Source organism: Olea europaea, chromosome 2 (assembly GCF_002742605.1).
Source record: "Olea europaea var. sylvestris chromosome 2, O_europaea_v1, whole genome shotgun sequence".
Taxonomy (NCBI): Eukaryota; Viridiplantae; Streptophyta; class Magnoliopsida; order Lamiales; family Oleaceae; genus Olea; species Olea europaea.
In genome coordinates this window covers 4,930,310-5,002,398 of record NC_036238.1, presented here as the reverse complement: position 1 = coordinate 5,002,398, position 72,089 = coordinate 4,930,310, and the positions used below count along the sequence as shown (strand labels likewise).

The window sequence follows — 72,089 nt, the reverse complement described above, 5'->3', positions numbered from 1 at the left end:
ATTAGAATATACTCTATAAATTTTATTTTTGACCTCCTAACCCAAGTCGTCTGGGTCCGTCCCTGACATGTCTCAGAGTGTAACGGGGAACTTCCCCTAGGGAATTACCAATAAGACTCATTCTATCTAATACTCTGAAAGGGGAGATTTTACTTCGTATGATCACATCCCATACACACGAGTTGGCCAGCAGAAGATAAACTACAACGGTTTTCAATTTCAGAAGAGAGAATTCTACAGAACTTGTAAGAGTCAATTCAACAGTTAATACCATCACAGATAACAAACTTTCACTACTTTGCAATTAAAACATTGAAAACATGAATACTGTTACTACTATGCTCCCATCTGTAGCCAGAATTCTGTGGGTTGGAGCCATTCAAATGTTGTTCTATGTATTACTTCAACGTTAAGAGGCCATCAACTTTCCTCTAGTTTCTATGCGCCGATGTCTTCCTTAAGCATGAAATCGTCTGTAACAAAAAAATATGTTTGTGTGTGTATCAAACGTGCACAAGTGAATCATAGCCCTACGTCATGTCATGAAGCTTGAAAGAACAATACGAACACCACCAAATCAAGGAGCTATGACCTATATATATATATATAGTCCAACTTCTGCTTATGGTTTTGTACCTTCAAATGCAATTAGTGAAAGTACACACTGTTTCATTGTACTATCAACTAGCAGCAACTTTAAGGGGAGTACTACCAGATTAGAAATACATATTTTTCTATTCGTTTGTTTCTAATTAATAGTAAAGACAATTATGTAATCCTATATATTGTGTTACTCAATTTGAACTCAGTAGATGTGCTTCTATAGTCAAGACGCCTATGAAATATTTCAAAATCACATCTATCTCAAACGACAATAAGATTGGTCTGACACGCCGTGAAATATAGGCAAAAGAGTTACAACAGAAACATAAATGCTCATGAAAAAATTTGTTTCTTTTTCCAAAACTATCACAGAAGTACGAAGTTTTTTTTAGTTCTAAAAGAATAAAGTACAACTTAAGATTTGCATCAAAAGGTTTAACATAAAGTACCACTAAAGAGGGCATGTAAATTCGGTACTCCAGATGTCACGTCCCCTGACCATGGCCTGTCGGGCCTCTCTCATTTTTTCTATTTGCTGAAAAAAAAAAATGCTGTATGGCCTGATGGCCACCAACCCATAGGCGGCCTGCATTAGATGACACCACAAAGGCGGGCTGTCTACTCCAGCCCACCCTTCTTTACACCTCTAAGAGAATCAAAGGTGACCTTCAATTCAAGAAATAAACGTGTAATCTTACATAGTGACAAAGAGTGTGAAAAGGCATTGAACTAATCCAAGGAATAATTCCTTTTGTGGTCCTGAACCTTGTTGTTTATAACAAAAGGGAGTTTGTTTACATGGGGGAGAAGTATGGGAAAAGGGAGTGCATATTGATGGGGGAATATCTAGTGTTGAATTGTCAATGGGGAGAATAAAGAATTGATAAGAGCTTCAAGGAAAAAGAACAATATATGTGCTTGCTATGTGATGTTTCAAGACTTGTATAAGCCTACATTGTGATATTTTATTTCTACAACAATGTAATCAGTCAAAAAGGAGAGGCTGTTAGAACTTAGCAACCTTAAATAGCTCAAGTAATCAAAGTGCATATACTAAACAAACCTATTACTATTTCTAATAAACTATGACAAAGAATGACTATACACAAGGCACACGAGTACAACAGATAAGCACCAGTCAGTAAGAAAATACCAGATAATTCAAGCTCCTAATATTTACTATATCATCATGAATGCCAAATTTTAGAAGACGGTTAGAGTGGCTGATTGGAACAGAGTTAACAAGGTCCTGTTTAACATTCTCTCCATTGAGCCCGATGTTTTGTTGTCTGACCCTAGCCAGCCCACCCTCTTCTTCTGTAGTTTTAGATAATTCAGTTTTTCTCTTTCACTTTAGTGACAGCATTTGTCCTTGGTATATATGATGAAAAGAGATTCCTGGCATCAACCTCCGCTTCAAATTAATTAAGTGGATTGAAGTTATTAGGCTCAAGATAAGGATGATCTCAGTTGAATATAATTTTCAGCCTCCTCCACTCGACCCAAACGAGTGAGAAGATCAATGATGCTAGAGTAATGTTCTTCAGACGCTTTGATTTTATACTTCCGAATCATTGATGAAAAAAAACCACAAGCTTCATCCGCGAATCCAGCTTGCTCACAAATATGCAGAACCACTTTAAAAGTGAACTGGTTTGGAGAGAAACCATTGGATAACATCTGCTTGAAAAGATTTACTGCTTCTTCATAATGACCATTACATCCATAAGCATCAAGAATAGAGGTCCATGTCATTGAGCCTTTCACAGGGATCGCATCAAAAGCCAACTTTGCCTTATCAATTGCCTCGCAGTTTCCATACATTTTCACAAGTTCAGAAGAAACAAAAGGAATAGATTCAAGATCTTTCTTCAAAACTTGTCCATGGATCTCCCTTCCAAGTTTCTGAACTCTAAGTTCACCACAAACACTCAACATCCTTGACATCGTTACTGAGTCTGGCCTGTGTTTGGACAACTGCATTGACCGAAAAACGCTCAATGCTTTATGTAGGTGAGAACATCCTATACAGGACTCAATCATCGCTGTCCACGATATTACATTCTTGTTCTCCATATTATTAAACACTCTCAAAGAATACTCCAAACTGCCACACTTTGAGTACATCATCATTAGCGAAGTAGCAATAGATACACTTGGAATAAATCCATTCTTGACAGCATAAGCATGAATTTCTTTCCCTTTTCTCAATGCCCGCAATTGACCACAAACTGGAAGAATCGTTGCAACCGTGACTACATCGGGCTTGAATCCTTCCTGTTGCATCCAAACAATTGATCTCACGGCCTGCTCAAGCCTCCCATTAGTGACATAACCTGACATAAGAGCCGTCCAAGAAACGGTATTTCTCTCCATGGACCCATAGAACACCTTTCTTCCAGATACCATATCCCCGCACTTGCAATACATATCAACCAAAGAAGATTGAATGAACAACTGTTTAGAGTACTCCTTTGTTTTTATCGCATAAGCATGAACCTCCTGCCCAAGTTTTTGGGCCAAAACTTCCCCAATAACCGGCAGAATACTAGTCAATATAACTGAATTTACTTCCACACCCTCCCTGACCATTCGCCTCACATACTCCAATGCTTCCCTTTGCAGACTATTATGAGCAAAACCCGCAATCATCGCACCCCAGGATACCACATCCCTCTTCTCAATCTCATCAAACAAAGCACGTGCCAGCTTAATCTTTCCACACTTGAAGTACATATCTATCATACTAGTTCTAACTATGATTCTCCCCGCCAAACCAATTTTTGTCAAGAGCGCATGAGTCTTCAGGCCTTGACGAAGTGCTTTAGCCCCTGCAAGACTCTTTATCAAACAAGAAAAACTATAAACATTCATCTCCACCCCGGAAGCCCGCATTTCAGAGAATGCCCCCAAGACTTCATGATAATTACGCCTACCCAACACCACATTTCCCCTGAGCAATGCATTCCACGGATACACACTTGAAACATTCATATCATCAAACACCTTCTTTGCATCCTCAATGGACCCGCAACTCGCATACGTATGAACAAGTTTCGTTCGTAAAAACTCATTCTTTTCAAGACCATTAATTCTTATATGGGCATGCACTTGTTTTGCTGAATTAATACATTTAAGCCTCACGCAAGCTGCAAGAAGACAAGAAAATGTAGTCAAATTTGTAGGGATGCCACGCTGGTCTAGGTAATCCAGTATAGCCAGTGCTTCTTTGAGCTTGTTTTGGTTCGCGAATTCCTGAATATCTTTGTAAATTGCATGTGGGTTCCTTGTGTGAACTGATAAGAAATTAGGGAAGGCGTCTTTTTCTTGGAATTTTTCGGGGATTCGTTTTTTACGAGTCGATGAATGAGCTGTTCTTGTTGAAGAGGCTTTGATTTTGAAGGTGTGAAGGTAATTGAATGAGTGAAGTTTAGTCCAAGGAGATTTTAGGTGCGGTTTTGGAGTGAAATTGCTGCTGGTCAGAGTCTCCATGTGCAATTCAACATTCATCAAGCTCGCAGTTCAGTATATATGGGACTTTCCTTATCCTGGAGATTTTCAGGGTGCAACTGCAGTCACAGGACGAAATGACTTGAGGAAATTCAATTAGTTTGCATTGGTACAAAATTATAAATGATTTATAAATTAGTCAATTTCAATATTACATTTATAACTATTATTTATATATTTTCGTGGAACTACTACTCGTTTTATTTACAAAATATTTATAAATTTGTCAAATCGAGACACAATATTTCATATCGTAATTTTTAGAATTTATATAAATTTTGATACTAAAGTATTCGTCTTTTTCATTATAGTCAATTCATCTCGACTTGAAATCGATTAGGGATTAAGTAGAGATATCTCGTTTAGAAGGAGAAAGTGAAGCATGTCCACAAACTTTCTGAATAATATCATTTTTTTTTTTTTTGTCAATTCTTCCAAAAATAACATTTTCTTCGAAAAAATATTAACAAAACATCTCTCTTTTTTATTTTTGGGCACAAATTTCAAATTACTCAAGCATTCTTGATTCTTGATAAACTAAACAAAATTAACGAAGTGTTTCCATCCTATTTAGATTATATTGTCAAAAGTTTCGTTAACTTTGTTTAAGAATATTTTAATAAAACAAGTTATAGTCAATTTGCATTTCTTTTCAAAGTTGAGATCGAAACAACTGCCACCTCCACCGCCACCTCCCCTCGGCCTTTTCTTTTCATTTTTCAATAGTATGTATTGAAAAAGAAATGTCTTTACACTGAATGGTAAATGGCTTTGATAAGAGAAAAGGCCTCTTTATCTTTCACACTTTTTTTTTTTTTTGGCAACATTGATCCTAAACCTGTATCGCCCCATTTAACACCCCTGGTGCCACCGCCACCACCACTCCCTCTTCATCTTGAACCAGGGCACCATAGTTAATGGCCCCAGCCTCCCTTTCTAACTACAATATCCATTCTTTACTTCAGCCCACCCACCATCGGTGGTTTTCCATTCCCCTTTTACTCTACTGACTGGAAGCCTCCTAGTCGGTCTGCGGCTGCCTAAGCACCTCCATTTCTAACATTAATGGCTTTACCTCAATAAATGGGAGTTTAAGAGTCTGATTCAATATCAAACCTCTTCCGGATCCATCTCAATCTGTCGTATCAAGTTAGCCCATATGGATGACCCCATGACCCATAATCCATCATCTCCTACTCGCACATAACCCAGCTTAGGTGGCAACCAATATCACACACAAATGCTAGTTTCAATAAAGTTCCTTACAAGCAGCACATGCACATTCTAAATAATTATACATTAACTCAAAATACAATGACTACATGTTTTATGAACTTGAACAGTGAACAAGAATCGAATGTAGCACATGTATCAAAATATCACTCAGAAATTCTTTGACACATTGCAAAATCAGTAATTGCAGGTGATATATTGACTCCAGTGAACTCGAAACAAAGAGAGAAAAGTCCCCAAATGTGTTACAATACTACATCAAATTAGGTGCTTCGAAAGAATTGTTCCAAGGATGTAGAGGTGTAAACGTTGGCAGCAGTTCCCTCAGGCTTCATTGGAGAAATGTGAAGCTGATACTTGATGAATCTCTGAAAATGAAACCAGAGTATGAATACCAACCCCAAAAATAAAAAAAAAAATAAAAAATAAAAAAAAGGGGAAAAGAAAAGAAAAGGAGCATAGATAAACAAAGCAACTTCTAAGAATTATTTCATAACAATTGTATATTAAACAAAACACAATAGATAGAAGCAAACTTGGCACCATTTCCAGATGATGACAAATTGGAATCCTCTTCCCATGGCGTAACCTAATATCTTCTCAAACAATAATCAAAAGTGGGAACCAAGAGTCGAGAGAAGGCATAAAATGAAGGGGCTCAGATTCAATTATATTAGATTAGCATGATAAGTTTGGAGATTGGGTTAGAAGAATTTACTCACAAAATCCAACCATCCAATCCTAAGACTTGAATCACAGGAAGAATGCAAATTTATCCCTTCCCAGTTATACTTAACATTGCTATAACCAACGTCAAATGTTTTATGCACCATCACAGAACTGACTAATCTAATTTTAGGAGTGGGGCTGTGGTTGGTTCTATTAATGGAATGAAAGAGCATTTCATGAAGAAATTATGAAATATACCGCTAATTGAGTAACGATTTCAGGGTTTGTGTCTACATGCCAATCCGGTTCCAGTTGTCTCACAAAAGATGTCCGTCCAATCTCTGTGCTAGAGAAAAGAACCTGCAAGTTCATTTGTTAGAAAATTAGATTATGAAGAGTGAGCAATTGAAGTATGTTGAAAAAAAAAATTAAAAAATTAAAAAAAGGTAAGATGAACAGAATTTAGAACCAGAAATCAAAATTAGCCACATTTTATTTAGGAGTTTTAGCCAGCTAAATGAAATTTTCTAAGGAATATTATAGATGTATGTAAATCCACAACAGTCAATGACCACATTAGCTAGATATTGTACAAAGAGGTGAAATTCTATCTATTTTAATGAGAAACTCAAGGTCTCCTAAAAAATGATTCTTGCAATAGCTTATGTAATAAGAATTCCTCACATCATATTAACACTCAACCCCATCAACTGTACGGTGACTTTTCATTTCTTTTCTTTATGTGTGGAAACGGGCGGCTAGGTTTCAGGGGATGCCATCTTCGAGCAAACAATGTTCCAATCCATATTGAGCATTACCAAGTCACATGAAGTGGAAGTAGGAGCAACAGAAAGATAAAGAGCAAGGGTCTTACAGCATCAAAATATTTTCTACCAGACTGCTTGTATCAAGAAATAAATAAAAACAATTATTACATACAAATATATAATATTCATTCATAAGATGGATAATGTGGTGTGGTAGCAGAAATAGTAAGCTTTGTAAACCTTACAAAATTCATCTGGCAACCTTCCATTATATAAAGTAAAAGGGGGTGGAATTCTATAGATATCACAAAACCTAGCCGGTCAAACCATACTAGTGTTTTTTGTGTGTGTGTGTGTGTGTGTGTGTGTGTTTTTTCTCTATTTTAGCTCCAATACACTACACACCCCACTTATTACCCCCACCCCTCCTCTATTCCCTGTATTTTCATTTTTGATAACTTATTTTCCTTCTTTTTAATTGAACTTCTCCACCACCATTGCACCCTTCACTCGTTCTTTGGTCTATCCACCTCCACAAATGGGTGATTTACGATTCCCAAGTCATCAATTTAAGAATGCCTTGGAACAATGCTCATTAATTCATGTAGCCCATTCATCTCCAATGGCACACCACCACCCTACCCAGGCCATCTATGTAGCACTAGTTTATGTTCTTAGTCGAATTTAGGAAACATATTAAACCCTTATTTGAGCCTCATTTTTCTAAAAATTCATTTTTTCAAAATTCATTTTTAACCACACATTCTCCAATAAATTAATATTGTACAAATCCAAAACTTTTCATTAATTTTTAACTATACGTTCTCCATTAATCTGTTACTCCAAAATGCATATCAACATATATCTTCCTTCTATGGATTTGCGTTTCTTTTGCCAAGTTATTTCTAAACACCTTTCTTTCTATTTTTAGTTCCAAGATAACTATACAATTCACGTGCTTCTGAGGACCCAGACGCTCTTTTAGCTTCTCAATAAACTAACTTATAATTTAAAAAACCTAAATTCTATTACATTCTCTTTCAGCTTGATTTGTTATCAAATCTTAAAATTCTGCCATGTTTTCTTTATTAGATGGGTTTCTGTTCTTACTCAGCTAGCTACTTCATTCCGATTTTTGTGCTAACTCTGTCTATGTCTGATTTCCTTCAATTTTTATACTTATAAGTCTTCGTTTTTTATCCTGTGGTTTCCCTGATCATTTCTTTTATTCAAACCACTTAGGTAATTCTCTTCCATTTCTTAATAATTGTGCAAGTATCACCAACCTATATTATGTAGCTAAGTTCTCACCCAGTATCACCTTATAATCCTAGCACAATGACCTTCCACCATCTTAGCAGGACTAAAATTCTGTTCAGTTTTAAAAATTAGGTCAGAGTCAATCTCTTCCAAGCATGTATTTGCTAGAAGCCTTCTTCATTATGATCATCATGGCTAAAATTTCCATGTAATCTTTTATATCCTGACTCATTTTTCTCCTCGTGACAATTAAAAAAAAAAAAAAAAATCTTATCTTGACTAGGGAATGCTTGATTCAGCCAATAGGTTCTACCAAAATTGTTGCTTTGTTGTCTTATATATATATATATATATATTGAACCCAGGATAACATGAACTGGAAAAATTTTATTTCTGAATTGGTGTTTTTAGAAAATTCAGGTCTATGGCCACAAACATAGAGCATGCTTGGGCGAGCTCACATTGGTACTTATAGTATCTCCAATGATGCAATTTATTTTAAAGAGCCAACATAAAGAGCATCTTGAAGAATATTTAAAGTAGAACTTTTTATAGAAGTACACCACCATCTTTATATTTTGTGCCTGTTTGAGCCACATTATTCCAAAAAAATATATTTTTAAACAGTGGTTTAACATCATTTCAACCACACATTCTTCAATAAAATAATATTACACGCAGATCAAAAACTTTTCCTTATTTTTTAACTACACATTTTCCATCAATACACTATTCAAGAATGCATTATTACCAAAATAATGTGGCTCAAGCATCCCCTTCGTCTTTATTTTTATTTTTTCTCCGTAAGCAACTATGACTCTTTTCTATCAATATTTCCCTCTTTCTATTTATCATTTTCCCTCTATTTTGAAAAGGTGGATGGAAAATTGTGAAATAATAAATGAAATCACTAAATTAATATATAGAGAATGAGTTTTGCTCTTTACATTTGGAGAGTCAAACCCATTCTTTATTTCTAAATATGATAGTTTGTTGGACTCACAAAAATATGAACTGACTCTAAAATATAGAAGGTTGGGACTTATAAAGAGGCTATTGGAGATGCTTATATAAGCTCCATTTTAATTTCAACCAGACATACTTTCCATCTTTAAAGTTGGTTAAATAATTGTTCATATCCCACCCCTACTTTTTCCTATTCGTATTGCTAAAGTTCACATCATTATGTTTCCTAATACTTCTAACCATCTAACCACTTGCATGAAAGCTATGTTGACTTTCTTCTTACACAACACATCTACTAGCTCTAATTTACCGGTAATTTTCCCAGTAATACGAGTTTGTATCCTAATTCTACCGTCCTAGATGCTTATATAAGCTCCATTTTAATTTCAACCAGACATACTTTCCATCTTTAAAGTTGGTTAAATAATTGTTCATATCCCACCCCTACTTTTTCCTATTCATATTGCTAAAGTTCACATCATTATGTTTCCTAATACTTCTAACCATCTAACCACTTGCATGAAAGCTATGTTGACTTTCTTCTTACACAACACATCTACTAGCTCTAATTTACCGGTAATTTTCCCAGTAATACGAGTTTGTATCCTAATTCTACCATCCTAGATAAATTCTTTATCACCCATCCATTGGAGTAAGTCACTAATGGGTTACAGCCTAGCTAACCCCAGCCAACTTTTCACTACACCTGATATACAATGCAAAGAGTTTACGGCGTGCTCTACTGATGTTCATAAAATGTGACAAAATTTACGACGCAAACCCAATAGTAAGTGTATTTGTATGAGAATAGTACTAAATGAGTGAACCCCTTGATAATCATTGCATTGCACACCTTTCTGCTCAAAAAAATAAAACCTACTCATTTATTCTGTAAATTCAATTGACTTTACAGAAAAAAATATAATTATAAAATAACAATACATTCCATTTTTATGGAAAGCTAGTCGACAAGCAAGTGGTTCTCATTGAAATTACAGGAGTAACAACATTCAAGGAAAAAATAGCATATATCTCATATAATTCATGAAAAGAGCAACATTATTTTTAAATTATCATGTACGAACAAATTTGTTCAGTCACTACCTTGTCTTTGACTAAGCCACCAGATGTAAAGATCCCAGCATCTTCCAAAGCTAGGAGAACTTTCTTCTGCAAAAGTTCATAAACCTATTAGTAACGAATGAAAACTAGGATTCATGTACAGCAATAACAGTTTATTATAACAGAACATATGAATCAAATGCATTATGCACTGGAAGCTATGAAAACAAACGCAGAAGCATAATTGACTTCAGGTGAAAACTGAATACATTTAGTTATCCCTTTTTTTTTTTTTTTTTTTTTTTTGGGGGGGTTTAAAATTTTTAACAAATGCATTATGCACTGGAAGCTATGAAAACAAACGCAGAAGCATAATTGACTTCAGGTGAAAACTGAATACATTTAGTTATCCCTTTTTTTTTTTTTTTTTTTTTTTAGGGCGGCATTAAAAATTATGAAACCTAATCAATTTTGTATTCTAGGTCTTATTTACATTCTGAGAGACATTCAGTCTGATCATCTGAACACTGTGAGAGACATTCACAGAAAAATTGACCAGATTAAAACAGACCAACACAACCTATTCAACTGCCTTTTAGGTTGTTTTACCCTAAAATTTCAGCACACATACAATCATGTTTTATATAGTGTAGTAGAGTTTTTGGCTTAAAAGAACATAAGACCTGCTGCAAGGATATTATCTTCTGATAGAAGTTGATATGCAACAGGGTCTCAAACTCGCTGACACTAAATATTACATGTTGGTAGAGATGCAATTACCTCGTATTTATAATTACTATTTCTAATAAGAAAATTAAGAGTTTATAGGTGACTTTCATCACCTTCCAAGTAGGTATAAGCTTCAGTATTCTGAATTTAGATTCTGTTATATTATTGTGTACCGAGTAACATGATTATTTTAAGTTGAATTCGGGACTAAACCTAAGAAAAACAACTTTTATCTGTTAATGTTACTTTAGCACTAGAATTGGATACATCCAATAACAATTTAAACCAGATTTGTCTATTAATATTCTTATACCTATGGCCAGAAATTTAAAATAACTAAAATTTTGTGGCATACAGATCAAGAGTAAACAAATCTGGGGACAAAGCTACACAAGGCACGGCATTAATTTTGACAAATAATCATACATGACAGTAGAAAAAAAATTCTTAAAACTGATAGCTACCAGCATCTCACCAACTGAATAGATTGCTTATTTTGGCAAGGGCTCAATAATCTAAGCTCTTAAGCCTAAAAACTGATAAAGCACATATGTGTCCCATAAACAAAGCAAATGCATTTTTTGAGAAGATGCATATGCATGTATGTTTTGTCTAAAATGTATGATTACTCTTTACCAAAATACATATATTGCTTTATAAATACAACTAAGTTGGAGATAAGCTTAAAAAGCTCTGCAGGCTTTTTTAGTGGTTGCAAAGAAGCGATGACTTCGTGTGGGGAGAAAGAAACACAAAAAAAGCTGAAACCCAACAATCTAGTGTTGGTTGATAGAAAAAGAAATGCTGAAAACACAGCACCAAGAAAAGAACAGACATATTTGCTTCCAAGACTGTGCACAGTGATTTCTAAGTGACATACAATAAGAAGAAAAGAACTGTGATAGCAACTAATTACAATTAACATGTGCCATGTTGAGCATACCTCACTTTCATCGTCCAGCACCCTTTCCATGAGATAGAGATCACAAAATTTTGTGATCTCAAGCAATACCTCTACCACAGACGATCTTACAGTTGCTTGTTTCTGCAAAAAAATAGTTAAACCGTGAGTTCAAACGTTTCCTTAATTGAGGTTACCAAAAAAATAAAGGAATGGTGGAGAGTAATTACCTGCAGCTCCTCTGGGCTGCTTTCTTCAAGTATTACACCAAGTAATCTGCATGTTACCTGCTCAATAGAATTTGTGAAATTATCAGAATAAATTGTCATGTGTATGATAATAAAGAAACTAACAAGACTACAAAGACAAAATTGTATCTAGCCTTGGATAGTTGGATCTCTATGTTTGACATAAGTCTTACTGTGATAAAGATGATAATCTTGGAAAAAACATAATCAGAACACTAAATAAAAATAATGTTTTGGTTCTTGATATAGAAAAATTGCCACATCTAGTCTTAAGTGTCCCCAGCAATTTTAGAAGCCTGAAATCAAGGTAAAGTCGACATTTCCTTAGTCATACTTTCTTTTCTATGTTTACCTCCATTAACAGAACACATGAATTTATTTGATAAAAAATTTGAATCCCAAAATTATTCCCAACATTTAGCCAAAAACCTACACTATCAAAAGAGTTGTTTTTTGTTTATCTTTCTCTCTAAAGCCCATCACAATGCTTAAGATATTGTAGATGCATGCAGAATTTTAAATGACTGAAAGTTACATGGTTATGAGCATTTAATTCTTAATAAAATAGGAGATATTGTTTTGAAAACTACTGTGCAGTATCTAAAACTTAAGGGTCTAATCAAGTTTCAATTTAATCTGTTCATTTTTTCCATTTCAAATTGCAATTGCGCTACTTCTCACAAGAAGATACAATAAAGGCCTCAAATAATGGTTTTGATAATTTATTTTGGTCTATTTATTTTCACTGCTAAAATGAGAACTAAAATGGAAATTGTATAATTCTAGCCACTTCTCTGTCGACATTTTAGACACCTATTGTCATGATATTTCTATTCATTGTGCCCTTGAATAAAAACACACCACCTCATTTCATTAGGCAAACTCGCTTTGAAACCATCAACTTCATTACAATCTGCTAGAACTAGATCAAGTAATTTCAAAATCATAATTGCATGGTTTTTTAAAAGAATTTTAAGTAGGACAAATTACATATGAACTATTAACTGTTCCATTAGTTGGGCATATAACCCATACTCTCATTTTTATCGCTGCTACTCCTTTATTATTTGTATGTTTCTATCGAATAATTGATATATTCACCTCAACTGTACCAAGTAGTTAACTTCAGCAACATTACACTTGATTAATAAGAAATGTTGTTTTAAATATATGCAAAACAAAGATCTTGCTTCACCGTCATAACTGCTAAATATGACCATTTTTTCTATCACAAATACAAAGAAACATTTTCTTTGCCCGGTCAAATTTTTTTAAAAGAAATAATATTTTGAACATAACCCTTTTTTCTATCATAAACACAAAGTAATATTTTCTCTGCTTAATCAAATTTTTTTAGAAGAAACCATATTTTGCATGGGAAAATTGCAGCCGAGGCACCAAATCTTTCGTTTATTAGCAGACTTTACCTAAACCTTTAGTTTGTGCCACCGTGAGTATCAGACCTTTCAAAAATATGCAGCTCAAGTCCAAAATGACGATTTCTGTTAGTTTGACCGTTAGTTTACATAATAAATTGACTTTGACCAATTTTATAAGGGATAAAATTGTAACATTGAAATAAAATTAAAAAACAAAAAAAAAGAAAAAAAAATCAAAAGTCATTCACTGTTCATCTTTTCATAATTAAAAAAAAAACAAAAATCAAACCCACCACCCACCACCATCCTCTTCTTCCTTAAACCCTTTATCCCAAAACCACCGAAGGTAATCGCTGATGGCACCGCCACCTTACGTCGGCCACCACTCCATCTGGATCATTCAGGCCACCGCTTCTATCAAAATCTTTGACCCACAATATAAATCTCACTCTCAATTTGAACAGGTAAATGAATTGAGCATAAAAGAAGCACTGTGCATTGGGTTATGAATCTGGTGCCCATGAGTTCACTTTAACTCAATCTGGACTTGCTTATTGCAATAAAGTTGTTGGGTTTGAATCCGGCGAATCTTTCTCCTCTTCTTCTTCAATAGATAGTGGTGTTAATGGGTTATTGCTATGATGGTGGTGGTGGTCGTGGTGGTGTTAGTGGGTCTTTGATTTTTCTATGGTTCTGGGCTGTAGCAATGACGATGTGTTTCGGTCTCTATCGTTGTGGAGGGCTACTGATGTATGGGATTTGGTAGTGATGGCAGTGGGATTGTTTCAATGTGGAGTTGGAATATGATGGGTAAGATTTGGTAGAGGTGCAGACAAACAAAATTGTAGACAGAACCCAGATGGATGATGTTTTATTACAAATGGACGATGGCGGTTAGGGCGACGGCGGTCGATGGGATGGATGACGATTGCCAAGAAGTTGGATAGGTTTTGGTTTTTGGGCTTGGGTATGTGTGGGGTGTGGAGGCGGGTGTAGGAAGGAGAAGATGAACAGTGGCTTTTGACTTTTTTTTTTTTTTTTTAATTCAAAGTTACAATTTTACCTCTTATAAAATTGGTCAAATTCAATTTATTAGGTCAACTAACAGTCAAACTAATAGAAACCATCCATTTGGACTTGATCTGCATATTTTTGAAAGATTTGGTACTCACAGTGACACAAACTAAAAGTTTGGACAAAGTTTGCTAATAAACGAAAGATTTGGTATCTCGACTGCAATCTTCCCTATTTTGCATGTATTTTTCTCTTATTTTGATTGTTTGTACAATGCCACTAGCGTCCTTAATGCGAGAAATAATATTTTTTTGCCAATTCAGTTGGCTATCTCTCTATTCTTCAATTAGGGCTAGATGCACTTCAACAAGAATCTTCGTTGAGGTACATGCAATATAACAAGTTCAACCTCTTGGCATCAAAAATAAATTTCCATTGGAACAGCTATCCACAGAATGAGCTTGCACTACAACCACAGACCACAACATTTAAATTGCCCCAACTCAACAAATTCAAAAAGTCACTTCTATAGTAATAAAAATAATAAAAGCTTTCATGGATTAATTTTATGATCATTGTCATCTGCCTTATAAGGTTGTACATCATTCAATCCAGCTATGAGAGCTCTGCAAGAATTCATGTGTATGAAATAGTTCCATCTTACTAAGAATCACACATGCATACAAGCAATGAACATGAATATCAGGTAACTAAGTATTCAACAAAGTACCTTCCTCCCTTCACTCAACCTCTGACGAACTATTTGACCAAGAGTTGGCTGCACTTGGAGAAAAGAATATCAAGTAAAACATGAATCAGTTGAAGCACCATAAAGTTCTTTAAGGAAGAATGAAAAACAATTCCCACATACCTTTACCGGCTGAAAGAGCTCATCTATCACATTCTGAGTTCTTGAGTCTTCTGAAGAATTGCTAATGCCTGAAGATGTCACATTTACATTGGCATTTCCATGACTACTAGAGCTAGAACTACCGCTTGTAGGAGCCTGCCTTTTGGGTTGCCTTCTTTGCGGTCCACTAGGTGTTCTCAATAATCTCCAAGTAAAAACTACTGCAAATGCTAGCCCAGCTATAGCCCCAATGGATCGTAGATCCTACAGTTGACCCAACAAATTTAGAAAATCAATTGGTATAAAATATAAATGCACATTACACGATAAATACAACTAATCAATTGTTAATTCTGCACCTAAACTTTATAAGTATGTTTCATTTTCTTTCCTACAAAAGATAAAGAAATACTAAAAATTCCACCTCAATAGCAAGCAGTCAATATATCATTTTCCTTCCTATGGGCAATTTTCTACGTAGGCGTGTGGTGGATGATCTAATGATAAGAGGGGTAATTACAATTCCAGTCAAACATCAATCAATCAAAAACGTCCAGAATTTTGTTACTACTTCCCCTTAATTTCATACATGTTAGGAACATGCTTAAGACACTTAGAAATAAACACATGTACATCCAAAATCAGGTGCTCTTCACAAGTATAGGAAGTTAAGATTGACCCATGTCTTTAAGGAATGGCAAATTTTCAAAGGCATATGCCTGAAGGAGGAAGGAAAATGTCAGATTACATAATGATATTGAAATCATACGACTCTAGTATAGAGGAGAAATCTACAGTGAAGGACAAAAAATTATACACATATGCACGTATGTATATCTATATCTACCTATCTACACATACAGAGAGAGAGAGAGAGAGAGAGGGTCTGCTAAAATCAGTGGTACTTGAGCTGATGTGGAGCTACATTTAGCTACCTGTAGCATGCTCCATTAAGATCTAAAGCCTTTCTTTCTATCGTTCAAGTTGATTATTTTCTAGCTTCAAAGAGCCATTAATCTTAGTTACCAGATATATGGAGGAATAGTTATTTAGTTTTCATTTATAAAATAAAGGATATATTCATGATGTTCAAGTTGTCTTAGCATTAAGTTAGTGAGTCACACATAATGACGGTTGGAGGAGAGAATGACTGAGAGACAAATTAGGCTTGAAATGATACATTCATAAAATCAATTTGGATACATGACTATCAATTGGTTAAGGAGGGCGACTGAACCAACCCTACATAAGTATGGGATGATATAAGGCTTTGTTGAGTTGAGTTTAAGAACCAAAGAATGAATAATCAAAATCTATTAATTATCCCTCGACAGTTGTCTACAATATTTTCTAACAGCTGTACTATCTGCCATAAAACCTTTGTGACGAGATTTCCTATTTCCATTTTAGAGTTGTTTCATGGTTTAACCTTTTTTTTTTCCTAATAATTATCTGCCAAACCTCAGACATCCATGATGTTCAACATGTGGAATGATTTCTTTTTTCTGGCAGTTTGGAAATATTCCACTAGAGATATAACACATAAGTAGAGAAGCCAATACCTAAACAGAGGAGAAGTGCAGATTTGTTAAGCTGGAGAAAGTACATGTCAATTAAATACAACTTTTGGGGAATGCAAGCTGTACTATTGCCATTGCAATATTTTTTTGCAGCAATAATTCATTTATAGCACTCTCATTACCCTAAACCTTTTATTTATGTTTGATCCTTAGATTGGCCTTGGGTGAACAGTCGAAGTTACTATTTAGCCTCTGTTTGTTTCCCATTCTTTTTCCATTAAAATGAAAAATATGACGGTTATCTATTACATCAAGTCACTAAATTTGAATTTCTATTGGGGTCTATAACGACTATATTTTTCATTCTCATTTTTACAAAAATGGAAAACAAACGCCACCTTAATATTTATTAGAATTTAGGCATTTATGTTCTGGTTTACAGTTATACATATAATAATTGCTCCAAGCAACTTCATATGCTCTCAAGTGTCGCCTCACCCTTATAATCATAAGGAGATAGAACTTATCTGCAATTTATGAGGAGATCTTTAGCCTGTCAAGAAGAATGATATTTCTTTTACGTGCCGACTTACTGATGGTTTTTAGTGTTACTTTTTCCTTTATTTGCACTTGCTAGTTGGTGGTTAGTTGTCAGTTTCAGGATTTCATGTATTTCAATAACTTTTATTTTCTTATAGTTTCTACTTGTGCCTGGTTAATTATTTCCTTCAGTGTTTTTCTTTTACTTGCTGACTGTTGTGTTAATCACCATTCACCCCAAACTAATGTGTTGACATTATATTGCTAAATCGAACATTTTAAACCTAGATTACTCTTTCTAATTTCGTACTTTGGAGTGCATTATGTAACTTATTGAAGTACTTAATTGGTTTGTGCAGAGGCTTATGTCTTAAATGGCCTCAAGACTTAAACCTTGCCTGATGAAGACAGAAGGTGTTCATACGCAATAGAACCTTTTTAAACATTGTTATACATTGTCTTAATCCTTCTATCCAACTCGTCATGAGCTTCTCTGTACCGTGAATTATCTGCTACCGACTCCTTTTTCAAAAATTTTGACACCTCATCAACAAGCAACCTCTTAGGAAATAATACAATCACAATTTATAGCATCGATCATTTCCAAATCTTGACACAATCAACTACTTTTTACAAAAAGAGGGCATCATTTATTACTTGCTAAACTGCTTTTTCGTTGACATGTAACTGCTTTAACAAATATAGTAAAGACGGATGATTTCATCAACAATGCAAAGTTTAAAGTCGGTTTACTTTTTAAGTAATAACTATACAAAACTACTTAATTACTCATACGTGTAAGTTAACGTTCCATAAACCGTCTAGCAGAATAACGTATAAATACTCGCCTAACCATACAGATCAAAGAATTTTCCTTTCAGGAACCTGTTGAAAATGGAAACATAGTGGGGAAGTAATACTCAAAATTATGTTAATACAAACATTTATAAATATTCAATTGAAAGCAATTGTCATTTAGAATGAGGAGTCCTGGTATTTAAGAAATGGGTCTGCAAAAAATAACAAATAATACAATGAATGTAAGACTAATGCAATCAGCGGAACTCATTCTCAGCAACATTTCATGATGGTTCTATATTTCTAAACACAATGGTAAACATTTGCATCAGAAACTAGTTTCTGCCTTCAATTACAAAGAATTAAGACAGCCCAGCATTAATAAACTAATTTCTTGTGAAAAAGTTCATTTCTTAATACCAACAGCTAAGTGTTTGCTATCTAACACACTCACAATACAGTAGTTTTTTCTTGTTCTGTAATCCCTCATAAAAAATTAATAATCAATATTCAGTTTCTTGTAAGCCCATTGTTTGTTACCGATTTATAAACCAAAATTTCATCCGCCATTAAAGAAAAAAGAACCCATTAAAGTTCATCGCTTCTGTTAATAAAATAAGAGAGACACATCATTGAATCACTAAATTCAAGAAAAAAATGAGCATGCATGATAATTAAAAAGAGGGAAAATCAACAGATATGAATAATTAGAAATAGAAAAAGAAATTGAACAGATAGAGACAGAAACTGAACCAAATTACGGAAGAGATTGGAAATCTTGATAGTGAAAAAAGCGCCGACACGCTTGATCAGCTGCAGGAAATCCTCCTTGGAATAATCAGCCATGGCCCCCTCGAATTCTCCACTAATTAAATAATTGACGATGATTTTATTGACGATGATTTTCTAATCTGTACGTGAATTGGTGACTTGGAAAGGAAGGAAAGGAAATCTTCAATCTCGGGTTTCCGCACTGTGGAAGATTGTAAGGCTATTGTTTTTTAAATCAGACTTTGCTTTCGTACCATAAAAGTGGTCGGGACGGGGACTCTATAGGTTTACACGTTATTTTGAAATATTTTATAAGTGCTATAACCGTAATATTTGATATCAATTTATTGAGGAAATTTGATGAGTCTTAAATAAACTAAAGAAGATAAAATTTAGGATAAAAATTTAAAAGAAAAAAATTGTACTCTAAAAAACTCAACTTCTATGTTTCAAATTTTTTGATATGATGAAATACTATAAATGAACAATCCGTTTACACTATATTTGGTACATAAAAATTAATTGTTAATACATGAATTTAAATATTCATTAAAATTCCTATATACATAAATAGAAATAAATTCATTTATAATAACTCTAACTTCATTTAGATCGAGATTCATTGAATCTAAATTAATGTGTATGTTAATTAATTGAAAATTAATTATACGAAATTTAGACATGACAATGATTTTTTAGCATTTATTACATATTGGAAAAACAAAAAGTAAGACATCATTAAAATAAGTTATCCAAAAAATGATTTTCAATTGATGCAATAAAGTTGCCAGAATTTCCATTCCATTTGTACATTTTGACAAATTTCACATTATTTAGGCTTTCCAAAACAAAACAAAAATAAATAAATAGATGTAGTACTTCCGAATTATGGAACTGGTAATCTCTATTACTATTCAATAGACATGTACTCCCTCCATCCCATTTATATATGCTGTCTTTCCTTATTTTCTTATATTAATTATATAGTCTTATTTCTTTATTGAAAATATTTTATTTTGCTAATTTACTAATATACCCTTACTTAATTTGTCTAATTATATTCAATTTCTCTTACTTAATCTTAAAACTATACAAATATAAATACGGGTAAATTATGAAAGTTTTTGAAAAAAAATGTTTTTTCAATGACATTAAATGAAATTTCTTAATCTGTGTAAAAAAATAAAACAAACCTATATAAATGGGACGAAGGGAGAATATATATATTTTTTCAATGACATTAAATAAAATTTCTTAATCTGTATAAAAAAATAAAACAAACCTATATAAATGGGATGAAGGGAAAATATATTTATGCCTCAATTAAAAGTGTGTTATTTGACACATATGTCAAATTGAACAGTAGTACTAGAAATTATTTATTTAACAATATAGTAGACTAGTTTCAGTTTTCTTCTTTCAATTTATTATTTGTGATTCCATCTATTGAAGTATTCTTTAATACTTTTTTGAAGGCTAGGAGTTCTTGGCAAAATAGGAATAAACGAAATTTTCTTTCTTTCTTTCTTTCCTTTTTTTAATCAAAGAATGTGAATATTTGTTTAAGAATTTGAAACATCAAGCCCACGTAGAAAACTTTTAGGAAAGTTGCATGATTAGATCTCAGTCCTTTTGTATTTTTCGATTTTTGAAATACGTTATCAATCTATAATATCTATTGATAGAATTATACACATAAGCATCAAAAAGGACAAAAAAATAAAATAAAAAATAAAAATGTTAATTAGATCCAGCACGACGGGCCTTATAAAAAAATAACCAATATATGCAAAATACGTCATTCACTTTCATAAGATGACCTACTTTCTTGTAGAAAAACGAAGAAGTCCCTAAAATCATCACCATCGCCATTTCTTTGACCCCCCCCCCCCCCCCCCCCCCCCCCCCCCTTTTTTTTTTTTTTTTTCCCCCCCCCTCCCAAAAAAAAAAAAAAAAAAAAAAACAAAATTGTGTCATCCTATAACTGCACAATCGACCTCCTCGAATTCAACCAACATGCATTCTTGTTGACCACCTATATGTTGGTTGTAGAAGGATAGAGATTGGAGAAATATGAGATTTTACTAATGAAATTTCGGGATTACAAATGAGTTGCGACAGCACACTCTTTCTCTCTATTTTTTGAGAGGTTTATTTTCTCACTTCTTATACATACATGACACTAGTTGGATGCTTTCCTATTTATAGAAAACATTGAGTAAACTAGTTTTAAGAATTTTCTACAATTACAACTAGATAAATGTTGTTTTTCTTCTCCACTTGCAGCTGGAAACATGTCTTTACAGATGTGTTTTAACCATCAAAAGTGTGAATGGCTGCTGCCTTAAGTTAATTTCCAGCTTGCATAGTTTGAACACTTGAATGTGAATTGGCTGCTGCTTTAATTTCCAGATTCCAACTGTTTTGTGAACATCAGATTGTTGTCCGTGATAATTTCTAGATTCCAGCTTGCTTGTTGAGTATACAACTTGAATTAGGAATCTTATCCTTTGACCATTCAATGAACGAAGCATTTGTAGGTTGAGTGTTCAATTTGAATTCTTTGAAGTCTTGAAGATTACAAATTATTCTAAAACTTTTAACACTATATTCCCCTCAAATTTCTCTGTTGCCTTCTGTTGACCCCAAAAAATGTTGCCAACAGATGCCGGTCCCACCCGCGCACACGTGGACGAATGTCCAACACGCTAAGACACGTAGAAGGTCTAAAACGAGCGGTTCAAAGGGCGTGGGAGTAGCCCAACGACGCGGGACGGTGACGTTCGAAATTTGACGGGTTGTTCGTGATCCGATTGTATAATAATTACCAATCAGTGTTCGTAAATGTATATGTAATTGTGTATAAACTCGATTTGTGTATTGCAAGTAAAAGAGAGAGAGTTGAGTAAAGTGTAGTTTTTTGTATTGATTCTTGCATTAGCCTTTTGATGTTACACAAGGGAAGTATTTATAGTGATACATGTGAAATGGGAGTCCTTGAATGAAGTGGCACGTGGCCTCATCTCTTTGATTCAAACATCTTATCCTAGGCATGAGACTTGACTTACTAGCTTGCTGCGCATTTATTGCTTGTGCCGAGTCTCCATACTAGTGACAAGACTTGACCTTTATGCTTATGACAAACGTTCCATCAATTATTCGATTAAGATCTTTGTGTAGGCGATCTCTTGGGAGGAGTGATCATGAAAGATGCTCCCTTGTGGTTCGGAGGCTCCTGCATCAACTTCGGGGCTTCGGCCATTTCATACAATACTTCCACTAAAGGGCTTCAGCTATCTTCAACCAGCTTCAGCATCGTGGCTTTGGGTCATAGGCCTCGGCATATGGACTTCGGCCTGAAAGGTTTCGGCCATAGTCCACCTCGGCTGGAGTGCCACGTGATTCGGCTTGAGTGGGCCATTAGCCCAGGTAGGTTGGCCAAGTACGACAACACACAACAATAGTCCCCCAAGTCCAAGTATGGTCATTTATGTAATGCGTGGACTTTTATGAAGTAAAAATTGAAGGAATTTTTTTCAATTTTTGAACCCCAAATAATAGTCCCTCAAGTCCAAGTATAGATATTTATATCATGGTTGGAGTTAGAGATGTGCTGCTGTAGGTAAACGATGAAGAGACCGAGGCTGTGTTGAAGATGAGGCCGAGGTGGTAGGGAAACCGAACCTGCATGGCTCGTTGGTTGAATGTTGAAGAGGAGGCCGAGGTAGTTGGGAAATCGAACCTGCAAGGCTTGTTGGCTGAACATTAAAGTTGAAGCCGAGGTGGTTGGGAAACCGAACCTGTAAGGCTTGTTGGCTAAACACTGAAGTTGAAGTCGAAGCGGTTGGGAAACCGAACCCACGAGGTTTGTTGGCTGAATGTTGAAGTTGAAGCCGAGGTGGTTGGGAAACCGAACCTGCGAGGCTTGTTGGCTGAACATTGAAGTTGAAGCCGAGGCAGTTGGGAAATCGAACCCGCGAGGCTTGTTGGCTGAATGTTGAAGTTGAAGCCAAGGATCAATGGGAATGATCGTGCGTTGATAGCTGCACCAATAATTTGATGTTTTGTGCTTGTTTTCGAGGAAAACTGGCTGACCCGTACGACTTCCAAGGCACTTGCTGCCGTCAAATTAAAAACACAATTATGAGGACAACTGGAGGTTCTAGAAGCAGATGCGTTGGATGGGGTGCGTGGGAGGCACGCTTGAATCTGAGGCGTAGGTTTGAAAAACCGTTTGAATTCAACGCCTCGAATTTAATCTACAATGGAGGGTTCAGATTGACTGAGCTTCGATCTGATGGCTGGGGTTCGTCCTGAACCTCTATAAAAGGTGAGAAAATCCCATTTTTCAGAACTTTTGAACATTTGCAATCTGATTCTCTCTGAAATCTTAAACTTTCTGGTGTCGAGACTGTTTTTTTTTCATTCTCCGACCTATCTTCGTTCGCGTAGTTCCTCCCTTAGGTATTATTCTTAGAAGAGCCCTTTTATTCCTGTGTTAATACTGTGAAATGGAGTCCACCTTGGGTAGGGAGCTGGTGACAGTAGCTTCATTAGATTGTGGGGTCAGTCACGGGGGGATTCCGAGGTTGATAGGTATGCTATGACCGAGGACCCAGTAGATTATATCGAAGAGTGGGGGGAGTCCTTATTTTGGGTGCGAGGAAAGTGGTAGGCAGTGGAGGGGGACAAGGCCCTTTCTTGCACAGTGCCGACCCAGTACTACGAAGCTCGTGAGTCTCCCAGCCCCTACTTGTACTTCTGAATTGAGCACTTGAAATTTTCTAACTGTTGGGGCTTCCATTGCAGATTGTAGTACAAGGTTCGAGCTCAGTCGGGAAGAGTTCGAGGTGATAGAGGACATCTACAAGAGGCCTCTGAAGCTCTGCCACTTTGACCACCTGATCGACAGGAGTCGCTACTTCCTGGATTTTGGACTGATGGCTTCCAGAGGTACAAAGCTCCCACGGTTGTAAATTTTCTTGTTCTTTTGTTTGGATTCTGATGTGCAGACCTGACGTGCTATGCAGATAAATTCAAGAGGAGAGAGTACCTAGCTCCAGACATGACTACTATTCTGAAGGCCACCAACACTGTCAAGGCGAGGCCCCTGAAGTCGGGGTCTAGTGGGGCCAAGGAGGTCTGGTGGGGCCAAGGAGGTCTGAAGCAGGGTGGAACGCCTTTCCAAGGATAGCACTCCAAAGGCTTCCAAAGGGGGGCTCCCCAGAGGCAGGAGAAGCCAAAAGAGCCTCGGGGGAAAGAGAAAGTCCCTGAGGAGGTGAAGAGGAGGAAGCTGGTGCACGTCACCAGCTCGTCAGGAAAATTTAGGACATCAGTGTCCCACGAGGCTAAATCAACAGGCGAGCCGAAGCTGCTCGCATCCGCCTCCAAAGCCATCAAAATAGAGATGGTCAGAGAGGTCGAGGCTGAGGAGGCCAGAGAGGAGGCTGCGAGGAGAGCTGCTAAGATTGCTGAGGAGGAGGAGCAAAACAGAAGCCTGTTCGAGAGAAGGGAAAGTCTCCAAGCTTCCTAGCTGGAAGGGAGGAGACCTTGGCCCCAGCCTTAGTGGAGGCTCTTCCCCAGGAGGTCCAGAGCGCCACAGAAAACTTTTACCGGTTTTGGACGGACAAGTGGCAGCTGCACACCTCCTCCTGCGATGCGACAGACCTGACGAGGGCTTTGGTGAGCCAAAGCGTCAGAACCTTTGGCCTCGCTCTTGAATGCAGGGAGGCCCTGAGTGATTTTCAGACAATGACCCAGTCTTTAGAGGGGAAGACAGCCTCCCCCGCAGAGGAGTTAAAGGCAGCTAGGGCCGAGGCGGAAGAAGCCAAGGCCCAAAAACTTGAAAAATTGGCCAAGCTAGAGTCTACCTTGGCCCAGATTGAGGCCTTGAAGAAGGAAGTCCATGAGTCACAGTGCGAGGTGGCCTCCCTGACAAAGAAGGTGGAGGTCTCCAATGAGCACCGGAAAGTGACCGCCGAGACCCTGGAGAAGGCAAATCTTTCCTTGGCGGGTGCCCAAGAGGCTTACTAGTTCTTGGAAACCCAAATTAAGTGGTATGTGGATGATGCCTCCCATGCCAGAGAGGAGGCTCAACAGGCGAGGGAGGAGGCGGTACAAGAGTACGTCGCCAACTTCCATAGCACAGAGGAGTATAAGAGCTTCAGTGCTTACTGGAGAAACTTTGCCTATGCTGAGGTGATGGAGCGGGCAGAAGAACTGTATCCCAATTTGGATCTGACTCAACTCAGGTCTGAATTCATGGACGAGGTACCTCAGACCCCTACTGAGGAGGTGCGGGGTAATGAAGCAGCTGAGGTAGAGGAGATAAATGCCGATGCTCAAGCTGCCGAAGCACCAAGTACTGAGGCTCCTCCCCCATCTACCCAGGCTTAGATTAGTTTTCTTTTCAGTCTTTCGAATGTAATGGCTTGAGGCACACTTTTGTAATCCTTATTGAAGATCAATATAATGCATTTTTCATTCATTGTTGTTTCTTTATCCAAGTGTACGCGCCTCGTTAAGCAAATGAACTTAAAAGTTGATAGAAGCACTAACAAAATAACTCTAACTTGGTACCTTAACTTCAATCACTTTAACAACTGGATTGAACAACTGTATGAGCCTTGGACTTAAGCAAATGAACTTTACTTAAGCGTAATAACTGTATGAGCCTCAAACTTAAGCAAATGGACTTTTCTTAAGCATAATAACTATATGAGCCTCGGTCTGTATGAGCTTCAGAATGCAAGTGAGGTGACTTCTCCCATTGGCGTTCAGTCTTGCCAAAGGGAGGTATGTGCTAGAGCCTTAGAGTTCAAGCGAAGTGGCCCAGAGGTGGGACGCGAGCTTCTCCTCCGAGGTTACGACGCATACCAGACATGGTGGATGATGCAGCCATATTGAGACTTCTCCCCTTGGCGTTGAGCTTGGCCATGGGGAGGCATGTGCTAGAGCCTCGGAGTTCAAGCGAGGTGGCCCAGAGTTGGGACATGAGTCTCTCCTCTGAGGTGACGACGCATCCCAGACATGGTGGATGGTGCAGCCATGTTGAGACTTCTTCTCTTGGCGTTCAACTTGGCCATGGAGAGGCATGTACTAGCGCCTCGGAGCTCAAGCAAGGTGGCCCAAAGGTAGGACACGAGCCTCTCCTCCGAGGTGAGGACACATCCCAGACATGGTGGATGGTGCAGCCATGTTGAGGCTTCTCCCCTTGGCGTTCAGCCTGGCCAAGGAGAGGCATGTACTAACGCCTCAGAGTTCAAGCGAGGTGGTCCAGAGATGGGACACGAGCCTCTCCTCCGAGGTGACGACGTATCCCAGACATGGTGGATGGTGCAACCATGTTGAGACTTCTCCCCTTGGCGTTCAGCCTGGCCAAGGGGAGGCATGTGCTAGTGCCTCGAAATTCAAGCGAGGTGGCTTAGAGGTGGGACACGAGCCTCTCCTCCGAGGTATCGAGGTAGTACAACATATCAATTTAATCACTGAATTTTATTGAACTATAGAAATGTTACAAAGGCTGGGAAAAGTCATCCAGCAAGATAGTACATTTATTGGTAATAGATTCTGAGGTGTTTCAATGTTCCATGGATGGGGTTGTGCCTTGCCATTCATGTTTTCAATCCAATAAGTCCCAGGTCGAACATCTTCTCTGATTTTGTATGGTCCTTCCCAGTTTGGGCCTAAGGAACCGGAACTAGGTTCTTTTGAGGACAGGAAGACCCTTCTGAGTACAAGGTCGTTGATTCGGAATGACCTCTTCTTGACTTTCGAGTTGAAGTACCTTGTCATCTTTTTCTGATAGGTGCCGTGCTTTAATTGGGAGTCATCTCTTCTTTCTTCGATGAAGTCGAGGTCGAACCTCCGAAACTCGTCGTTGGTTATCTCGCTGAAGTGCAAACGTCTTGGGGATGGAAGTCCAACTTCCACGGGGTCATCGCCTCAGTTCCATATGCCGTTTCCCCTATTGGGGTCCTGATGGTGGTTTGGATCGCCCAAAGGACTTGGGACAGCTCATCAACCCAGGCCCCTTTTGATACATCAAGCTTCCTTTTCAGGACATGCTTGATTGTCTTGTTCACGGCCTCAACTTGGCCATTTGCTTATGGGTGGTGAGGTGTGGAGAAATGCTTCTTTATGCCGAGCTCTTCGCATAATTCTCTAACCTTCTTGTTGTCAAACTGTCTGCCATTATCTGAGACAATTGAGTAGGGAATTCCGAACCGGCAAATAATATTTTTCCATAAGAACTTGGAGGTGCTGGCTTCAGTGATTTTTGCCAATGGTTCAGCTTCGACCCACTTTGTGAAGTAATCAATAGCCACAATTGCAAAGCTTGCCCCTCCTCTACCTTTAGGTAGGGGACCTATGAGGTCCACACCCTATTTTGAGAAAGGCCAGGGGCTGAAGACGGCGGTCAAATCCTGCGATGGTTATCTCTGCAGCGGAGAGAAGCGCTGGCATTTATCGCATTTTCGTACAAACTCGAGGGCGTCCCGCTTTAGGATAGGCCAGTAGTACCCTTGCCTCAATATTTTTTGTGCCAGAGATAGACCTCCGGAGTGGTTGCCGCACACGCCTTCGTGGACTTCTCTCAATATGTAGGTAGTCTCTTCTCCTCCGACGCACCGTAGGAGTGGGGAGGAGAAGCTCCTCTTGTAGAGAATGTCATCAATGAAGAGGAAGTGGGCTGACCTCCTTTTTAGCTTGTAAGCCTCATTCTTGTTAGTTGACAGTACTTGGTCTTTGAGGTATGCTATGATTGGCTGCATCCAAGTGGGAGTTCCAGCGATCCACATTACAGTAGGGGCCTCGATCGAAGGCAGGAGGAGGTGCTCAATAGGTACTACTGTGAGTAGCTCTGAGTCTTTGCTACTAGCCAGCTTCGAGAGTGCATCTGCATGCGCATTTTTGATGCGAGGGATTTGGATCAACTCAAACTTTTTGAAAGATGGAATGAGGTTCATCACCATTTTCAAATAGGAGGCCATCGTTTTATCTTTGGCTGAGAAGTTACCATTGACTTGGCTAACAACTAGTTGGGAGTCACTACTGATGAGTAGCCTCTTTACTTGCATTTCTGTGTCCAGCCTGAGGCCCGCAAGAAGTGCCTCATATTCTGCTACGTTATTGGTAGCTTTGAATCCGAACCTCATCGTCGAGGTGAGTTTGTGACCTTCGGGGCTGATGAGGACAACCCCGGCACCTGAGCTGACATCCCCTCGCTGACCCATCGACGAAGAGATTTCACGTGGGGGACTCGGTGGGTTCCATGATTTCATCCACCTCGGGTAGGTTGGCGAATTCAACCACAAAGCCAGCTAAAGCTTGCCCTTTTATGGCTGTCCTAGCCTTGAACACAAGGTCAAATTCACTTAGTTCCACTGCCTATTTCAATAACCTTCCTGAGGCATCGGGCTTTTGGAGTACCTGCCTCAGGGGAAAGTTTGTCAGTACATGGATGGTGTGAGCTTGGAAGTAGGGTCTCAATTTCCTAGAGGCCGTGATCAAGGCCAAAGCGAGCTTCTCTATATCGGGGTAACGGGTTTTCGACGATAGGAGCGCTTTACTTGTGTAGTATACGGAGAGTTAGGTAGACCCTTCTTCCCGTATCAGAACCGAGCCGATGGCCTCATTGGAGATGGCCAAATATAGTTATAGGCTATCACCGGGCTTTGGTTTGGAGAGGAGGGGGGCCTGTCCCAGGTGCCTTTTCGGCATTGGAAGGCCTCTTCACATTCTTCAATCCACTAAAATTTCTTCCCAGCCTTCAGTACTTTGAAAAATGGGAGGCATTTGTCTGTAGCTTTGGAAACGAAGCGGCTAAGTGCGGCCACTCGCCCGGTAAGACTTTGCACCTCTTTGGCTTTTCGGGGGACCTCATCTTGCATAGAGCCTCAATCTTCTCGGGGTTGGCTTCAATTCCTCATTGGTTGACCATGTACCCTAAGAATTTGCCAGAGGCTACCCCAAAGGCGCACTTGAGGGGGTTGAGTCTCATCCTATACCTTCTTAGGATTTGGAAAGTGCTGTTGAGGTGGTTATGTGGTCCTCGGCCTCCAAACTTTTCACTAGCATGTCGTCTACGTAGACCTCCATTGTTTTGCCAATGAGGTCCATAAACATCTTGTTTACGAGTCTTTGGTAGGTTGCTCCGGCGTTTTTCAACCCGAAGGGCATCATTCTATAACAATAGAGGCCTCGGTCCGTGATGAAAGAGGTGTGCTCTTCATCGGCCGGGTGCATGGGGATTTGGTTGTAGCTGGAGTACGCGTCCATCAAACTCAACAACTCGTGCCCAGCCGTAGAGTCTACTAGTTGGTCAATCCTTGGGAGAGGAAAGTTGTCTTTCGGGCAAGCTCTATTGAGGTTGGTGAAGTCAATGCACACCCTCCACTTGCCATTGTGTTTCTTTACTAAAATCAGGTTGGAGACCCACTTCGGGTAGGTTGCCTCCCTGATGAAGCCATTTTGGATGAGCTCCTGAACTTCTTCCTTTAGGGCCTCATACCTCTCAGGATTGAGGGTTCTCATTTTTTGTCTATGCGGGGCAACCTTAGGATCAATTTTCAGGTGGTGGCAGCTGACCTTGGGGTCTATGCCTACTATATCCTCATGCTCCCAGGCAAAGACATCAAGATTCTTGCTCAAGAAATCCTTAATCTTTTCCTTCAGAATGTTGGATAGGCATTTGCCTACCTTCAGCACCTTTGATGGGTCTCGGAGGTCTGCCGAGAAGCTCTCAAGTTCCTCTACTGGGGATGCTTGAGGCTCGTGTTCCATTATGCGGGGGTCAATCTCATCAATGACCAGCACCTCCGAATTAGGTGGTGCGTCGATCATATCAACATCTTCTTGTTCGGTGGGAGCATCATCTGGGACATCAGCCATGACCACATCAGCTATGATTACATGGACGTCCCGGAGCTCTACCTTCTTAATGGAGCTTAGATAGCACACTCTCGAGCCTCTTTGGCCACCTCTCACCATTGCCACCCCATTTTCTGTCGGAAATTTCATGCATAGGTGGTGGATGGAGGTGACTGCTCCCAATTCCTTTAGGGCTGGTCTACCCAAAACTCCATGGTAAGCCGACCGGTTGTCGACAATGAGGAACTCCATGAAGTTCATCATTGTTCATGGGGATTCTCCCATCTCCACTGCAAGTGTTATATTTCCCCTCGAAATGATGATATCTCCGAGAAATCCGTACAATGGAGTGGTAGTGGGCATCAGCTGATGATCCAATATCATCTTATCAAATGTGGATCCGAATAGAATGTTGACGGAGCTACCGTTGTCAACTAACATTCGTTTGAGCCCATTCCGAGCTATGACAGCCCTCACCACAAGTTCATCGCAATGGGGGTAATGAACTCCCTCGGCATCGTCCTAGGTGAAGACAATGGGTGGAATTTGATTTCTTCGGGAGCTGCTACCCACAATGTAGCTTGTCAAAGGGAGGTGTTTAGCCTCCCGAGCATAATTCCTTTTGGCGTTTCGTGTTTCACCGCCAACATATGGACCTCCAAATATGGTATCCATCTCGTGGATAGGGGTTTCATCTCGAGTTTGTCGATTTCTTCGGTGCCTACGCCCTTCCCTGGGCCTCTTTGCATCATCCTCCCTTGGCCGTGGAGATACATCCCTTTGAAAGGGAGCGACCTCCTCATGTCCACATCGATTGTCGTGCCTGGGCAAGGGCCTATTCGCCTGGGGCGAATCATGTCTGTCTCTAGCGGGTTCCTGCCGAGAACGTTGTGCATAGTCTCTGCAATCCGCTGTGTCATGCCCGTAGGACCTATGGTGCACACAGTATCTTGGGGGGTTCGGATTTGATCTATTTCTAGGTCCAGAATCTCGACCTCGGCCTCTCCCCCGACGGGGTGTCTGCTAGGCCTCCATCTAATGGGGGTCAGTAATTGGGTTGACATCTTCATATGCCAAGGTGGGAACTGCATTCAAAGTGGTGGTGGGAAGTGCTTGACCAGAGTTTTCATTTCCGACTTGGTTCATTTGGTAGCCCATCAGGTAGGAGGTCGGGTCTCTACCGCACTGTCTTTGAGGAGGTGGGAGGCCTCTACTTGCCCTGTTCCTATGTTCAATCAATTCTTCATTGATGATCTCTCTTCTCATCATTTCGAGTAGGGCGTCATAGGTGGTGGGGTTTTGATTCTGCACGTCCCTCCGGAATAAGGTATTTATGTTCAAACCTCCCCTCAATGCGGATAATGCCTCTCGGTCAGTGACTTGTACGCAGTACGTCATCTCATCGGTGAAGCGTGATAAGAAGCTCTTTAGGGACTCCCCATGTGCTTGTCTCATGTCCTGGAGACGTTGGATGGGGGCATCTCCTTCTTTGCTCACCGCGAACCTCTTCAAGAATGTTGTCTTGAACTTGGGCCAGCTTCTAATGCTCCCAGGTGGCAATCTGCTATATCAAATTTCAGTCGCTCCACTAAGTGTCAAATGGAAGGCTCTGCACTTCACGGCTGGGGTGGCGCCCCTTAGGCTCATGTGAGTTTTATATGCATTCAGGTGCTTCTCCGGGTCGCCGCTTCCGTCATATTTTGGTATTTTTAGCATAACATAGTGGCTTGGGACCTGGGCATTCTTTAGTTCCCTTGAGAATGGTAGATTCTCATCATCATCGTCCAAGTCGCAGGACCTCTGCTGTTCATGAGAGTCGTACTCATCAGCCTCATACCCTGGTTGTTGGTGAGAGGTTCTGGGGCGGTCCCTAGCCTCTTCCTCCCTCCTCTGCTACCTATTTCTAAGCGGAGCAACACGGGGGGCATTTTCATGCCTTTTCTTCGGCTGCTGGGGCATTGGAGGTGGAGGAGGTGGCCTTGTCCAAGGCTGTTGAGCCTGGGGCTGATTCTGTCAAAAACACTTCCTACCCTCCTATGTCTTGGATCTTGCTCATAAGGAGGTGGAAAATTATCATGGCTTATTTGGACCTCGGTGGGTCGGCCAGAAGCGTAATTGGAAGAAACATCAACTTCCACTTCCCTTTCAAATGGGCTTCCACCTCGGCTATAGTCTAGCGTGGCAGCTCTATGACTTTGAACCTCATCCTCTTGCTGGTAGTGCCCTTATGGGGCATATGGAGGAATGGGAAAGCCTCTCTGGCCCAGCATTTGGGCCATAAGCTCCCTCATAGCCAAGTTTTAGCTAGCAATATCCCTCATGTTGGCTGCCATGACGGCCATTTCTCTTGATAGTCGTGTCGTCGCACGCATCCCACCTCTTCTTTGGTGGTGGTGGAGTCTCTGCCGAGTTGTTGGGGGCAGCGGGCTGAGGAGGCACGTTCGTGTTTTCTCTTACCCTCCTGGGGGGAGTATTTTCATTGGAGCTCATTTTCTTTTGTCAGACTTCAGATTTTGCTAAGTAATGGGGCTTCCTCCTGTTCTTTTTCAAGAACAAATCCTTTTTCAAGGGGGGTTGCCCAAATGTCTTTTCAGTAAGCTTTTACCACAAGATTGCTCGTGGTTATGGTATGGTTTTCCATAGACAGCGCCAATCTGTTGACCCCAAAAAATGTTGTCAATAGATGTCAATCCCACCCGCGCACACGTGGGCGAATGTCCAACATGCTAAGACACGTAGAAGGTCTAAAATGAGCAGTTCAAAGGGTGTGGGAGTAGCCCAATGACGCGGGACGGTGACGTTCGGAATTCGGCGGGTTGTTCGTGATCCGATTGTATAATAATTACCAATCGGTGTTCGTAAATATATATGTAAATGTGTATAAACTCAATTTGTGTATTGGAAGTAAAAAAGAGAGAGTTGAGTAAAGTGTATTTTTTGTATTGATTCTTGCATTAGCCTTTTGATGTTACACAAGGGAAGTATTTATAGTGATATATGTGAAATGGGAGTCCTTGGATGAGGTGGCACGTGGCCTCATCTCTTTGATTCAAACATCTTATCCTAGGCATGGGGTTGGACTTGCTAGCTTGCTGCACATTTATTGCTTGTGCAGAGCCTCTATACTAGTGACAAAACTTGACCTTTATGCTTATGACAAACGTTCCATGAATCATTCGAATAAGATCTTTGTGTAGGCGATCTCTTGGGAGGAGTGACCATGGAGGATGCTCCCTTGTGGTTCGGAGGCTCCTGCATCAGCTTCGGGGCTTCGGCCATTTCATACAATACTTCCACTTGAGGGCTTCAGCTATCTTCAACCAGCTTCAGCATCGTGGCTTCGGGTCATAGACCTCGGCATATGGACTTCGGCCTGAAGGGCTTCGACCATAGCCCACCTCGGCAATCTATGCCACCTTGGCTGGAGGGCCACGTGGTTTGGCTTGAGTGGGCCATTGGCCCAAGTAGGTTGGTTAAGTACGACAACATGCAATACCTTCAAAATCACGTCTTCAAGAATCGAGAACAGATTTGATTTCAAAAATCCAACTTCAAGGTATAAATCTATCTTGTATTTATGCTTCAATTTTGGACTTTTATGTAGTTCTAATTGCAAACCATTGATTAGGGTTCTTATCACTTTGTATAGTTAAAATCTTTGTCAGCTATAATTATATACATGTCGATACAATCAACGAAGAATTAATATTTACATTAGCCTTTACAAATTTAGCTATAATTATATACATATCGATACAATCAACGAAGAATTAATATTTACATTAGCCTTTACAAATTTTACTAAGTACGTGTTTGATTGACTTTATTTTTCATCCAAATTTCTACTTATGGAGTGTTTTATTGAAATTTTTTCATAAATTTTTTTTTCCGAAAGTTGTGTGCATTGCCTTACTGTCATAAAAATAAGAAAACTATCAATTTACACTTTTTAAAAACTTTCCTTTACAGAAAAATACAACATTTTCTAGGTTAAATAATTCAATCAAATACATTCAATTGTTTAAAACTTATCTTTTTTTCTATGTAAGTTTCATACTTGCAATCAAACGCACTCTAAATTGTCTTTACTCATTAACTACATGTAACAATAAGTCATTTAACCTTTTAAAAGACAACTAGGCGAGTAAAAGGTTAGCATGCTTTTGTTAAACGATCAAGCTTTATTTTATTTATTTATTTTTTTTTTTAAAGAGAACCATTTTTGTTTAAATCAAGCAAATGTTCTTGATCCTAATTCCTAAGCATAATGTGAACGACAGCCGTATTCACTTTGAGTCAATTGAGACAAAAGATGAGACATAACATAGTTTGTTGTCACGAGAAAAATGGCACCTTCGAGTTTTCAATTTTTATTGTGTTTAATTTAATATAAAAAGAAAATTCTCAAAATCTTCACAATATGGAGTAAGAGAGTTCATTAAACATATGGTCAAAGTGGATAAAATAGTTACATTACTGTATATTTATGATGGACTAAAGACATCACTATTCATCTTGCATCAACGCGTGTTTTGCTTTGATACAATATCACTTGCTTTCTTTTCTTGTGTCATCCCCTCTTTTGCAGGTTCTATTGCCTAAATCCTCAAATACTCCCTAGAAAACAACTCAAAAATTTCGCTGTTTTTCCTTTGTTTTGTCAAAATCTTTGTACCAAATTTACTCTACAATACGTAGAAAATACAGCTTCTTTTCTCTTCTTGTACATAGAAATGAATACTTTTAGCTTTTGAATTAGTAAGTTTTATTGAATTTCTTAACACTAGTATTTATATTTGTGCTTCTCGGCCTTCAAAATCTTATAACAATTTTATACTTGTGACACATACATTCACGTTCTATTTATTTTGGTGAAGATGGAACTTTAAGTTATCAAAACCTGGAGAAATTAAAAGTTACTTTAATAGTTTAGTTTAGCCTAAACTAAAGAGCTTTTCATTTATTGGAACTTGGAATGTAATGAGGATGAATATGCTACTTTTTAAAAATTTTAAAATTGCAATAGGAATAGTTTTAGAGTGGAACACAAACGCGCACACATAGAAGTGGTGTAGATATATAATATTTAGATGAATGAACTTGATAAGCATAATATTGAAATATAGATATATATTAACAGATGTGTGTATATATATTTTTAAATAAATGAATTTTGAGAAGAATAATGTTAGAATGTGACATGGATGAATATAGTATTTTTTTTAAAAAATTTAATTGATATTAATTTAGAGTATGATAGATATATATATATATATATAAGAATGGTAGATTTAAATAGCAACTCTCAAATTAAATATGCAGGGTTTGTTAAGATAAAGAAACTATCGTACAAAAAAATTAAAAATATGTATTAGGAAGAGAAGCAGTATTATTGTCTTTAAAAACATGTCATGAGTTTGACATCAATTTATTTATTTATATATACTTGTTCAATCCGATATATTAAAGTTTAAGCATTAACTTTTTGAATTTTAATCACATTTTTTGGTTGAACAATAATAATTTGAATATTTAAATTTAAAAAATCGTCCTAAAACATAGTTACAAAAACACGTACAACTTAAATGTTGCTATCAATCTACTCCTACCTAGCAATTGGATCCCCCCACCCCAACAAAAGAAAAGAAAAGTTAGGTAAATTTTCAAAATTATAACTTCCATTTTTTTACATAATAGTTGCAAATAGATGAGTTAAGCTAGGTGTTGACATGTTAAAAGTGCAACCCAATTCAAATAGCCCAAAGAATGAAACTTAACTGGGCAATTCAGGATAAAGGCTCAAATAGGTTTATTAATGAATGCAGTGGAAGCCCACGAACGCGGTAACATCATCGCCCAAACTTACAAGACGCCCAGGATCTGAGCGAATGAAGTGCTTTGCAGTCGCCCAGAGTTATGACCCTATTCTCGCCCAAACTTTCGAATCGACCAGGATCTTAGCAAATATAAGATGTTATGGTTATCCAAAAGTGCAATTATCGAAGCAATTATTGGGTAATCTTATCACGTTCCACGATTCAAGGATGTTCAGTTGAGGACGGTTGAACGACAAAGAGTAATGGTAGCAGTTAGAGACGACAGTTCCACGATAAGTTGGCCACCATGAAGAAAGTGGGCAGTTATAAAGCAATTAAGCGGTTTCTAAGCGGTTGATCACAAAGAGAGCATCAAAGGAATATAAAAGGAAAAAAAGACATAGAGCAAAGGACTCCGAATCAAACATTCTCAAACAGAGAATATGTAATTTCAGTTCCTTAGTTTAGATTTAAAATATTTCTTTTCAGTACTCGTGTGCTTGCGCCCCTTAGAGACATTTCTGTTTAAGTTCCAACTGTAAAGTCATTGCCAATAAAACACCCATTTTTGAGACTTTGTTTTTTACACAATCGTCTGATTCCTTTTTAATTGTTAGCGACTACCCTCTACTTCAAACCAGGGGGTGGTACAATACCAAATCAGAATAGTGGCATTAGTACGTCTAACTTGGGGGGTAATCCAAATGTAAGAGATAATGTTCTAAATAATGGGCAGAATACCCCACGTGTTAATGAGGGAATAAATGTTCAGGCTAATGGTAACAATGGCCCAAATCATGGTAATTTTTTTCCCAATCAAGGACCAAACATCAGGCCTCAAGCAAATCAACCGGTTAACCAACCTGTAGGGATTCCTTATGACCCCAACGTCATGTTGAGGAATCAGATTATGGAAATCGTACAGGACCAGATGGCTTTCGAAGTACGTCCTATCATTAGGCCGATTTACACAAAGCCATATTCTGATTGGGTAGACCAAGCATATGCGTGACCTAGAGGGTATAAAGTGCCAGAATTCTCACTGTTTACCGATTTAGAAGAGGTGTCTACTCTAGAACACATAGGGCGATTCACACTGCAAAGTGGTGACGTAACTGATTACCGTAAAATGAGGTTATTCCCTAGTTCATTAACATGAGTAGCCTTCTCCTGGTTCATCAATTTGCCAGCAAACTCTGTTCAAATATGGCAACAATTGGAGCAATTGTTCCACGCTCAGTTTTATAAGATTGAGTCTGAAGTTACTTTAGCCGATTTGGTGAATCTACGTCAAATGCCAAACGAATGGGTATAAGGTTTCCTTCAAAGGTTCAAAACAGCAATAGTAAATGTTTTGTACCTTTGTCCGAAAAGAAGTTTGTCAAAATTGCTCAAGGATGTCTAAGTTTTGATTTGAAGAAGAAGTTCCAAGAGAAGGAATTTCCTGATCTTTTCCAATTGAGCACGAACGTGATTATGTATGAACGATTAATAAGAGAGGAAGAACAAATGAAAAATTCCAGTAAAGGGACTTATTATAGAGACCCAAATTTTGATGTTCATACCGTTAACGACGAGTATTACGATCAAATTGAAATGTGTTTGGCCGAATTAGTTAAAGGAGATACATATATTTGTCCTATAATGGCTAAGCCTAGACCGTCAGGCAAAGATGAGCCTATTAAAGATGAAAACATAAAGGCTAGAACGTTCTCGTTTGATGTAACCAAAGCTGACCTTATATTTGAAAAATTATATAAGGATAAGCAGATAAAGCTGAGCGATAAGCATAAATTGCCAAGCCCTGAACAAATTAAGGGTAAAAAATATTGTAAGTGGCATAATGCATGATCACATTTGACTAACAATTGTTTGGTTTTCCGCCATGTGTTACAGGATGCCATTGAAAAAGGACGAATTACGTTCGAGGATAAGAGGAAGATGGCAGTGGATGAAAATCCTTTTCCACAGCCACTTGGAGTGAACATGGTGACATCTGGTATCAGAAACAAGTTGCCAAAATTCAAGTTGGTTATAGATGATGGAGAAAAAGAAGCTGGACCACATCCTAGTGTCTTTGAACGTACCAAAGGAAATGAGCCCAAAAAGGACGAAGACGTCCTATGTGCAAGGTGCAAAAAAGAAGTGAGTGTAAATGCAGAGAAACCAGGGATATGGCAGCATCACCATCGCCCTAATTTTTTCCCAAACGCTCAGCCTAGTAGAAGGCAGGGTACATCGTTCTATAAGGGACCGCCTTTTGAGAGGCAGTTCAGGCCAGTAAATAATGGGAGAACATTTAGACCGCAACCTCGCCAACCAAACGTATGGCATTCTTTCCAATATGAGGCTGGAAGGGCGATACCTTTTAATGAGATGACTAGAACCTAACAAAGGCATTTTCAACGGAACTACGGGCGAATGATGAGGCAACAACAGAGAATGTTGCATTCTAAGGCACCTAGACTACTCGAAGCGGCTAATCAGAATGTTCTCAAAGACAGTGAAGAGACTGGTACGAGCAAACCTATGGAAGAATTGCCAGAGACTTCTTCTGGGAGGTCGAAGTTTGAGCGAGACAGAGGGGATGGAGAAGATCCAGATCAGCCCCTTACTATCCAATTTAGTATGTTACCTCCTGTTGTGGCTAATAACTATTTACTAGCCAATGAGTTCAAGAATAAAGAGAAAGGAGAAGAAGAAAAGAAGGATAACGAAGAGGAAGCATGCATGTTGGAATATGAAGAAGGCCAAACTTCTAGAGAGACCTACAATGGTGAAGAAGATGATGGTATAACAGACATCGAGGAGGAAATCGATCTAGAGGCAGAAAGAAGAAGAAAAGGAGTATCGTACAACACTCTGTTGAAACAACTACATCGAGAGGGAGTTCGTGAAGTAGACTTATTGGGAGAACCATCTGGGCGTTCTTTTGATGTTTACGTGCTGTACGGAACGCCCAAAAGAAAGAAGATAGTGCCCCGCTCTGAAAAGTATGGATCACTTTCAAGAATAATGCATCCTCCATAGGTTGGGTAACTGAAGAAGAAGCATTAGAAAACAGGAAAAAGGAAATTCAGGAGATAGAAGCTCAGTGCGATATGCTGCACGTTGACTTATCACAAAAAGGTAACTACAGAGAGGACAAGCAGGAAGTGGAAATAGGTGCTGTCGAAAAGTTATTTTTAAGCAACCAGCCATGAAATTGACCAAGCACTTGAGGCCATTGTACGTTAAAGCTCTAGTTAACGGCATACCTGTGGAAAAAGTGCTTGTCGATAATGGAGCAGCTATAAACACTATTCTATCTAGGATGATGAGGAAATTCGCAAAGACAGAAGGTGATATGATCCCAACGGAAGTCATCCCGACAAGTTTCAATGGAGGAGCAACTTCAGCTAAAGGGGTTATGCCATTGGACATAACTATAGGAACAACTACTAGGACCACAGTCTTCTTTGTAATAGATGGTCCCACTAGTTACAATGTGTTATTAGTAAGAGATTGGATACACGGAAGTTGCTATATTACTTCCTCGCTCCATCAATGCCTAGTTTTTTGGAATGATAAGGGCGAAACAGAGGTGGTGCAGGCCGATCATAGGCCTTTTGTCGCAGAAGAAAACTCAGTGGAAAGGTTCATGTACGAAGGAAATTATGGACCTGTCAGAGTAGTCTAGGATGGAGAAGAAACTCAGATCGTCGCGCAGAGTGAAGAGCCATTTTCAGTGGATGCACTCACTGAAATGTTCAGTCAGATGAGTCCAAACATAGTGGCCCTGGAGGAGCCAGTAATTGGCAAAAGAATAATCAAGGAGTTTTAAATGAGTTGTAAGCAACAAAGATAAATGGCCGATATTCAAGCCTTCAAAGCCAAATTAATGGCTTTCAATGAAGAATGTAAGGACAAGACGAAAGAAGCAGCAGCCTTGAAAGCATTGAGAGACAAATTGGCAGTGTTCGAGTTGGAACAAAATATTGGCCGAGAAGTCAACAAGGTGGATTGTCTAGAAGAAGTAGTGCTTACAAGGGAACTGGACGACGAATTGATAAGGATCGTCAAGCCTGGATACGCTCAAGCACAAGACCCCCTGCTTAAAGTGAATATTGGCAATGAAAGAGAAGATCGCCCAACGTTCATCAGCCAAATGCTCAATCAAGAGGTTAGTGATAAATTAATCACTTTATTAAAGGAGTACAAAGATTGTTTTGTTTGGGAATATGAACATATGTCTGGTTTAGATAGATATTTGGTGGAACATAGATTACCAACCAAACCTAATTTTAAACCCCATAGGCAATCTCCTAGGTGTTTTGCTCCTAATGTACTCCCTGAAATTAAGGAAGAGATAGAGCGATTATTAAAAGCAGGCTTTATTAGAATGGCCAGATATGTTGAATGGTTGTCCAATATCGTGCCGGCATTAAAAAGGAATGGTAAACTAAGGGTGTGCATAGACTTTAGGAATTTAAACATAGCCGCACCTAAAGATGAATATCCAATGCCCACGGTAGATTCTTTAGTAGACTCGACTGCCAGACATGTGATGTATTCCTTCATGGATGGGTATTCAGGATACAATCAAATTTACATAGCTGAGGAAGATATACATAAAACTGCCTTTAGATGCCCTGGGTCTCTAGGATGTTTTGAATGGGTAATTATGTCTTTCGGCCTGAAAAATGTAGGAGTAACTTATCAAAGGGCAATGAATTTGATTTTTCATGATATGATAGACAAGTTTATTGAAGTGTATGTAGATGATATAGTGGTCAAATTCTTTAAAGAAGAGGACCATTTTGAACAATTAAGACGTTCATTTGAGCGAATGAGGCAATATAAACTAAAGTTGAATCCCTTGAAATGTGCATTTGGTGTTAATGTAGGGAATTTTTTTGGTTTCTTAGTACACAAGAGGGCGATTGAATTTGATAAAAATAAAGCGAAGGCCATTTTAGAGGCCAAACCACCTAATAATAAAAAAGAATTGCAAAGGTTTCTAAGCCAAGTAAACTTTTTAAGACGCTTTATTCTAACTGTGCAGGGCGAACTAAAGCTTTTTCGCCGTTTTTAAAGTTGAAAAATCAGGACGAATTCGTTTGGAAAAAAGAGCATCAAAAGGCTTTTGAAAGCCTAAAGACATATTATCAAATCCACCAGTGTTGGTGTCACCAATCCAAGGACGACCAATGAAAGTATATGTATCGGCTGAAGAAGAATCAATAGCCGGAATGATCATGCAGGAAGACTAATTTGGTGAAGAAAGGGCGATTTACTACTTGAGTAGACGGTTAACAAAATGTGAATGTAATTATTCTGCCATTGAAAAATTTATGTCTTGCATTGTATTTCACATGTACAAAATTAAGGGCTTATTTACGGCCCTTAACCGTTTATTTAGTTTCTAAAGTAAATTTGGTTAAGTATATGTTCTCTCGTCCTATTTTGCACCAAAGGGTAGGCCTTTGGATATTAGCCTTATTAGAATTCGAAGTACAATACATACCCCAAAAGGCAGTCAAAAATCAGGTTTTGGCTAATTTTCTGGCCGATCATCCATGCCTTGATATGCCTGAAGAAATTGAGTTAGAGATCAATTCATTCAGATTAAAACCTTGGGTTTTATATTTCGATGGATTGAAAACCTCTAAAGGTACAGGAGTACGGGTAGCATTGATAAATCTTTAGGAATTTGTTACAAGTTCGCATTCACTTTGGGTAGAATGTGCACCAACGATCAGGCCGAATACGAAGCCTTAATCGTGGGCCTAGAATTAATGATAGATATGGGGATAAAGAATGTGATCGTTAGAGGCGATTCTCAATTGGTAATTCACCAATTGATTGGTGATTTTAAATGCTAAAGTGATTCCATTATAAATCAATATGAAATCGCCCAAGAGTTGTTGGAAGAATTCGACCAAATAGAGCTTCAATGTGTTAATAGGATATAATGACGTAGCAAACGAATTGGCACAGATGGTCTCAGGGTACTCAAAGGTTTTAAATTGGAAGTCTGCTTGTGAGTATGGAACAATATTACCCGTGATCCAAAGAAGGGCGAGAACGATTGAAATTCATTGTATACAAGATGGAGATGCAATAGATTGGAGGATAGAGATCAAAAGGTTTCTTAAAGGACCTAATAAAGGAGATAGTAGAAAAATGAAGTTGCGTTTGCTAAACTACACACTGATAGATGAAGAGTTATTTAAGAAATGCTCTGATGGTATATTGCTAAAATGTGTAAGTTTGCAAGAAGTCAGGACGATCATGGCTGAAGTGCACGAAGGGATATGTGGAGCTCATCAAGCTGGCCAAAGGATGAGATGGTTAATTATTAGGAATAGATATTTCTGGCCAAAGATGGGAGAATCATGCGTTCAGTATGCAAAGAGTTGTCTAGCATGCCAAAAGTATGGTCCAATACAAAGGGCGCCAGCACGAGAGATGGCCCCTAGTATCAAACCTTGGCCGTTTAAAGGTTGGGCGATAGACCTGATAGGGAAGATTTATCCCCCATCGTCCAAGCAGCATACCTTTGTTATAATTGCAACTAATTATTTCACTAAGTGCGTAGAAGCGATACCTTTAAAGGAGATCACTCAAAAGAATGTCATAGAATTTATCTGTGACCACATCATTTATAGATTTGGAATTCCACAAACTTTGATGATAGATCACGGAACATCTTTAAATGGGGATCAAGTGAATAAATTCTTGGGCGAGTTTGGAGTTAAATTAGTGAACTCCACACCATATTACTTTCAATCCAACGGACAAGCAAAATCTTCTGATAAGATTCTAAAAAATATCATAAGGAAAATAATATATGAAAATGCCAAAACTTGGCACGAATGTCTAAACAAGGCCTTATGGGCTTATAGGACGTCACCTCGGTCATGTACAAAAATTACTCCTTTCCAACTTACTTATGAACAATAGGCCGTTTTGCCTATGGAAATCAACGTGCAATCAATCAGAGTGTATTTGCAACATAAGTTAAGTGGTGATGAGTATACCGAATCACTGGTCCAAAACTTATTGAAGTTGGACGAATTAAAGTTGGACATCCTAGATAAATTGCAAGTTCAAAAATGAAGAATGGCTAAATTTTATAATAAAAAGGTTATAGCCAAGTAGTTCAGCCTAGGCGAATTGGTTTGGAAAACAGTACTCCCTTTGGATAGCAAAGATCCAAAGTATGGCAAATGGTCGCCCAATTGGGAAGAACCATATAAAGTAAATAATGTGTTGCCTAATGGAGCCTATCATTTGGAAGATTTAGATGGCACTAAGCACATGAGGTTCATTAATAGAAAATATTTAAAAAAATATGTTCATTTCTTATGGGAAAGTGAACAAATAAAAGCGTAATCAAATCGCATTGAACGATTGTAGAGAAAGAAGGGCCAGAGCGAAATACGTTCAAATAAATTCCTTTATTATCAAACGTTCGTTACAAAGTTGCAAAACACAAAATGCTAAATATTCTATAAATTACAATTAAGAGCAAACTAATCTCCCAGTCGATCGCCGAGTAAGAGGGTGTACTGGCCTTGATTGCCATCCTGATCGCACTGCTGCAAAGACAAGCAGAGAGGCCGAGAAGCACTCTCAGCAAGCAGAAAGGAAGAAGAAGCACCCTCACATTGCCTTCCTAAATGCATCACTGCAATGACGGGCAAGGAGGCTGAGAAGCTCTCTCAGCAAGCAAGGTGATTTGCAGGCGTCCTAAAAAATTGTCTTCCATCATCGAACTCCTTGTGAGGAACATGGAGACGATGGGAAGAACTTTGCTGGCCAAAGAATATTTCCTATATCTCCCATACCAAAGGTGGCATCAAGAAAGATGGCAAAATGGACGGATCAAATGATCCATTTTCATGGAAGACGAATGTTTTGGATCGATTGTCAAAATGCCAAACAATGGCAGCAAATTGATTTTGAAGAAGAAAATGGAAGTGAAAATGACAAGTGTGGAATATAAGTGCATTTATAGAGGCGTGAAGGTGAAGAGATAGAATATGAACAGCCACATTCGTGCCTAGTAACTAGAATCAAATGGCCCGAAATCTTGGGGAAAGAGACAGAAATACCAAAAGAAAATGTGCATGAATCTTAGCATAAAGCAGTTAAATGTTTGGGGGGTTGATGATTAAAGACAACATCAATAAATACACAAGAAGACAAGTTAATCGTTCATTAATGATAATGGTTGCTGGTATGTTCAGAATTCAGTACAAGGTTACAAGAGGAAAATTAATATGAAATTACAAAAAGAAAAGTTAAGGCATTAGATGTCTTAATTACAAATTGCCCCAGACTGAACGAATCCTTTCCCTAGGTCTCTCCCAATTCTCGCTCTGTTGAGAAGAAGTGACATTCAATTCAGCCACAAAATCATCATCAACCTCCAATTTCTTGTACTGCTCGACCAAAGACTTGGTTCGCTCAATTCTTTGGGATGCATTACATTTTTTGGCAGCCATTCTCGCATTGCAGTCGTCCATTTTTTGCTTGAAGCTCCTTCATCTGTGCAGTCAAATTGGTCATCAAAGAGTCTTCAACCATGATTTCAGAAGAGATTTCTTTCAATTCATCCTCAGCTTTGTTGATTTCCAGAAGCAAAGATTCTCTTTCAGATACAGCGTGAAGATATTGAGTACTTTTGGCCTTCAGTTCAACATTTTTGGCCAGCAAGGAAAGAACCTCAGAATGGACAACTTTCAACGTCGCTTTAAAATCCGCAGAAAGATTGAGCGACGGAAGTGTCAGTGCTTGCTCCAACTTTGCACTGAAATGCTCGAGCTTATCCTTATATTTGGTAGCACTAGCCTGACCGGTGTCCATATCCATAAAGGACACATACTCAAATATCAACTGCTTGAGGAATTTCATATCTTCCTCTGAAGAAGTAGAAGGACGATTGGTTGAAGCAGGGCGAGACGTCTTGACTTGCCCCCAGGAAGTGAACAAGTCTTGGATGGAACGCACAATCTTATCAGCATCCTGCAAAGAAAGTTACCAACATTGAAGGTTTTCACTACAATGAACAAAGTGGAAGTAAAAGTGAAGCAGAGATTACCTCATCAGCAATCTTGAGAGATGGCATATTCCCAGCCAAATCTACCACTTGTGGCTCCACCACTTGTGAAGACGTCCTCTTGTCTGAGCAAGAAGACTTTGCCACAACGGGCAAACCCATGGGAGCATCTGCAAAACTCAAAAAGCAACAAATCAAAAATCAATAGCACAAGCAAAGGTAAAACATCAAAAAATGTATTACCTTCTGGTTCAACGTTTGGGGGGTTGACGTCCTAAGAAGAAGGTGGCTCATCTATTGGTTGTGATGAGGATTTCGGGACTGAAGGTTTCTCTTTAAGCGTAGTCCCTTCATAGCTGGTTTGGATGAAGCAGCCTCAGTAGAGGGTGATGGAGCAGGAGCTGCCAACACCAAAGCCTTTGAAGGAGAGGCTGAGCTTTTCAGAGAAATCCGAATAAACTATCAGCACATAGAAAAGTTTCAAGTATAGAAAGGTATGCTTGTGAGTAAACTAATTTAATTACATTTCTCCTGACAATGAGAGGAGTGTCATCATCATCATCATCCTCCAAAATGGGAGATGCTGAGACTGGCCGTTTGTGGCTTGGGATACTTTTAGATGCAGTAGGCTTGGCAGGAAGAGAAGTAGATGGACGAACAGACTGTTTAGCATGAGCAGAAGAGGAAGGACTCCTAATGGACATAGGAGTGACCAAAACAGGGAAAGTGGAGGAAATGTCCGGCTGATCCAGTGAATGGAAAGCGCAATTGGTATCAGTTGCAAACAATTTGCGCTACACTGATGGCCAGAGTTGTTCAAAAAGGGGATGGGTGGCATGGCTAGGACTGAAAGGAGCTAATGAAAGTTACTCGTCAAAAGAATATTGCGAGCATTTATAGCTTCTGCCTCTGCCTTATTTATGGTGTAGAAGCGATCTATCAAATTTCTTGAATAACAAGGGAGAACAGGCCAAGTTTGGCCAAAACCAAGTTGACGAGCAAAAAATTGAGGAGCATATATTTCAACCCCAGCTTTGGCATTGGTTCCAGTCAAAATATCATGGAACAACTCCCTCTCGGTAAAAAACTGAACCCAAACGGGCAGAGAGGTGCTCGCATTGTCCAGGGTAGATGGGGGATACACATAATCAGGAGTTAAAAAGGGAGGAAAAGGAAAGAAAGAAGGAATTGAATTCAAAGTATAAAAGAACGAAAAAATATCCCTTTTGGACATATGTACAGGGCTCAGTGGGTCAATAGTTAGCCCATAGCAACTAGCAGAATGAAGGGAAAATGATAGAGTACCAAGTGATGGAAAATAGGCTCTCAATCACATTTGAGTGAACCAAAGAGGTCCACTACCAGTGGAAGATGCATCATTCTTCAATTGAAATTGGAGAGAAGTCATGCCTCTATAGAGGGCGGCCAAAAAGAAAGAACACAAATTCAGAAGGCTTCAGGGTAAATAGCACATAGAAGGCTTCAGGCTTCGCACACATAGAATATATTTACAAAGCCAAATCAGAAGAAAGGCCACATGCTCAGCATGAGAAGGCTCAGCGCTCGAGTGATTATAACAGCCTTGCAGGCTTGAATAGGACTCGATGAGTTTTTTGTCAAATTTTGGGGCGACACCAGAAATCAAAATACCAGGGAAAATGGTATCGTCCAAAGGTGGCAATTTTACTAAGGCCCCAACATCCCTTAAAGTAATGGACATGGGACCAAGAGGGAAAACAAAAGTATTATACTCAAAGGACCAAAAACTTAATGTAATAGGGAAAAGCGCTGAATTAAAAATAGGGGGTTGAAGAGAGATTTCTAGCAAATAAAAAATCCTAGCATTATCAAAAATTGCCTTGGAATGACCATGGTCCATAAGGCGAGCATGCCATCTACGGAAAACAACATCAGATTTAGGCCAAGTGCGAATACCTCTTTCGCGAAATGGCCTCAGCGGCAAAGAGTTTAGAAACGGAGGGCCTTGAGTACAAGGGAACAGCTGGCCCACATCCACCTGTTCGACGGCCTCAGCGTTGTTTAATGAGGGACCTAGATAGAACTCGATGAGTTCTGCATTGGCTGGTGCAAGGAAGTTAGGAGTTATATATGGCCGAATGAGGAGTTTCTGAAAGTCTTCGAAACTGAAAGAGTCACTAGATTGGGATTGTGAAGCAGTCATTAGGAACGAAATAAAACTTTGTTGAAGTTTGCTTAAGAAACGTAGCAGAGAAGCAAGAAGATGAACAGTAATATTGCGAGAGCGAAGCGCGAAGCAATGAGACGTAATTTAGTAGTGCGATGAAATGGCGTGTATTTGGGGGTTATAAGGGTTTGCAATGTTGCACCTTTTCAGGCTATGGAAGAAAATAATGATTGAAATTCTTGGAAATTTCAAATTTTGCTGGGAAACACAAAGTGAATATGGCAAAAATTAATAATTGGTATTAATTCTGCCATATTGGGGGTAATTGTTGACATGCTAAAAGTGCAGCCCAATTCAAATAGCCCAAAGAATGAAGCCCAACTGGACAATTCAGGATAAAGGCCCAAATAGATTTATTAATGAATGCAGTGGAAACTCACGAATGCGGTAACACCATCGCCCAAACTTACAAGACGCTCAGGATCTGAGCGAATGAAGTGTCTTGCAGTCGCGCAGAGTAATGACCTTGTTCTCGCCCAAACCTTCGAATCACCCAGGATCTTAGCAAACATGAGATGTTATGGTTATCCAAAAGTACAATTATCAAAACAGTTATTGGGTAATCTTATCACGTTCCACGATTCAAGGATGTTCAGTTGAGGACGGTTGAACGACAAAGAGTAATGGTAGCAGTTAGAGACGGCAGTTCCACGATAAGTTGGCCACCATGAAGAAAGTGGGCAGTTATAAAGCAATTAAGCGGTTTCTAAGCGATTGATCACAAAGAGAGCATCAAAGGAATATAAAAGGAAGAAAAGACATAGAGCAAAGGACCCCGAATCAAACACTCTCAAATAAAGAATATGTAATTTCAGTTCCTTAGTTTAGATTTAAAACATTTCTTTTCAATACTCGTGTGCTTGCGCCCTTGGAGGCATTTCTATTTAAGTTCCAATTGTAAAGTCATTGCCAATAAAATACCCCTTTTTGGAACTTTGTCTCAAGAGGTTTGTCCCTTACACAATCGTCTGATTCCTTTTTAATTGTTAGCAACCACCCGCGCGAAACACTAGGTGTCAATCCCTCATTACACTATTGAAGATAACATGAATGTGCCCTTCCATAACCAGCAAGCAGAATGTCGAAGGTGACAGGATTTGTCCAAACTGTTCTAATTCACCATAAGACAATGGTTCAGATGTTATCCGACGACGATAATCACCACCGGACCAAGCCAAAATGAGACGAGCCTACAACACCTAGAGTTCTTACCATCTTGTCTTGTGTACTAGAGAAGTTAGTGGCATGTAATGACCAGCTAGTTCTAGGCTAGGCAAGGCTAGGTTCGACTCGGCTCGGGAGGAGCTTGAACGCCTTCCATGGCGTGAGAGCACCGAATATTACGATTCTAAATTATATAGAGCGAATATACGAATACACGAATTGTAGCCCGTCGTGTTTCGTGTTAGGCTATGTGTATATAGATAGATTGGTGCATAAGTATCCCGACTCGCTCTTGTTGTCACTTAATGTTCATAGATTGTGGCTACAAGTGTTATGGTGGCTTCCAAGATTCTCGACGACGTGTAAGTTCTCTTTCTCTCTTTAGCCTTGTATGAAAATTTTCTTGCACAAGACGCTGTTGAAAAAGTACATCTAGTATCAGGGGCGGACCCAACCTTTCTAGGTTGTGGGGTCAAAAACTAATGTGTAAATTTTTAAAATAATATAATATTAATGAAAATAAGTTAATATGCATTTCGACACCTTGAAAATGTCTTATAATTATATCATTATCAATAGTGTTAAATGAATTTTGCTACATGTATAATTTTGTTTACCAAGTCATTCTTAGATATTGAGTTAATGGCGAATAAATCAAACTGGATGTAGGAAGTAAGTGAATTGAAATAAAATTCACATTTAATTTATGAAGTAAATGAAATTTAATTTTAACGAAAAAATAATTTGAAAGTAATTCAAATTACATTTAATCCGTAACGATTTTAGAATTTTTGACGTCATCTTCCATGTAAAATTTCCTAATAAAATGATGTAAATTATGTTGAAAAATTTATCGCACAAAATTAATAAACGTTAATGAAATATTGAATTTTTTAAAAGAAAAAATGAGTGAAACGTCTTTTCTAATACGTACGTTTGACACATGTTTAACTATTTTCAATATTCGTTTAGAACATTCAATATGACTACGATGTAGTTCTCGAAACAAGCTTCTAGATGACGCAGACGATTTGTGGATTCGGATAATATACGATTATTGGCAAATTTTAAAAGTTAGCATATTATCGAACTTTTCGAAATACTAATTTGGAGCGGCTTATTTTGATACGTAATAAATTTTGCTACAGTTGATCATTTCGCATGCCATTAAGAAGCAAGAATCTAGGTTATGAGCACTTCGAAATGATATTAAGAATGCAATGTTCCGACTTTATTTGGCATGTATTAAATTAGATCATAAAAATGTTAAAAAAATTATTTTCTAAAAAAAAAAGAAAAAGAAAAAAAAACCCAAATTTTTGTGGGGTCATTTGACCCCACATGACCCCATGTGGGTTCGCCCGTGTCTAGCATGCACGTCATGAGAATTGATGAAGACAAATATTTATGCTGATTGATGATGCAAATTCTTGAACCAACTTTTTGGTAGTGGGAATTCCTCTAAAAATTTTGGGCGTTACATACATTTGACATAGAAATGAACCTGATATGCACAAGGTGAATCATGTTAAATTCATCTTATCTCTATCCTTTCAAATTTTTCGTTTGCCAAAACTTAATAATATAATAGAGGAAAAGAATCCAAATATATTGTACTTCATAAAATTGGTAATTGACATGTTAGGTACGTTATTCTTGATTAGAAGACAATGTACAAATCAATTGACAAATTTTAGTAACATACATATATTCTTTAATCTTATTCACTTTAGTGTACAAAACTTGTGTGATACATACAAATGATGGGGATATTGAAATAACATCACAATAGTAATACAAAGTTTAATGTACTAAACATGATCACGTACGTATGTCTCAGGCACTATAACATTAATGCATTTTATGTCCATGTTGGTGGAGTGACCAATACAGAACTAAACAGGCTCAAAATTGAGCTACTTTTCCTGTTAGATTTCGGAGTAACAGTAAGCTCTCGAGTATTCGAAAGCTATTGCCAGTACTTGGAGAAGGAAAATGTTGTGTACTAATGCAACACGGATGATTGAAAGGCTAGCAATTTCCAATTCTACTGATGATGTTAATGAAATATCTGTTGAAGATACACAAACTTCTTCACCACTACAGATTTTGATGCAGTCCCAATCAGAAATCTCACTCACACTTTAACTCTCTTTAGGGTAAGAGTAATAACCATAATAATTTGGATAAAAATCTTCTAATCATTTTATTCATACGAGCAATCTTTAAATAAGCCTAGCTTTAACTGATTACCGAAAACCACGTACATAATGCAATAGAAATTAATGTAAAGGAAATAACAACTTAAGTCCTACACTGCAAGTAAATAATAAACGTAGCAATTATGCAAAAAAGAAGGAAAATGGCCGGCATGCAAAATAGAAGAGCAATCCATGCAATGCACATCCCCATGCAACGTTCCGATAATATCTGGAATTCTTCCTGGGTATTCTCTTGGTTCTTCGTGGTTTATCAATGCCCTCCCCATGAGATGGACCCTTGTCCTCAAGGTCCATGGTAGGAAATTGCTGCCTTATCAACTCCGTCATCTCCCAGATTGCCCCTTCTGGAAGTAAACGACTCCATTGTACTAAGACCTCCTCAATGGACTTATTTCCCTGTTTGACCCAACATGTATCCAGAATTTTATCAGGCTCCAACACAGTAGCTCCATCATCTGAAATTGGGGATAATTCCTTACTGACTTTCGCATGCTCTCCATAGTATTTCTTCAGGAGAGACACGTGGAAAACAGGATATATCCGTGCTCCCTTGGGTAGTTGAAGCTTGTATGCCACTTTTCCAATTCGCTGCAAGATAGGGGTAAGGTCCAAAAAATTGACTAGCTAATTTTTGATCTGCACATTTGAAAGTTTATGCTAGCGATAAGGTTGTAGCTTTAAGAGCAAGATATCTCCTTCATGAAATTCCATATCTCGCCTTTTTTTATCTGCCACCTGTTTCATACGGTTGATAGCCACCTCCAAATTATTCTTCAGTTGTTGTAGTAGTTCGTCCCTATGTAATAAACTTTGGTCTACGTCATTTACCGGTGAGAGCCCTACTCGGTAGAATGGAATTGCTGGTGGAAGTCGACCGTAAAAGGCTTGAAATGGAGTCATTCCAGTAGAGCTATGATAGGTCGTATTGTACCAAAATTCTGCCCATGGAAGAAATTCAGTCCATTTTTTAGGCCACTGATGGACTAAGCTACGGAGATACTACTCAAGACACCGATTCACCACTTCGGACTAGCCATCCGTTTGTGAATGATAGGCAGAGGTAAGTTTGAGCTTGGTGCCTGACATGGTAAAGAACTCTTGCCAAAACTTACTTATGAAGATAGGATCCTGGTCGCTGATTACAGATTGAGGCATACCATGTAGTTTGACGACCCTTTCAACAAATTTTTCTCCCACTTCTTTAGCAGTAAAGGGATGGGATAATGACAGAAAGTGAGCATATTTACTCAATCAATCAACAACCACCAATACCGCATCCTTGGCCCTGGAAGTGGGTAATCTTTCAATGAAGTCAAGAGTGATATCATCCCAAACTTGACATGGGATGGGCAAGGGTTGGAGAAGCCTTGCTGGTGCAAGTGTTTGTGATTTAGTCTTTTGACATACTTCACAGGAAGAGACATCGTCTTGTACTTCTTTGTACATGGATGGCCAGTAAAATTGTTGGACTAGTCGTTTATAAGTGCGCAACACCCCTAAATGACCTGCATGCTTGCTATCATGAAATTCAGCCAACAACTTTTTGCTAATCTTAAGTACACGAGGGACAACCATTCTAGACTTATAGAAAACCAACCCATCACACAATTTATATGGACCTTCGGGCTTCTCTTTGGCTATTCAGACCACCTAGCCAATGTACGCATCCTCTTCAACAACCTTCTTTATTTCTTCCCAAATTGTAAATTGTGGCACAAACAAATGGTTAAGAATTGGGCTATTGGGCTTTCGAGAAAAGGCATCCACAATGGAATTGTCACGGCCTGTCAGTAAACTATCTCATAATCATAGCCCAATAACTTAGCCACCCATTTTTGTTGCTCTGGATTTGCCACAAGTTGCCCCAAAAATAATTGAGACTCCTTTGATCTGTTTGAATGATAAACTTCTTTCCCAAGAGGTATGGTCGCCACGTACGAATCGCCTCTAATATAGCAAGCATTTTCTTCTCATAGGTGGACCAAGATTATTTCATAATCCCCAAAGCCCAACTCATGAAGGCAATTAGTCTTCCCCTTTGAGATAGAACAACACCTATTCCCTCTTCTAATGCATTTGTTTCATGGTGAACGACTAAATCTGGCACAGCTAGGGTAGGAGTTGTTGTCGTGCCTCCTTAAGGTGAGAAAAGTAGCCTCCGCCTCCTTACTCCATTCAAACTTCCCTTTCTTAAGAAGATTAGTGAGAGGGCGAGCTATAACTCTATAATTTTGAACAAACTTCCAGTAATAACCTGTTAGCCCTAAAAAACCACGCAATTTAGTAATAGTAGTATGGAGGGGCCATGCTACCATGGCGGCCACCTTTCCTTGGTCTACCTTAACTCCGTGGTGTGTCACAATATGGCCCAAATATTCAAGTTCCTGTTGGCCAAATACACAGTTGCCAGCGTTGGCAAAGAACTTCTGTGACCTCAGGATTTCTAGAGTTTTTCCCACATGTGCTAAATACATTTCCCAAGTAGGACTATAAATTAAGATATAATCAAAGAAAACCAAGATGAATTTTCTGAGATAAGGGCTAAAAATTGTATCATAATAGCCTGAAAGGTAGAGGGCACATTACACAACCCAAACGGCATGACCAAGTATTCATAATGGCCTTGTGCATTCTAAAGGAAGCCTTAGAAATGTTAAGAGGTTGCATTCTTATTTGATGATATCCTGCCCGAAGATCTAGCTTAGTAAAATAAGTAGCTCCATGTACTTCGTCAAGCATGTTTTCCACTGTGGGTATGGGAAAGCAACCTTTAATGGTAACCGCATTGAGAGTATGGTAATCTATGCAAAATCGCCAGCTACCATCTTTCTTCTTCACTAAGAGCACTGGTGAAGAGAAGGGACTAGTTCTGATAATCCCCTGATTGAGCATTTCCTGTATTTACTTTTCAATCTCCACCTTCTGGTACTATGCATATCGATAAGGTCGAATGTTGACAGGTTCGGTTCCTTCCTGAAGGGAAATTCTGTGGTCTATTTCTCTTACAGGTGGCAACTTGGTGGGCTCTTCAAAGACATCTACATACTGAGCTAGCACATACTGCATGTCTAGATGTATATCAGTTCGTGATAATTCTTCCATGGAGCATAAACAAACAGTAAACAAAGAGTGGCATTGGCGAAGCTCCTTGGAAATTTCTTTGAGAAAAGCTGTACAAATATCTTGTTGGTCCGCTCCTTGTAACCTTCTAGTCATATTCTCCCATTGAAACTCTATAGTCAGTTGCTTCCAATTGCTAATCACCGAACCCAATATTTCTAACCACTGTGCTCCAAGAACCAAGTCAAGGCTTAACAGGGACAATGCATAAAGAGTCAGTGAAAAGAGAATGCCTTGTAAATTAACTTGGACATTCTCAAATCTCCCCTGGCAATTTAATCGTTCCGGATTGGCCACTCGCACCATGAATGATTCGGTTGGCACTACCGAAAGTCGAAGGAGGCGAGTAACTCAATCACTAATAAAGTTATGTGTTGAGCCACTATTAGTTAGAACTACCAATTCCAGCGGACCAATTTTGGCAACCACCCTCATGGTCTTCGGTGATGACCATCCCGTTAGTGCATGCAGCGAAATCTCAGGATCTATTTGCTCACTTTGCTTATCCTCTATCATAGTCTCTGTCAAAACTTCTTCACACGTGATGGTACTGGTTCATATGGGTGCTTCTAACAACAATAATTGAGGTCTACGACACTTGTGGCCTGTCATGAAGCGTTCACTACAGTTAAAACATAGCCATTGTGCTCTCCTCTTTTGCATCTCTTCTCAAGACAGAAGCTTGATAGGTGAAGCTGGGTTGGGTTTCTGTGAAGCGGGCAATGCCAGTTGTGGGCAATTATTTGGTGACGGTCGGACATAATTTCGTTGGCGAGAAAGCTGTTCCTCTCTTATACTAGTGAGACTAATAGCATCCTTGAGTGTCTGAGGCTTAAACATGCGGACCCCTTTCGCAATCTCCGACTTAAGTCCTCCCATGAAGGTTTCCACCAAAGCCTTTTGAATCCATCCTAGCACACAATTGCCCAATCTTTCAAATTCTCTCTGGTATTCACGCAGGGACCTGTCTACCGTATATGTGACAAAGCTTCATCAAAGTCCTCTCCACCAACGGGTCCAAATCGGGCCCATAATTCTTCCTGAAAGACTACCTACGTCACTTCCTTTCCTTCTTCTCGATACGTCCGGCTTAACCACCTTCATCATTGATTAGCCTCACCTTCCAGGTGAAAAGAAGTCAATGAGACATTCTACTCTTCCGCCATAGCTTGAAACCCGAAGTATTGGTCCGCTCATGTGAACCATTATGTTGGGTCCTCACCTGAGTATTTGGAAAACTCAAGTTTGGCCGTTTTGGATGACACCACCAGTCGATTCTTCTCCATGTCTTCCTTCTTGTTGTAGCGAGAATTGCTATCCTGCTCCATGTTGTTATGGCTAGTGCCTTCCTTGTTGAAGAGAAAAGTCTCTGAAATTTGGTGGATAGTTGCTTTGAGCTGGCTCATCTTGTCAACCATACCAAGTTTTATCCTATTCATGCCTTCCTGAAGGTTCCCAAGCCCAACCTCCAAGCTTTTGATATGTTCTTTGTTAGTAGCCATACCAACCGGGCTCTGATACCACTTGATGCGGTCCCTATCAGAAACCCCACTCACACTTTAACTCTCTTTAGGGTAAGAATAGTAACTACAATAATTTGGATAAAAATCTTGTGATCATTTTATTCATACGGCAATCTTTAAATAAGCCTAGCTTTAACTGATTGTCGAAACCCATGAACATAATGCAACAAAAATTAACATAAATGTAATAACTTAAGTCCTACACTGCAAGTAAATAACAAATGTAGCAATTATGCAAAAAAAAAAGGAAAATGGCCAGCATGCAAAACAGAAAAGCAATCCATGCAATGCACGTCCCCATGCAACTTTCCCATAATATCTGGGATTCTTTCTAGATATTCTCTTGGTTCTTCGTGGTTTATCAGATTTTAGATTGATTTCTTAATTAATTACACTGTCGAATTCAATTTATCATATTATGTAGTTCAAAATGCCTACTTCCTGCTACTTTTCTTCTGTATTAATGAAAATAAAAGTTATGCAAATTAGTATTGTCAAGACTTGTGAGAGAATGCCCAAAGTCTTACCATAATAGGTCAAGCAAGGTATGATAATGACTGCGATGACTAAATGCAGCTAGACACTTGAGATTGAACAATAGAGTTGAGTGCCATAAGCTACATGTAACAGATTAGGATTAGGGTTTCCAAATGGTCAACTTTCTTTAAGTATAACCTATCACTCTCAATATCACTAGAGAAAGTATTGCTGCTGATTATCAAGATTGTGAACTGTCACCGGTGTTTTTCACAGGCGATAATTCTCCATGGGAATCGTATTTAGAAGTAGGTTGTCCATGGACAAGAGATAAAACTAAGATGAGCGTAAAGGTTAGGACTGCTGCAATTCTTGAGCCTAAGTTTGTCAATCTGTTATCCTATAGTGGATAATCTGGCCTAATGACCAGTCCATTATTCTGAAGGTTCCAAAATTGAAAAAAACGTGTTTTGAAAACACGCCTTTACTTGTGAAAGGTGACCTATGCTTGATTACTTACACTTGGTAGATGGACTACCGTTGGATCACTTTCTTATAAATTGAGAGATTATTCTAAGGTTGAAGCAAATTCTTGATCCCTAATTTTCTCTCACTTAACTGTTGTTCTTCTTCTTTGTACACTTCATCTTCTAGATAAATTCCTCTTTAATTTCTTACTGAAATTGTTTTAAGTGTGAGAGAGAGAAAAGATCCTCCTCTTGGTGAGGTTGTGATGTAATTTCTGAGGGCCATTTGTGATTTGAGCGACTGAACTTTTGTGTTCTTTCTGTAACTTTGATTTTTGCCAAGTTTTAGGGTTGTTATAATGAATTAGAGCAAAATCCTAACAGATGCTCAACCAGGGATTGGGCAATAGCAGTGGTTGCTGAACCTCCGGGGCCTTGGGCTAAAAATTATTTGTGTTCTTACTTTCTTGCCATTGTTTTGTGTATTTTTCGTTAAAATTAGTTGAGTCACAATACAACGAAAAGAAGAAGAAACAAATGTATGTATTTCTTCTGCCCTTTCCTTTGATGTGTTATTTCATAATTTTTTCCTTCATGCTATTAAAAAATTGTAGAATTTTTAACATAAATATATCGTATTGCCTTGTTTTAAAAGAAAAGTTCAATATTTAAGTCATGTCCCTATTGGATTTATGTCTTAACTCTGTCTCTAATTATGATCCAACCGATAAGTGTAATTTGTGCATTTATCTAGACTATTTTATTAATTTTTATGTCGTCAATTTATTAATTTCTATTTGACTTGAGTTTATTTTATTTCATTTTTAGTGACGAACCCGTTTGCAACAATTGGAAAGGAAGAAAGACAAAATTGAGCAAAATCTATGATTTGGGATTCAATTCCACAAGTTTGACTTTGAGGAGGACATTGGCCGCACAAATAAAATTGTATTGATGATTAACTTGCATCTTGGGGAAGAAATGAGAACATGAGGAAAAAATAATAATTGGGTCTCAATTGGACCATCAATTGAAATTTATTTGCACCATTATTTGGACTTCTAATTGGATACAATAGAATAAGGGCTGCAGCTGTAGTGTATGTGTGTGTATATATATATATATATATATAAACATAAGCAATTTGGAGGAGAGGAGATGATAGAAATGAGAGAGGGAAGACAATTATCGGCGGCTGGGATAAAAGACAGAAATACGTGAAAGGTGGTAGTTTTGGGAGAAAAATTGGATAGAATTGAAGTTGGTTTTTGAAGGCAACAAAAGGATTTTTGGGAATCAAACATTGGCAGAACATTGGAGGAAGCCAACTGGAAATATATACACATAGGAGACTAACCTGCAGAAGGAGAAAAAGGTATTAAATTGGGAAAATATATACACACTTAACCTGGCTTCTTATACATACAACTGCGTGGTTTTGGCTGATTTTTATATATATACACTCAACACTCGTAATTGGCCGGCAGAAGGAGGAGACAAATGAGCAATTGAATTGAATTATGTTACATAGAAATTAAGGGAGCTCCTTGAGGTGATTTATATATATATTCACGCAAACAGAGAGGAAAACACATGGGCTTCCAGCTGGAATTGAAGTAGAATTCGGGAATCATTTTGGAATTAATTACGTTCCATCAAAATTCGGTGATATCCTTCCACTTTTATTTGTTTGATTCCAATAATATGTTAGGCTAGGTATTTTCATGCATTGGATGGACGACAAAGTTGTTTAATTTCTAGTTTTAATTCGAGACTGTGTTTATCTTTAACTTTTGTGTTGTGATTTCATTAACATGCATATTTATATTGTTTCATGTTTGCGTACTATTAGGACAATAAGTTGCTTGTTCGTAGTGTTGAAAAACTCAGGGTAGGTAGAACACTGTTGATGAAACATACAGGCAATAAATATTAAGAATAATATTTGTGACGTGTGCGATCTTATGTGATAATCTTAAATGATAATGCATGTTTGCCATATGAATTCGGACTAAGAATAGGATCGTCTAGTGGTAATTATAGGTTTATTATATCTTGGAAAAGAATAATAAATAAAAATGAAATTATTGATCGTCGCAATTGCATAAATTAAGATAATCATTACTAGTCGAACATTAGAACTAAGAATTAATCAATGGCGTCAGAAATCCAATACGTTTGTACACTTGATTTTTAAACCAACTTTCATTATTTTCACAAGTTTTAGTTCTAAAATTTGGTTAGATATTCATTCGATCATCTTTTGGTTACAAACACGAATTTTAATATATCAAATATACTAAAATTGATCCTTATTCCCTGTGGGACGATAATTTTCTCATCACGATTATTATTTGTACAACGAACCCGTATGCTTGCGGGTATTTGACGAACACCAACTTTTTAAATACAACTTTATAGGTTTGGTAAGCATATAAGATATGCTTCTCGTAAAGCCAGATCTGATACAAGAAAGTGTGTGAAAGGTAGATTTGTGAAGGCTGGAGAAGATTATGACTATGATCTGCCCATAACAAAAGATTTTTGAGTTTAATTAAGCAATGGATTTCACCTCTACAATTGCCATATATTCCCAGTGAAAAGACTCACTCATTTCCTCTTCTTACATAATAAATCACATTTTCTTTAGATGCATCTTTGTTAGTTTGACTAACTAAAGGCTGGTAGCACAATTGGCAAATAACTAGATTTTCAATCCTCCACTGTAAAAACATCTTTAGTAACCAATTTAGACAAAATGAAATTTAGTAAAGCAAATAATTTTGCTTAAGTATTTAAATAGAGTTCAAATTTACTGTCTCCATCTCACTGTTCCATCGATTGCCCTCTCAGTCAAATTGTCATCCTATAAGAAAAATGAAAAAAAAAAAAAATAATACCTAAAATTTTAAGTGGTATGTCAAACTTTGACTGAGATGACAACCAATGAGGCAACCATATATGAGCAATAGATATGAAATATCGGGTTGTGCACGTTCTTATGTAATAGTTCATCATGTTGGGCATGTTTGGTAAGTGATGCCCAAATCCTCCAGGCTATGATTAAAAATCGAGGCCCGTATAACTTCATAGGCTATAAGTCCAGGATTGAAGAATTAAATACACATCACAATTGAAGTAGCCCAATTATGTTGGGTATTTAGAGGTAATCAGCCCATTGGGCTAGATGCTCAATACCCAACTTGGAGGTAATTTGAAAATCACATGAAAGATAGATAAATATTATCGTTATCTTTTTTTAAACCATTTTATCCCCTTTTTTGGTTGAGCTCTATCTTTCAGTTTTGATATAATCTTGCAATTTTGATTTAACCTAATCTTGCAAGATTTTGTGGAAAACTCATTTTTTGTGAAGCCTATAAATTGAAGACTCTTCTTTTCATTTGGAACCTACCCAAGAACGAGAAAAAACACTCTGCTTTGTGCAAAATTAAAACCTCCTCTGCCTTTCTTTGTGAATCTGTCTTTGTGACTAATTATGGCTTTCAAACTGGAGATACCTTTGTGATGTGGATCAAATTTCTGAACCTAATTTAGAAGGGGGAAATCGTTCTTCAATTTTTCAGTTTTTGGTTCTTGATTTTAACCCTTTGCAAATCCTAAACTAATTAATTGGTTTGTTTGAATTGTAGGTGTGTTTGCTCAACAATTGGTATCAGAGCTTGGGGTGGTGAAAATTCGGCCAGAAATCGACCAGAAACCGAAAGAAAACAGAAAAATCAAATTGCCCAGATTTTTGCACTAAAATCTTACTTGCAAACGCAATTTTCCATCAATCCAGAAGTCCATTGGTGAAACGGAGACCAGGGTTGAGACGTGCAGGTGGAAGCGGTGCTGGATGTGTGGCGAGTGAACTCGATGACGGCGCGTGGCGACGATGCGTGTCATCTCCGACGGCGGCGCGTGGCGTCGATTTTAGGGAAGCTGTCTTCAGGTAGTTTGTTCCTCACATTATTTCTAACATTTTTCATTTTAAAAGTTTTCTATTTCAAGTTACACAGAAAAAGTTGGACAATTTTGCCTATGGTGGATCAACGGTCGAAATTGCCACATATTTACGAATTACTTTAGGCCAAAATTGCGACCCTAAAGCAGTAAATTTGCATCTCTCATAATTTACGGACTCAGACAAGTCCGCTCGGATAAATTGGCTAAAACTTACATTATCGCACTAGTAGATCATCGTTTGGGTGATCATTAGGATTTGGGGCTGTCATTGCTTGGCAACCACTGCTTGTTGATAGAACCTAAGATTACTTGCCATTATTTGTTTAATTTTCTAAGTGAAATTATTTATTCGTCATTAGATTAATTTGTTGAACGTTGTTGCGTTATTTCGTATTATTTTAGACTTGTACCCGAACTCCTATTCTAGTTCTTCCCTTGATCTAAGAACTCAATTCTCACGAAACCCTGGGGTTCTAGAATAGCATATTATTGTGAAACCATAGGAATCTTGTTACTCCCTATAATCTGTGTGACCTGTGACTTTTACATATTTGAATGTGTTCTGTGCATTTTGTGGTAAAATGTCGACACATCACTTTAAGTTGGGTGTCTTTAATGGTAAAGGAGATTTTTTAATTTGGCAACAAAAAATAAAAGGTATTCTTGTTCAACAAAAAGTTTCCAAAGCTATTGATGACTTTTTTCCTGCAAACTTGACTAATGAAGAAAAAGAGCATATGCATGAATTGACATACACTTCTATATTATTACACCTGTCTGATGCGGCATTAAGAAAAGTTGGTAAATTAAAATTAGCTCAAGAACGTTGGGAAAAATTGGAGGAACTTTATGCGTTTAAGTCAACTTCAAACAAACTTTTTCTACTTTAAAACTTTTTTAGCTTCAAAATCGATTCTTTAAAAGATTTGGATGATAATTTGGGTATCTTTAATAAACTCGTGCAAGATATCACTAAATGTGGTGAAAAAGTATCTGAAGAGTATAAGGCAATAATTTTGTTAAATACTATTCCTGAAACTTATAAAGATGTTAAAAATGCTATTAAATATGGTAGAGATACTTTGACACCTAAAATTGTCATAGACTCGTTAAGAAGTAAAGAAATGGAAATGCGAGCCGAGAGAGTCGAGAGAAGAAGTGGCGAGGTTCATATTATGAGAGGTAGGTCTCAGTTAATAACCCGTGATAACCAAAGTGGATACGCATCTGGTAGTAAAAAGAAAAGTAGAAGTTTATCTAGATCAAGAAATAAAACTAAAGGTAGAAAATGTTATGATTGCGATAACACTGGACACTTCATTAAAGATTGTTATGTTGAGAAAAACAAACAAAAGGAAAAGGTTCACGATAAGACAAATGTTATTACTTCCTCTGATGAATTTTGTGAAGTATATGTGTTATTGAACTCTGAACCTACTAAAGTAAATTTGACTGTGAAATCACATTTAAATGAATAGATACTTGATTCTGGTGCATCATTTCATGTTTCATCACATAAAGACTAGTTTGAAAATATGCAAGAATCTGAAAGTGGTCATGTGATTTTGTACAATAATCATGCATATAAAATTGCAAGCATTGGTGATATCACGTTAAAATTTGACATTGGTTATGTGCTTAAATTACACGGAGTTAGATATATTCCTGAAATGGTTAGAAATCTTATTTCAGTAGGAGCATTAGAAACTGATGGTTTTACTGGTAAAATTGGAAACAACATGCTTAAAATGATTAATGGTGCTCTTGTCACATGTAAAGGTACTAAAAGAAACGGTATTTATGTGACCACTGCTAAATTTGTTAAAAATTCAACGTCTTCTATGAATTTGACCAACATTGATGACACACACAAGTGGCACAATAGATTAGCTCACATAAGTATTAAAGGACTTAAACTGCTAAATGATAAAGGTGTATTTGAAAAAGACTGTGTATCTAATATGTCTTTCTGTGATCACTGTGTACTTGGTAAACATCATAGGTCATCTTTTTCATCCGGTATGCATAAAACTACTAAAGTCTTGGAATATATTCATACTGACTTGTGGGGGCCTGCTACTAATCCTACAATGGGTGATAATAGATATTTTATGTCTATAATTGATGATTACTGTCGTAGGATGTGGGTTTATCTGTTAAAAGATAAAACTGAAACCTTTAAAATTTTCAAAATATGGAAATTGCAAGTTGAAACTCAAACTGGTAAAAAGATAAAATATCTAAGAACTGATAACGACCTAGAGTTCTGTAATAATGATTTTGATGATCTGTGTGAAAAATGTGGAATTACTAGACATAAAATTGTTCCTCATACACCTCAACAAAATGGAGTGGCTGAACGTATGAATCGTACTTTACTTGACAAAGTTAGATGTATGATGTTGAGTTCTGAAATTTCTAAATCTTTTTGGGGTGAAGCTATTATCACTGCATGTTATCTGATTAATTTGACACCTTCTACTGCATTAAATGGTGATACTCCACATGAAAAATGGTATGGTAAATGTGCTAACTATACTATGTTAAAAACTTTTGGCTGTGTTACTTTCTCTTATCAAAATGAGGGAAAACTAGAACCTAGAGCTAGGAAATGTATTTTCTTAGGATACCTTGAAGGAGTTAAAGGGTATAGGCTTTGAGATAGAAGTTGAAATGGAGTTAAGATCATCAAAAATCGTGATGTTACATTTAATGAGTCTGAAATGCCATATCTAAAATCAGAAAATGACACTTTGAGAGAAAAACAACAAGAAAACATTAGTGACAAATCTCAAATAAATTTAAGGTCTTTACATGTTCAAACCCCCACCACCTCAATCGAGTTGGAGCATCAAAATCATGAACTAGAAGATAATCAGAGTGAAAATATTAAGAGAGATGAAGTTATAGAGGAATATCAGGAGAGCAAAACCCTTTGTCTCAGTTAGCTAGAGACAGAGTCAGAAGAACACATAGGGTGCCTTAAAGGTTAGAGTCTGATTTTGAGCTTGCTTATGCTAGTTATGAAGAACTAGTTGATAGAGAACCAAATACGTATGAAAAAGCCTTAAGGAGTGAACAATATGAGGATTGGGTGAAAGCGATGAAAGAAGAGATAAATTCTCTCGATAAGAATCAAACATGGGAATTAGTCCCAAGACCTAAAGACAAGTCAATAGTTGGGTGTAAACGGGTTTTTAGAATTAAGGAGGGAATTACCAAAGGAGAGGGTTTAAGGTTTAAGGCTAGATTGTGGCCAAAGGTTACACATAAAAGGAAGGGGTATATTATAATGAGATCTTTTCTCCAGTTGTTAAGTATACCACAATTAGGACTATGCTTGCATTAGTTGTACATTTCAATTGGGAACTTGAACAACTTGATGTTAAAACTGCTTTTCTGCATGGAGAACTTGATGAAAAGATTTTCATCGATCAACCTAAAGGTTTTGAAAATAAACAAAAACATGATCATGGGTGTTTTCTTAAACGCTCTTTATATGGTTTAAAACAATCTCCTAAACAATGGTATAAACGTTTTGATTCGTTTGTTAAAACAATTGATTTTAAAATGAGTGAATTTGATCATTGCTTTTACTATCAAGGTAATGCAAACAATAATGGTTGTGTGTTTTTGTTGCTATATGTGGACGATATGCTTTTGATTGGTCCCAACTTGAAGTTGTTAAATAATATAAAAACTACTTTAAGTAATGAATTTGATATGAAAGACCTAGGTAATGGTAAAAGAATTTTAGGCATGGAAATTCAAAGAGATACATCTAAATCAATTTTATTTTTACATCAGGCTCCATATATCATGAAAATTTTGAAAAAATTTGGTATGAATGAATGTAAGCCTGTTACATTACCTTTAGCTAATCACTTTGTATTATTTAAAGAACAATCACCTGCTAATGAAGAAGAAGAAGAATATATGAAACGAATTCCATATACAAATGTCATTGGTTTCGTGATGTTTCTAATGGTGTGTATTAGACCTGACTTAGCATTTGCTGTTAGTACACTTAACAGGTATATGTTCAACCCGGGTCTCAAACATTGGGAGGCTTTGAAATGATTGTTTAGATATTTGAAAGGAACATGCAGTGTTGGCTTAATATATAAGTTTAGTACTGAAGGAGTAAAATTGAAAGGTTTTACTGATGCTAACTATGCTGGTGATAGAGATAATAAGAAATCTACATCTTCCTACATGTTTACTTTGTGTAATTCATGTGTTAGTTGGAAATCACAACTTCAACATGTTGTTGCATTATCTACTACTGAATCAGAATACATTGCTGCTACTAAAGCCTTTAAAGAATCTTTGTGGTTTAAAGGTGTATTAAATGAACTTGGTATTTTTAAGGACAATGTGACAATATATTCTGATAGTCAATCTGCTATTTACCTATACAAAAATTCTGTCTTTCATGAACGTACTAAACATATAAATGTTAGATTGCATTTCATTAGAGATATGGTTTCTCAAGAACTGGTAAAACTTGAGAAAATTCTATCAGAATATAATCTTGCAGATATGGGAACTAAGGTGCTCCCATTAGTAAAGTTTAGAAACTGCCTTGATCTTCTAAACATCGGTACAAACTTGTAAGTCTCTTCCCTTAAGCTATTTGTTATCTTATCTGACTTGTAGAATGATTTGACATCAAGGTGGAGGTTGTTGGGCATGTTTGGTAAGTTATGCCCAAATCCCCTAGGCTATGATGAAAAATCGAGGTCCGTATAACTTCATAGGCTATAAGCCCAGAATTGAAGAATTAAATCTACATCACAATTGAAGTAGCCCAATTATGTTGGGTATTTAGATGTAATCAATCCATTGGGCTAGATGCTCAATATCCAATTTGGAGGTAATTTGAAAATCACATGAAAGATAGATAAATATTATCGTTATCTTTTTTTCAACCATTTTATCCCTTTTTTTGGTTGAGCTCTATCTTTCAGTTTGATATAATCTTGCAATTTTGATTTAACCTAACCTTGCAAGATTTTGTGGAAACCCCCGTTTTTGTGAAGCCTATAAATTGAAGACTCTTCTCTTCATTTGGAACCCACCCACGAACGAGAAAAAACTCTCTGCTTTGTGCAAAATTAAAACATCCTCTGTCTTTCTTTGTGAATCTATCTTTGTGACTAATTATAACCTTCAAATTGGAGATACATTTGTGATGGAGATCAAATTTCTGAGCCTAATTTAGAAGGGGAAAATCGTTATTTAATTTTTCAGTTTTTGGTTCTTGATTTTAATCCTTTGCAAATCCTAAACTAATTAATTGGTTTGTTTGAATTGTAGGTGGGTTTGCTCAACACATCACGTTGGGGTTTAATCTTGAACTTGTATTTAATACTTCAAAGTGAATATTATAACTACACATGACACATGAGTGTCTTTCGTTCTTTATTTTATCCAAAACAATATATATCTTGCATATAAAATTTTGCTAAAAATGGGGTTGCATTTCATGACAGATCATTTGAAGTGGGGGGACTTGGAATCAGCCTTGCCCAGTTAAGAGTTCTAATAATGTCATTTCACTTGTATGTACATATTAAAAATTTCACTTTTTTATCATCTCCTTCTAATCCTTTATTTTGTTATCGAAATTTTGTAGGAGTTGGAGATCGAAAATTCAGCCATCGAACTTTATCAACATTCAAATTTTGTTCATTAACAAAATTTTGTGTCTTGAATTTATTTTCAGTTCACCATTTACAAATGTTGCAAGGAGAAAATTCACTCAATTTTAATTTTTAATTGTGAAGGTATCACTTATCAGTATAAAAAATAATATTTTATGTAAGAAGATTCAAAAAGTTTAGTTTTTGTTAGATTAAAAATGACAGAATTTGAAGTTACTTAACAATTGAAGAGTATAATAAAAATTTACATCTCTATTTTACAATTCAGATAAGTACATTCAAGAGATGGTGCATTCTTTGTAATATTTGATTTATTATTGGTAGATCAATAATTTTGTGAGAACTACTAGTTGTATTGTTTTATTTATTAGACGAAATAAAACATGACAACTGACAATTATTCTACATATCATTCTTTTATAATTTTTTTAATCACGTTTAATTCAATATTCATGTTAGTATATAATATGAAACAAATTAATTTGGACAAATATAAAGAAAATGATTTCAATTAATTTATGATTCTTGATTTCTTAATAATTCAACGCACCCACAACCAAGATTAATCAACTACTTTCCTTAAAATAAAGATTATAACGAACTACATAGTACTGAAAATAAACTAATAAATCAGCAGAAAAATTCTTCTTCAATCCGCACATATATAACATGGAAATATCTCTAAATCTGAGATTTCTTGTTTAATCCAATCTCAAACTGCCAATGAAGAAATAATCAAAGAAACAAGAAAGGTTCTTTCCAATCTCTATTGTACTTTTCTTCAAGGTTTTGATCACATCCACTGCCTCTCCCCTTCAAGCAAACAATTGTGGGAAGAACCACCTCGACCGAAGTTCCAATCAGATATCGTTGAGTAAAACTTCCACAAGTGGTGCAAAGCAAGCATCTGATGTGTCTATGGGCTAAGAAATTTGCAGCATGAACAAAACTGTCACATTTCTTGCACAGAAAGGCATCATCAGCCTGGCAATATAATGAAGCCTCTGAATTGCAAAGCTCACAGGAAACTGTATGAATTTGAGTATTTTCTTCTTCTTCTTCTTCTATCTCTTCTCTTCCTCTGCACATTTTCTTGAGGTTCAAAGTGTGTATAATATTGGAAGGTAATATCTTTGAACTTGAAAGAGAACGATTATTTATAATAAAAAATAATGCAATAATTTATAGAAGAATGAGAGCCCATGATTTTCTTACCGAAATGACTGGAATGCCACTATATGAATATGACAAATGGTAATTGTTTTACTATTTTTGACTTATCTTCCTTGCATTAATCTTCTTTTTCTTTTTTAGATAACTTTCGTGTCATGTTAAACTAGCTTGAGGTAGTTTTTGATATTTGTCTTAGCATTATCACATTTATAATATGTTTGGAAAGTTGAATTCTACTATGTTAAGATTAAAAAAAAAATTTAAATTTTGTTCGTTATATAAATTATTTTTAATAATAGTTTTAGGATATAAGACACATTCTTGTACGTTTAAATTACATAAGTTATTATAGGTGGCGGCTTATCGAAGGAGTTTCATATCTATTGTTCGAACCAATTAATTGTCCAATACATTTTTAACGTTCCAGCACATCATCTATTCTTAGCTTATAGAAAGTTGTCAATGCATTTTTTTGACATCATTGAACATTGCACATTGACAACTTCTCGTTTGCTAAGAAAAGATAACGTGGTGAAGTGCCAAAATGTATTAGAGTAACAACAACAATCGGACAATAGAATTCAACTCGTAGTCGAAAATGTGGAAAAGGTTGTAGAATATTAATGAAATATATAACAAAATAAGAAAGGTAAATTTATGGGGTTTAAATGAAGGCAAAAACATTTGTGGATGTTATGTGCAAAGAGGGTTGATTAGTAATTTAGGGTTAGAAGATTATTTTAAACAAAATAAAACAAGATAACAACAGTAATTGATTTTAAGCATAGAACTTTATGAGATTCTTGAATGGGCGGTATGGGCCATAATCTTTTGCTGTTGAGTGGTTACCAAGTCAATTTTGATTTACTAAAAAGTAGGTACTTGTATGGCCAAGAATTAAAGTCTTCATAGTGGATCCTACCATCTCAAACAGAGTCATTAATCTGGGGTGACAAATGATTCGACCTCGTGTACATGGAGTTGATGCCAATTCATTTGAAAATTGAAATCCCAGTTCTTGAATGGTTGTTAGTACGTGTAAACAAATGAATGACCACAATGTCTTTGTCCACTTACCAAATAAATTAATGTTGTCTTCTGATGCAAGTCGTCTGTATATGTTTTGTGGTTGAAACTTTCGAGTTTAAAGTCTTTAATGTCGTATACGAGTTAAAGTTGGTATCGTTGTGAGTGCGGTCCCATATACTAGGATGATCTACACATAATTAACTTTTTCTGTTTAATTTAGTGTAAAAAAAATTGATTTTTAGTAGATTTTAATAAAAATTGATGAATTGCGTGAATGAAAAATTAATAAAAATTGTAAATCTCATGAATATATGATTAAAAATAATTTTTAGAAAAATGGAGCCCAGTGAGTTTAGTATGTAGGACTAGAATAAGGTTGAATTTTTAAAAAATTGTGACATAACAAGAGCTATGGTATTTTTAAGCGCACCTAAATGTGCTTTGAATAAATTATTATTTTATGTTAAAGGTAATTTATCATTTTACTGATTATATAAATAATTTAATTTTAATGTGACTGAGAGCACTCAATCGGAGAACGTGTGTATACTTAGATCCCATTTGTATACTTGGTGGACTCATATAACTTCCCATTTGTTATGGCTTGGCCTAGGAGAGAAAACAATTGGATAAAAAGAAAGTGCCATTTTGGTCTTACGAGTAGAAGGTTTAGTGAGTTTTATGGAGGAAATCAGTTTTTAAAAATGAGCAAAACCATACTGTTATCTATATTGGATTTATAATTTTCTTTAAGGGTGTGTTCGATAGCACACCCTTTTTCATGGAAAATGGAAAATCAATATTATTTTCCAATTTTTGTAGTGTTTGATAGGTGAAATTTTCTATGAAAAACGAATTCCACCTTTCTTGGCCACATCAACATTTTCCATGAAATCCTTGAATTCTCAGTTACTGTAACATTTTTTTTAATTTGTTTAATTTTTTTTTTTAGGTAATAGAAATAAATTCTAAGAATTATTATAAAAAAAAATTTTCCTTTTAACTGCTAATTTTCATGTAAAACAAAACCAAATAAATACCAAAAGATAGATGATTTTTTTTTTTTTGTCAGCAATGAAAACAAATTTCATACCCAATATCAGTAAATTCTATCCATTTAATTGAAAACTTTCATGTAAAACAAAATCAAACAAACACCAAAAAACACTTTTATTTCAACGTTTTCCACGTAGAAAATTATACTAATCAAACAAAATAATTTACAATTTTCAGGAAAACAATTTCTGGGTAATTCAATTTCCTGAAATTCATTTTCTTTTCACTCAAATTTCATCTTTGTAATCAAACGGACCCTAAAATTAATAGGAGTTAAATTATCTGTCGTGTCATGTTACAAGCCAAACTATAGTTTGCCAAGTGTAAGGAGTAGAGCAGTGAGTTCGAGACAAATCAGATCATAAGGCATTGGTGAACATAATCGAGGTTAACCAGAATTACACACAAGGTATCTTTAGTGGAAAATGGATGATCTGAGTCAGAAAACCTCAACCACTCAATACTCATAAACTCCAAAATCTAACATAAGGAAATGAAAGACGAAAGTCGAGAAGATGTGGAAAGGGACATATTGGAGTTAACAGCATTTTATTTAACAACAATCATGAATTACTTCATTCACGTGTCAACACGAGTGGGATAAAATCTATGTTGATTTACAATGCGTTTGTACATTTCTTGGCCTATTGGCTGAAATCAAACCACTGCTTGAACCTCGTTTTTCCGTAATAGATTTTGTGGAAAGTGACTTTTTAAAAATGTGTGATTAAAAGTCAGGAATTTATTTTGAGTTAAGGTGAAAAATTATTTTATTTAGAGAATGTGCGATTGAAACTGAGTTTGGAAAATGATGGATATTAAAGAATTGGACTCACACAGGATCAAATCTAGTGTTTAAAAAAAAAAAAAAAAAAAAAAAAACAGAAGTGTAATATCTCGTACGTGGGGCATTGGCCCACTTGATATTAAACTCTATTTTTGAGTGGAAAATATCCAATAGTATAGCTTGTTACCTAGGCCATTGCGAATCGCCCTTGCATTAGACTACTGCACGTGCATGTTGCAACCCACCAAGAAAATGATGACCACAACCGTCACAATAATTGAGAACCAAGAAGCTCCCCTAAGTCGGGGGATTGTGGATATTTTTTTGGGGATTATCAAGTTGTTTTTATGGATTTACAAAAAATAGAAAGATATTATGTAATAATGAACTAGTTATGTTAAAGTGAATTGGAAGAAAAAAATATAATTTCAAACCAACGCTGTATGATTATGTTTGACTTTTTCTTTGATTGACTCAAATGGCTTGATTTAGATTTTTGTTTTTCTAAAACTGTATTAAATTTAGTTGAACGATCTATAGAAAAAGATCCAAATTGGACCTATTATCATCTTAACTTGATGGACGAGTAGTTTTGATACTTCTTAAGAGTGCGATGGCTATAATCCGATTATTGTTTGTAGCCTAAGGAAGATGAAGGCTCGATTGGATAGTTGCGGAAACCTGAATGAGTTAGCATTCTATGTCAAGTTTGGAATCTATGTGGTTTAATTATTTCCTCTTCCATTCAATACAAAACAAACTATTTAACAATATTTGCTAAGGCTGGGCAAATCTCCTGAACCGAACCCGAACCCGAACCCGAACCCGAACCAAATCCGACGGTTCTTGTTAAATTAAATACTCGAATGGGTATCTAAATTGGGAACCGATTGGTACGGTTCGGTTCTCGGTTCTAGACCAAGAACCGAAGAATTGAAAAAGAACCGAATTTTTCTAATTTTTTTTTATATTGAATAAATCAAATTATTTTTATTTTAATTTTTTCTAAACAAAGTAACAATTTCTAAATCCAAATTTTTGGCTCAATAATTTGTTTCATTTCTAATTTTTTTAATTTTTGACCTAATTACCCATTTTATTATTTCATTTCTTAGTCCAACAAGATCCAATCCACTAAATAACCATAAACACCTACACTAAAATCCATAACGTTGTCTCGACTCTTGCGCTCACTCTCATAGCCTCGCTAACATTCCAAAACCTATACAATCATCGGCCGACGCTGTGACCTTCGATCGAAGCTGTGACCTCCGCCGACCAAAACTTTGACTATAGCGATCATTTGAACAAGATAGTCTACTAGTCTTTGACATTCTAAAACCATTGAATGTATCATTAGTTGTATTTATATAATATTGTTATAAATGTTAATTTTTTTTAATTATATTATAGAATCGAACGGAACGGAACCCGAACCCGAACCCGAACGGTTCTATAATTATATTTGGACCCGACGGTTCTATTTACTAGATACCCGAGAATCGAACCGAACTGAACTGACCTGCGCCCACCCCTAATAGTTGCACATAAAAAAAAAATGCTTATGTATATGGTAGAGATTGAAATTCTCCGTCTATAAAGGATCAAAAGCATTTAAAAGGTGATTTAACTCTTTTGAATTTTCTGAAAGACTAAATAGGGTTATTTATTTCCTTTATACGTGTCACTGTTTTAATTATTTTGACTGTATTTGGTATAATTTTACTATTAATTATGGGTTATATAAAATGTGTAGTTAAAGAAGTAAGAAAACAATGAGTTTTATGAAATGTGTAAATAAAAATAATTGTTAACTAGCTAGATTATTTTTTTGAAAGGCTTTACCAAATATACCGTTGGCTTTGTAAATTATGTGTCTACATTTTCTTTTATGAGCCTTTTTTGAGCTTTGAGAGTTCATACAATCGAGATCCCACTCCAATTAGCTGTAAAGTGCTTTGATGGCTCATTTTTGAAAAGCAAATTTTACATGTTTTTTTTTAATCAATATTTCTAATATAAATATAAATATATATATATATATATATATTATTTGTGAATATATGAAAAATTATGAAATTGACTAAAAAACTTGACTAAAAACTTATCGTTTTGTGTCAATTACCCATATGAAAAACAACATATAGCGAAGAAATAGCTTAGAAGCTGAAAAAATAGAAAAAAAAAAAATTAGATTGAAAAATGTATTAGTGGGATTTTGACATGAATGAGAGTTGTAATCCATACTAACTAATTTATTTAGAGCTCTTTTGGTAGTTATTTTTTTCAAAATACATTTTTCTCTCTTTTTTTTTTTTTCAATCACACATTCTTTATTAAAATAATATTACACGTAAATAAAAAAAATTCTTATTTTTCAACCACACATTTCACATTAATTTACGATTCTAAAATACATTTTTACATAAGAATGTCTATCAAATACTCCCTTAGTTTAGGAATCATGGTAGATGCACTCGTAGTCCCAAACTTTTCATTCCTTTGCAGTAAAATGACAAATTGATAAATATCGTTCATTTGATCATTAGTTGATCCAAAAAATTTGACTTTGGCCAATATTAAGAGGACAATATGGTAATCTTACAATTTTAACATAAAATAATTAAATAAAAAAGAAAAGAAATAATAACCAAACCCAATCAACCACCCCTTGTC

The 72,089-nt window shown here is 37.1% G+C and overlaps 3 protein-coding genes across 3 annotated transcripts; 1 reads left to right on the top strand and 2 right to left on the bottom strand.

Moving 5' to 3' along the window:
• Window positions 1–1,543: 1,543 nt before the first annotated feature.
• LOC111409328 (pentatricopeptide repeat-containing protein At1g71460, chloroplastic) lies at window positions 1,544–4,211 on the bottom strand. Its single transcript, XM_023039376.1, has one exon. The coding sequence runs from the start codon at window positions 4,111–4,113 to the stop codon at window positions 2,053–2,055; it is 2,061 nt and encodes a 686-aa protein (XP_022895144.1). The 5' UTR covers window positions 4,114–4,211; the 3' UTR covers window positions 1,544–2,052.
• A 1,178-nt stretch (window positions 4,212–5,389) lies between these two features.
• On the bottom strand, window positions 5,390–19,107 carry LOC111409321 (peroxisome biogenesis protein 22). Its single transcript, XM_023039365.1, has 8 exons — window positions 18,803–19,107; window positions 15,213–15,455; window positions 15,072–15,119; window positions 11,931–11,987; window positions 11,743–11,844; window positions 10,113–10,178; window positions 6,274–6,375; window positions 5,390–5,714 (listed from the first exon to the last, which is right to left on the bottom strand). Exons 1-8 carry the CDS (start codon window positions 18,893–18,895, stop codon window positions 5,610–5,612), a joined length of 816 nt encoding a protein of 271 aa, XP_022895133.1. The 5' UTR covers window positions 18,896–19,107; the 3' UTR covers window positions 5,390–5,609.
• Window positions 19,108–47,838: 28,731 nt separating this feature from the next.
• On the top strand, window positions 47,839–50,072 carry LOC111371484 (cyclin-U1-1). Its single transcript, XM_022993503.1, is given in 4 exon segments — window positions 47,839–48,241; window positions 48,244–48,286; window positions 49,765–49,918; window positions 49,920–50,072. Coding segments are annotated over 4 exon segments (753 nt in total).
• Window positions 50,073–72,089: the final 22,017 nt, after the last annotated feature.

Coding starts and splice junctions, on each gene's coding strand:
- LOC111409321 (XM_023039365.1), bottom strand. CDS start 18,895: ATGGCTGATTATTCCAAGGAGGATTTCCTGCAGCTGATCAAGCGTGTC. Junction 15,456..18,802: donor CCAATCTCTTCCGTAATTTG/GTTCAGTTTCTG, acceptor GGTCAACTGTAG/GATCTACGATCCATTGGGGC. Junction 5,715..6,273: donor AAATCGTTACTCAATTAGCG/GTATATTTCATA, acceptor TTTCATTTTCAG/AGATTCATCAAGTATCAGCT.
- LOC111409328 (XM_023039376.1), bottom strand. CDS start 4,113: ATGAATGTTGAATTGCACATGGAGACTCTGACCAGCAGCAATTTCACT.